Genomic DNA, 72089 nt, shown 5'->3' with positions numbered 1-72089 from the left:
CCGAGACCCAAGAGGCAGGAGCTTTCTTATTAGGACTCACCTATATGTGCAATCGTGAGGCCGCGATTATGGAAAATGGGCGATTCCCTAAAAAGCACATGATAGATACCTACGCATGGCCATAATAGCGCAACCCGCTTAGAACCCAGATCGGGCTATATTATGTGTGCTGTTGATTTAATCTGAGCCATGGACCGAGGTTCAAGGTTAAGACCACCTTGGCTCCACAGATGTAATCAATTGTCACTAAGTGAAGGTTCAAACCGAAAGGTACCTACACCTATTACATAATATAAGATATCCAGCATTTTATTTTGATTTTAAAATTATTTAAATTTTTATGGGGGATTGTTAGGAAAAATTTAAATGCGCACGCGGCCCGAAATAAAGAGGTTCAAGGCCTCTGATTTCAATAAGTTTAGGATGGTGGACTCAAAGCCTATGAATGACCAAATTCATGAATTTGAAACCCTGATCCACCAGCTTAGGGCTAATGGAACCAATTTGGATGAATCATTCCAGGTAGCCTGTCTGATAGATAAACTACCTACTTCCTGGTCTGATTTTGCTAAGATCCTGAGCCATACCCAAGGAATTCTCATCCTAACCCAAGTCTTAAACTCCATTAGGATTGAAGAGCAGCATAGGCTCAGAAATAATACTTCTACTGGACCCAAGAATAATGCATATAATGTAGAGGCCCCTCCTAAGAAAAATCAAAACCGACCATTCCGTAAGAATTTCAAAAAGAAACCCTACAACCCTGGAAACCCTAATCATAATTACAATAGGATACCTATTCAATCCCAGGAGCAGAGGAAGAAGAAAGAGGAAGGTGGTGCTCGTTTCTGTTATGTGTGTGGTCGGACCAACCATTTGTCTCCACAGTGCTTCTATAAGAAGACTGCACCTCTTCAATCTAAGAAGAAGGGTCCACACACATCCAGTGCTCAAGTCAACATGGTGACTTCCGGCGCTGGCTCCTCTGAGACAGCTTTCAGGTCTGTTTCCCTCACTCCTGAAGTTAACATGACTTTACAATCACTAGATTGGTGGATTGATACCGGAGCTGGTATTCATATTTGTTCGGATCGTTCCTGGTTTTCTTCTGACCAGATCTCAAGTGGAGGAGCTGTGATCATGGCAAACAGCTCGGAGGCGCGTGTGTTAGGAGTAGGACGTGTGGACTTAAAGCTTACATCTGGAAAAGTCCTGTCACTGCACGGCGTCCAACATGTTCCAGTTGTTAGAAGAAACCTCATTAGTGGTTCCTTGCTTGTCCAGCAAGGCTTTCGTCTTGTCTTTGAGTCCAATAAGGTTGTAATTTCTCATGGTGTAATATTTATTGGAAAAGGATTCCTTAGTGAAGGATTGTTCAAGTTGAATGTAATAGCTCCTTCAATAAATGAAAATCCTTTGATTATGAATATAGAACCCCCTTCTATTTGGCATGGTAGATTAGGTCATGTAAATTATAATTCAATTAAGCAACTTATGAACCTAAATCTAATACCAAAAAGTGATCTTAAGAACCATGAGAAATGTTAAATTTGTGTAGAAGCTAAACTCCCTAGGAAGCTTTTTAAATCCGTTAATAGGGATTCAGATCTATTAGAGTTGATCCATAGTGATGTTTGTGACTCTGGTAGAACTTCTAGAGGAGGTAACAAATATTTTGTGACTTTCATAGATGATCTATCCAAATTCTGTTATATCTATCTAATTAAAACCAAGGATGAGGTGCTCAGCAAATTTAAAATATTTAAGATCAAAGCTGAGAACCAACAAGAAAAGAAAATTAAAATTCTTAGATCAGATCGAGGAGGTGAATATACATCCAATGATATAACTCAATTTTGTGAAGATCATGGAATCATTCATGAAGTGACTGCACCCTATTCTCCCCAATCAAATGGAGTAGCAGAAAGGAAGAATAGGACTTTAATGGATATGGTGAACTCCATGCTTATAAGCTCAGGAGTGCCAGAAAATTTGTGGGGGGAAGCTCTTGTTTCAGCCTGTTATATCCTTAATAGGATTCCCTCTAAAAATAATGATCTAACCCCATATGAAGTTTGGAAACATAGAAAACCTAATCTTAGCTATTTAAAAGTGTGGGGGTGCTTGGCAAAAGTAAAAATACCTGATTTTAAGAGAAAGAAAATAGGGCATAAAACAGTGGATGCCATATTCATAGGTTATGCAGCCAATAGTAATGCCAATAGATTTCTAGTGATAAATTCAGAAGAAAGTGATATTAGTAACAACACCATCATAGAAGCCAGAGATGCAACATATTTTGAAGGCACCTTTCCACTTAAGACTAGAGTAGATAGTGGTATAGCTAGTAACTCTAGTAAAATAAGGACAAGTGAAGTAGAAGTAGAAGCAGAACCTAGAAGGAGTAAGAGATCCAGGGTAGAGAAAACATTTGGAGATGACTTCTATACTTTTCTTATAGAGGACTCTCCAACTACCTTTGAGGACGCAATGAAATCCTTGGATTCACCTTTTTGGAGAGAAGCTGTGGATAATGAGATGCAGTCAATTATCCAAAATCATACTTGGGAATTGACTGATCTTCCTCCTGGTTGTAAAACTATAGGGTGCAAATGGATCTTTAAGAAGAAACTTAGGCCTGATGGCTCTGTAGATAAATTTAAGGCTAGATTAGTTGCCAAGGGCTTTACTCAGAGACCTGGGGTAGATTTCTTTGATGTTTATGCACCTGTAGCTAGGATTACTACTATTAGAGTCCTTATAGCATTAGCCTCCATTCATAAATTAGTGATTCATCAGATGGATGTTAAGACAGCTTTTCTAAATGGAGACTTAAATGAAGAAATTTATATGGACCAGCCAGAGGGATTTAAAATCCCAGGCCAAGAAAATAAAGTTTGCAGACTAGTCAGATCTCTTTATGGTCTTAAACAAGCACCCAAGCAATGACACTTGAAATTTGATGAAACCATACTGACATTTGGATTTGAAATCAATAGTACAGACGAATGTGTATACCACAAGAGAGTTGGACACAAATTTGTGATCTTGTGCCTCTATGTAGATGATATACTGATCTTTGGGACAGATCTTCAGATAATTGATGAAGTAAAACAATTCTTAACTCATAAGTTTGATATGAAAGACTTGGGACAAGCTGACTTAATTTTAAATACCAAAATAATTAGAAGTGCAAAAAGTATTGAGTTATCCCAAAGTCATTATGTTGACAAGATACTTAATAAATTTAATTATTCCGATTGTCAGCCTGTCTCTACTCCATTTGATCCCTCTACTCATCTTAAGAAGAAATTAGGAACTCCTGTCCTTCAAAGCCTATATGCTCAAATCATAGGCTCACTAGGATTCCTAACAAACTACACCAGGCCAGACATAGCATATGCTGTAAATAGACTTAGTAGATATACTATTAATCCAAATAGAGATCACTGGACGGCATTAGATAGAATTCTTAGGTATCTTAAGGGTACCAAGTCCTATAGTTTGCACTTTAGTGGGTTTCCTGCTGTTCTAGAAGGCTATAGTGATGCCAACTGGATCAGCGATAACTTAGATGTTAAATCCACTACAGGATACGTCTTTCTCCTAGGAGGTGCTGCTGTGTCTTGGAAATCCACCAAACAAACCTTAATATCTAGGAGTACCATAGAGTCTGAACTGATAGCTTTAGACACTACTAGCACTGAGGCTGAGTGGCTCAGAGATCTACTAATAGACCTTCCTGTAGATGAGTCACCTTTACCACCTGTCTCCTTACATTGTGACTGTAAATCTGCAATAGATAAGTGCAACCAAGAAAATGCCAATGTAAAAATGAACAGGCACTTAAAAGTGCGTCATAAATCATTAAGATATAAATTGAAAAATAATGTTATTGCCTTTAATTTTGTTAAATCAGAAAATAACTTGGCTGATCAGCTTACTAAAGGCTTGTCTAGAACAGTAGTTCTAGAGTCGTCGAGGGGGATGGGGCTTAGCCCATAAAGATAGATCACCACGGTGGGAACCCAACCTTAAAAGGTTCAATGGGTAGAAACAAACCGGAGTGTGACTAAGAGGAGCACTATTTCATGTTTTCCTCATCCCTATGGTGCTAGTGCTCATAAAAGCAAGCGGTAGGATGAGTTCGTTTGTATAACTCTTAATGAGTCCGAGACCCAAGAGGCAGGAGCTTCCTTGCTAGCTTCCTTATTAGGACTCACCTATATGTGCAGTCGTGAGGCCGCGATTATGGGAAATGGGCGATTACCTAAAAAGCACATGATAGATATCTGCGCATGGCCATAACAGCGCAACCCGCTTAGAACCCAGATCGGGCTATATTATGTGTGTTATTGATTTAATCTGAGCCATGGACCGAGGTTCAAGGTTAAGACCACCTTGGCTCACAGATGTAATCAATTGTCACTAAGTGAAGGTTCAAACCGAAAGGTACCTACACCTATTACATAATATAAGATATCCAGCATTTTATTTTGATTTTAAAATTATTTAAGTTTTTTTTTGTGGGGGATTATTGAAAAAAAAAAACTTAAATGCGCACGCGGCCAAAATCTCGGGCCGTGTGCGCGTTTGAGAAAAAGGTAACGCCCAGCGGGCGTTACGCATTTGAAAACGGACGCGTTTGAAAACGCGTCCGCAAATGACCAAACGGCCCCTGTAAAAACCCCTATTTAAACCCCTTGATTTCACCTCTTTGGAAGCACGAAAAATTTCAGAAAAATAGTGGAAAAATTCTGAAAAAATTCTTCTCCCTCTTAGCCACTTCCAAATTTTATTTTTACATTTTTATTCAGTTTATTTAGTTCTTTTCATTTCGTTCTTTGCTGGATCTGCAAGTTCGATCGGGTTCGCTTTGACTTCTTCCGAGACGTGCCGAAGAAGAAGTTGTAGGGTCGTCGTATCTCCGAGAAGGATTGCCGGGTGACCCGTACGTGGGGGCAAATACTTCTTTGGGACAGCGTCTACGCGCTTCGACCTGCCTTCAATCAGGCTACTTTTTTCTACTTTTATTTTTAATTTAATATTAATAGATTTGTAGGATTTGAAATTCTATAATATAAATTTATTAAATGCATAGATTTATTTTGTGCTAGAATAGATTTATTTTGCATTAAAATAGAATTATTTGGATGCCGAATAATATGCATGTATATTATTCCCTTTAAGATTTTTCATTAATTGAATTAATAGAATTATTGTTTATTTATATGATATATTGCTAACATCCATCACAATCAAAACCAAAGGGGACTATTGAAGTGATCATTTGAGTGACCACAAAAAAATTTTTACTATCAAGAAAGTGACATTCAATTGCGTCAGCCTGGCTGGAATTGAGAGCCACGCTCACAAAAATAAAATAATCCAACATTCCCCACACCTCTTTCCCCTCTTTCGCTTGCACCTCTCCCAGACATTCCCCTTGTTTAATAATGACACCCCATGAAAACGAACTGTACACTCCATTTAAGCACTTCAGTCCCCCAAGGGACCCATATCTCATTATGCTTTCCCAGCCACATGACACATGAAGCAATCCCATAATCCTGTCATCCATCATCCATGATCCATTATTAGGCCAGAATCAGCGTTGCAGCACTCTCATTTCACAAAAAATGCCTGTCACTGTTAGCCAACCAGCACCTAGCTTAATGGTCACAGCACCTGGTGGGTATGATGTTATCAAGGGCCATCATTTCCACACTGATGTCTGATTGTTATTATGGAGAGGCTTCTCAAAAGGCATTTGGTGGATACATACATAAGAAACATGCGCATGCATCACCTGACATCCATCAAGCTGGATGATGATCTCATGGATGTGCATGTCCTTGTTGCTGCCTGTGACACGGGCTGGGGACTAGTTTTGAGGTGGGCCGCCACCCCTGAATTTTCACTCTATAAATCACCCCTACCACCCTTGATGCTTCCCTCCCTTCTCTCAAGCATCTCCTCGTAACAATTCTTCCCCTCCTCCCTTCCCAAAACCTTCTCTTCCTTCCTACTTCTTGAAGAGCTAAAACCATGCAGCCAGGTGAGGTTGCCAGCATTAGATATCTTGCACCTATGAACCCGCCTTCTTTTGGAGCTCACTTCAACATGGCACAGAACAGCATCCCCTCCTTCCACTTTAGTAGTCTCTTTGGACCTTATGCTGTACATGATAGCTGTGCTCTGCTTCAGAATCTCTTGGGCCCGGAAGAGAGAGAGAGAGAGAGAGAGAGAGAGAGGATTGCTGGTTCACAGAATCTAAAGGAACCTTGGCCCGTCAGGATTCTCTCTCGATCTATTACACTGTTGATACCTCTGGTGTCTCGGTAGCTGGCTTTTTTTTTTTCCTCTTGTTTTTTGGTTTTTGTTTCTTTAAACTTTTGAAGGGAGAAAGTGAGGGAACACTCTAGTGTAATAGATCGAGAGAGAAACAAAACCTAAAAAACAGGAGGGAAAAAAAAGCCAGCTACCGAGACACCAGAGGTATCAACGGTGTAATAGACCGAGAGAGAATCCTGACGGGCCGAGGTTCCTTTGGATTTTGTGAACCAGCAGTCCTCTCTCTCTCTCTCTCTCGGGCCCAAGAGATTCTGAAGCAGAGCACAGCTGTGTGGAGCTCCTGTATTCTTCTTCTTCTTGGGTTGCGGGTGAGGGCAGGGAGGAAGCCGGGCACCGGGGGAAGGGGGTGGGTTGCGGGTGAGGGCGGGGAGGAAGCCGGGCACCGGGGGGAGGGGGTGGGTTGCGGGTGTGGGGTAGGGAGGGGAGGGGAGAGTAAGGCGCCGCCGGGGGGGGGGGGGTCATTTCAAATTTTTATTTTATTTTTAATTAACATAAAGATGATTTTCTTAATACCGTTAGAACAATCGTTATATTAGGGGTATTTGTACAATAACAGAGTTTTATGAGGATATACATGCAAATATCAATTTTGAAAAGGTATTCACGCAAAATTCGATATTTAGAAGGATATCCATGCAAAAAAAATCATATATTTTATTAGCAAAGATGCAAGATGCTTTTAGGTCTCTCTCTCACGTGCACGCGCATGCACTCAGGCATGTGCATGCGGCAGCATGAGCATGCAGGCAGATGCAGTCAAAATAAGGCAATGTTTCATTCAAAGCATTGATGCCTCATCAGCGCTCCTCACTTGTGATCCACCATCAATCTGCAAAAATCCCATCCTTTCCTATCATTAGCTTTCTATTGGCATCTCTTAGTTCATGACAATCTATTGCCTTAATTTACTCTTGCTCTGCGGAAAAATTACTTTCATGCTCTGTATAAGTGAAAGCAAGGCATGGATTTATGTTACGCACATCCATGCTCTAAAATTCTCTCCCTCGAAGGAAAAACACTGCAATTTACCTTATCCGTGATTATGCTCCCAAATTGAGGGATATTGAACAGATTTATAGTAGCCTATGGTTTAGAACCTCGGACGAGGTGAAGTTCATTTTCGTCGTCGATGTGGTCATCTCCTGACTGTTTGTCATCTCAACCTCCTGTCCTCTTGTAATCCTATGTACAATTGCCTGTTTTGCTTCGAAAAGAAATTAGCTGTTCGCCACCTACTGTTCGTTTCTATGATGAAAAAAATTTCATCCTTTTTCTATCTCTTCTGATAAGGAATCGTCTCTTCGAACTGTTGAGGTGTGGTGGTCTGGAGTCCATATCAAACTGGAATGTGAGGGGTATGGGAGCGACTTCCATGCAAAGGATTCATAAACAGCAAGATAAATCCACAAAAAGTTGGGCAGCATGCTTCTAAGAAACTAAACTGGATCTTTTTATTATTAAACTCCTCAAATCAGTGTGTGGCTCATCGGTGGATCAATGACGTGCTATTAACAGCCTCAGGTTCTTTTAGAGGGTTATCATATCATACCGGTTAGCATCGTACCATACCCGTATGTCGTATCATACCATACCGATATTTGATACGCCGAGTTATATCGTATCGAATCGTGTATGCATACTATAATAGAATTATACCGGTTTAAGATTGCTAGGCATGTACTACTGTAGGGGTGCAAATGGGTCGGGTCGGGTCGGATCCTAGGTGACCCCGATCCGACCCGGTTTTTTGTTCGGGTCCCAATTTTGGACCCGGACCCGACCCGGTTGAAGATCGGGTTGGGTCGGGTCGGGTCCGGGTCTGATTCGGGTCGGGTCCGGTCCGATCGGGTCCAATTTTTTTGTGCTTTTGGAAAAAAATTTGGGCAAATCTAATTTGGTCATATCATAATTATGAGATGCTGGGTGACCCATGACTTGAAAGACTTTGCAATTGAACTCCAGTCAGAACAGATGACCCATGACTTACTAACTAAGTCGGTCAACAAGCCAAATTTCATATCACACTATTTTTTATCTATATGACTGATTGGACGGAACTCGGTGTCCCCCAGCTCCCCTCTCACGAGGACAAAAAAAATCCCAGACCTTCTTCCAAAATCCAATTCCATAACAGAAAACTGGCACATGACCCATATTCAGTTGCAGTGTTCCTTTACTTTCTCCCTTCAAAAGTTAAAAGAAACAAAAACCAAAAAACAGAAGGAAAAAAAAGAGGCAGCTACCGAGACACCAGAGGTCTCAACAGTGTAATAGATCCAGAGAGAATCCTGACGGGCCGACGTTCCTTTGGATTCTGTGAACCTATGCTTGTTGCTAACTTGCTATCCTCCCACACTGACCAACAGTACCACAACCCACGCCAAAAATAAAAGAAAAAGAAAAAGAAAAAGAAAAGAAAAGACTTTCTTTTGCTTTTCCTCTCTCTCTCTTCGGGTCCATTCGGATCGGGTCGGGTCCGTTTGGTAAACCCAGACCCGACCCAGAAAATGATTCGGGTCCAATTTTAGGACCCGACCCGGACCCGCGGGTCCTAAAATTTGGGTCGGATCGGGTCTACGCGGGTCGGGTCGGGTCACGGGTCGACCCGACCCATTTGCAGCCTTATGTACTAGCTCTTTTTCACTTGGGCCTCCGCATCCCACTTGACTCGCTGATCTTTTTTCTCATTCTTCATGCACGATTTTTCTTCCACCAAAGAGATGGGCTTTTTATTTGAGTAGTCGACTGCAGTATGCCCAAAATCTTAACACTTGAAACACTTACAAGGGTTGGAGGCGATGGTGTTGGAATGGTTGGGGTTGCTGAGGATGCTGTTGTTCTTTTTTTGGGGTGGTTGGGAGGTGCTGTCTTTGGAAGATTCTGACATCTTCGATACAAAACTTTTCTAGTTGGACGCTCCATCTCTATACATTGGAAAGTGCGAATTACTTGTTCTTAGTTGTTGCTTCTTGACTTTTATTGACAATTGTATCATGCCATTCAATGTCTAATAGGGATGGAGTTGTATAATTTGCTCAATTTCAGGCTTCACTCTTCTAATATACCGTGCTATAGTTTACTCTTCGGTCTCTTTAATGTCACATGTCATGAGAAGTTGCTTGAATTTCATTGTATACTTTTTTAGAGTCATGCCACATTGCTGAATATTGTAAAGCTTAAGAAATTTATTTCGGTGATAATCTTAAGCTGGCGGCGTAATTTATCTAATTCAAAGTCTCATAGATTTTGCTTACGTTCAACATGCTCTTCGATGTTGTGGTGGCAGAGCGATATCTTGAAACCGTGCTTTGACACCAACTAATATTGGGTAGGTGTTGAACTTAGGTTGAAAACTTGAAGAAGGGTATATCGGTGTAACTGATTGTGGTGAGGTAGAAACTCCACTACAATACTTACATCACTAGAGCGGACAATAGACATGATAGGAGGGATCACTCTCTTCCAAGGTCGAAAACACCATTTTGGCGGCTATTCCAAGGATACAACTCTCACATCTTACTTGCAAATTCTAGCAATCCACCAAAAAGGATGAGAGAGACAGAATAGAGAGAAGGTAAGAATAATTCCGACAAGAAAATTCTCATTTCTCACTAATCAATAATTGAAGTATCTCAAGTATCTTAAGTATGATTACAAGAGGAGCTCCAATAGAAGTATATGTAAGTAGTACAAAGGGTTTTTTTTTTTTTAACTTTCTAATATGGAATTTCAAGTCCTATTCTAACCCGAAAAATCCTAACTACTAACTTTTTTAATAACATCAAAAGTTCTTAAAACAAAAGTTCACAAAAATCAAAACTTCTTGATATTAAACTTTTCTAACTAAGATAAAAAAAATTAATCATTAAAAACTAGCTGTGTATGCGTATGGGACCCACGACACATGCTGCTGATCAGACCCATGGCCCATGCGGTCAGGATCCATGATCCAGGCAGTGGCATGTGCGCCCTAGGTGTTCCTACATCGTACTCTCCAGTTAGAGAAGACTCGCCATCAAGTCTAGGTCATATTGGTATTCATGGTAAGGCAAGAGATCATCAATCACATTATGATGTGGGTCAACAATATCAGCAGCATTATCCTTATTATCTGTTAAGCGAGATATGGCCGATGATGCTATGGAAGGGAAGTCATAATCCACGTTTAGCTTGAAAGTGTAGCTGAGACACCGAATGTGTAGACAATCCTTATTTTCTTGACTTGAACTAGGCTAGTGTTTTGGTCTAGAAAAGAAAGGAGGTGTTGACCCTCCTTATCATTGAAGTCTTGATGCTTCTGGCCCAGCTTCTTTGTACTCGATAATAGAGTAGTATTTTAACATTCAGCTACTATTTTATCAAGAGTTTCTTGAGAGAAAATGTTCTTTAGAAACGATAACATCTTGAGTTCCACACCCATGTAGATAGAATCTATTGGATCAACTTTGAAGAGTGGAAAAAAAGTAAGTTCTTTGGATGAAGGAAATATTGCATGAATACCAAAGGTCAATTGTCTTTCGTTATTTTCTCTTAAACTCCAACGACCATCTTGAAGAAGACTGCAAGTAGGTCACTAGACGGGTTGACTGGAGGGGTCGGCTTTGTGATCAGGGATCACGGTGGTAGGTTGGTGGCTGCAGGTGGGCGTCGGACTCCTGGGATTACAGTTGTTGGTGCGGAGCTGCGGGCTGCTTGGGAGGGCTTATCCTATGCCAGGCAGGTCCTTGGAGCCGAGCGAGTGTTCCTCGAGGGAGACTCTGCGGTGGTGATCGATTGGATCCGGGGGATGGACAGATACGGTGACGGTCACCCTCTGATTCGGGAGACTCGGAGGATGGCTCAGATGATGGCCGGTTTCCAGATGGGTCATGTGTTTAGAGAGGCGAACAGGGCCGCCGACTGGGTCGCCTCTTTTGTGGCCCGGCATTCCGGGGATGTGTTATGGACGTCTAATATAGACGCTCCTTCTCCTTTGTTGTCTTTTATTTCTTCGGACATGGCGGGTTGTACTCATGTTAGATCTATTTGAATGAGTAGCCGTTTTTACCAAAAAAAAAAAAAAAAAAAAAAAAAAAAAAAAAGAAGACTGCAAGGGGTCTAACGGTTCCAGCCCTATGTATTCAACGGTTCCATCTCCTTAAGTTCAACAACAAAATCATGGATACTAGTTGTTGGGGGAATGCGGTTTTCCCCCAGAACATAGTAACCTCGCCGCTAGAAGACCACATGGCTGCCGACCTTGGACGATCAAGGTCGGCGCCCGACTTCGGAACGTCTGACCTGGAGAATTCCCGACCTCGGAGGCCCGTCCTTGTCGCCCACCTACCACAGCCGTACCCTTCCGAGGTCCGGCCGAGGGCCATATCCTGCCACTGCCCCAGCATTTATTACGCATGATCTCTGCAAACCCACGGTTCACTCAACAATTAATGCGCATCTCCGGCTTACTCAACAATTAATGCACGTCTTCGATTCACTCAACAATTAATGCGCATGGCTCCTATTATCTACGGATCCTCAGCTCTCCACGGCAAATCAGCTTAGCAGGGTCCTGTCGACCGTGATAAGTCTCTGACCCCGGCCTCACCTCCGACATCAATGCAATGATTCACCCGATCGCGCGCCAGCTCAAGTCGTACGACGGCCTCACCTCCGACATCAATGCAATGATTCACCTGATCGTGTGCCAGTCCAAGCAACGTGCCGAGTCGTACGACGGTCTCGCCCAATCGCATCACAGGTAATCCGACCCCACTATAAAAAGGGGACCCTTGCTTCTCAAGGGGGGTTGGACACACGAAACTCTGAAAAACTTCTCTCCTTTCTCCTTTAAACACAGTTTCCCCCCTCTGACTTAAGCATCGGAGGGCCGGCGCCGGAAAACCCGGCCACCGGCTTTTCTACAGGCACCCCGACGGAGGACGCCGCTCGCCGACGGACCGCCACTCTCCTGTGTCCACCAACCGCTCCCCCTCCTCAATCGACGACCGCCCCCGGGTCCAATTTCCAGCAACACTAGTAATGCTCCCTTCATCACTAATCTTAACACTCCATTCTTCGAGAGCATTATGTTCAGAAGTTTGAGATTTTTTTTTTACAAGTCTTTCCACGGCGGAATCATAATTTAATCTAATCGGCCATTTCTGCAAACCTTCTGGCAACCATGAGTAAAGCATCACAACATCAATGCCACCAACACTTCCCATGTTGATCACTTCAATCTCCATAGTTATATCTTCCCTACAATCTAAATCTTCAACCAAATAGCAGAGCATGGTGGAATATGTGCAGACTGTTAATGGGGAATTGATTGACAATTTTGGTTGAAGTCCAATTTCTTCTCCAGAGACTTCTAAGTTGAAAGAACTTGTAGGTGGATCCGTTGAAGAACTTGTAGATTCTTTCAAGATAGCCCAATCCATCTATTGGCTGCAGTTACATGGAGGTCATGGAAAGTGTATCGTATATTGATGCTTGAAAGAATCGATAGCAGATTTTTTTTCCTTCAATCGAGAAAGGTTCTAAATTTTTGTTTTTGTTTCTCCTTCATCTCGATATAGCAGACCTCCTTAATTACGTCTGTCTTCAAAATCTTCACAAGGATTCTGAACAATCTCTTCCATTATGATATGGCATTAGTCCAATAGCAGGACTGCTGAATGGGTGCATAGGAGACACAATAGCCTAGCTGTGTTTTTCAGCATGATGTAGGTAGTATCTATTGTCTAATGTATCCAACACTACCGACCCTAGGTTAAGACCACGATCAGCAACATTCGATGACTCCGATGCTGAAAATAAATCCTCACATGCATGAGGTACCTGGGATGTCAAAGTTTGGCTGGATTCTTCCATCTTACCATATAAAATTGATTTAGTGTAGAAGATGTAATGGTGTAACTAATCTTCTTCATCAGCTACCACAATTGTATTTAGGCTGTGGTGGACCACCAAAACTTTACCTTGATTGGCATGCACTAGCTCTTTCTCACTTGGGCTTTCCTCGTCCCACTTGACTAGCGGATCTTCTTCCTTTTCTTCTACGCATGATTCTTCTTCCACTAAAGAGATGAGCTTTCTATTTGGGCAATCGGCTGCAATATGCTCAAAGTCTTGGCACTTGAAACACTTGCAATGGTTGGATGCGACGATGTTGGAATGGTTGGGGTTGATGAGGAATTAATTTGTACTTTGGAATGTTACTAATTTGTACTTTGGTTATTTTAGAATTAAAGTAGAAAATTAGTCACTATAAGAAATTAGGTTGCAAGCACGTTTTACGGTCGTTCTAATCCGAAAGTAATCTGATCGATGGATGTTGAGAAAGATCCTGTCGCTAAGGTGTGCTAATTTAATATCTATATTTAAATGGTGAGTAGGATGGGCGTGGTAGTAGATGTTCTAGGTTTTGCAGTTTGACAAGAAAGTAAGTTTTCAAAATAGGACTGTCATGCAAGAGAACTAGAACATAATAAGATAAACAAGTCCAAAAGAAAGAAAAACCTGTTACCTGTGGCGGATGCAGTCAACCGGAAGCGTCCGTTGTAAGGTCTCGAGCACGAAGTTGGCGCCGGGCGGAGCTAGCTGGAGCGATGGACCTGGATCTGCAGCACAAAGAATCCTGGGCTTCTGAAATGGACTGAAGAAGGCGCTGGATTGGGCCTGAAATAGGGCCTGCGGCCGATTGGGCTTGGACAGCGCTCAAAGAAGCATGCGCGCGGGCCTGGACCAAAATGGGCTTTGGCCCGTAGTGGAGAGAAGGATTGGCGATCCAAGAAATTCGATGGGTATGGTGATGGGCCTCAGGGGCATGGCTCAGGCCTCATGAGTTAGCTGGCCGTAGGTGGGTTGAGGTCTGATGGGGCTCGGGAGTGGGAGGGTGAAATGGGTTAGGGGTCTTAGGTGTGTCGTGTAACAGAGGGAAGGGTTTTCGGTGGTGTGGCCTGTTGAGTCGGGGAGGAATGGATGGGTTCTGGAAGGGGAATGACAGCGGGACGACGGCCGCGTGATGGAGGTGCTCGGCCGCAGGTGGGCGGCATCTCAAGCGGCGAGGCGGCGCGGAAAATGGGTGGTGAGGACGGTGGAAACGGCTGCGTCGATGGATGAAGCTTGGTCGAGGCGGAGCCTGACGGAGGCGGCGCAAAAGCGGTGGAGCAGCGGCGGCGGTGACTCGAAAGAGAAGGCGGAGCTCGGCTTCGGTGATAGCGCGGCGAGGCGTGTGCAGGCGGCGTGGATCGGCAGGGAGGACGTCATCGGGGCTCGGTGGCGGTCGGCTTCAATCGTCTGCGGTCGACCGCGGGAAGGTGGCGCCCGAAGGAGGTGTCACACGGTGGCGGGCGTGGTGGCGTAGCTCGGCGGAGATGCAGTGAGGGGCCGCCGATCGGGGAAGATGAACATGTAAGGTTGGTTTTTTTTTTTTTTTTGGCACGCACGTGCAGTCATGTGCAAAGATTTTCTCCTTTTTTTCCTCTTTTTTTTTCTTTTTTTTTTCTTCTTTTCTTTTCTTTTTTTAGGATCCGGGCTACCGGATTCGGGTTAACGGGTTTTGTGACTTACCCATTAATCCTTTCTTCAACTTCCCGATGGTTTCGGGAGAGGGCTCCGATCTTCACGGCGATGGCGATGGTGGTGGCCGGGGCTCTAGGATCTACGGCGACGGGCAGCGGCCGGTCACGGGATCCGACTGGTGGCGCTTCTGGTGGCACGTCACAGGTGGTGGTGGCGCGGCGTTGGGCAGTGCAGATGTCTCGGCGTTGGGCGTTGGGCGGTGCAGACGACCCGGTGTGGTGGCGTAGACGACTCGTCGGTGGCTCGCGTGCCGCCGACGGCGAGTGGTGGCGATGATGGGCGCTGGTGAGACGACAGGTGGGGGCGAGCTGGCGCAGGGGTTCTTCTTCTTGTTTTTTTTTCTCTGGCGAAAACCGACAGAGGGGAGGGGGGCTAGTGAAAATCGAGAGGGAGAGGGCCTGGTGAAAACCGAGAGAGAGGGAAGAGAGGAAACACTGGATCGTGGTTTTGGCAGCAAGGGCAAAGCTAACCTTGCTCTGACACCAAGTTGGTGTCGGACAATCACGGTCAGGCTGTTGCAGCGGGGTTGATGCGGATCCGAATGGGAATGGCTGCTGTAACGTGAAGCCAGAGGAATGTGAAGGAAGGGGAAGGAGAAGAACAGGGAAGAAAGAAGAGAGGAAGTAAGACAAAAAGGGAGAGAAAGGAAGAAGCGGAGAGGAGGAAGAAAGAGGAGAAGGAAGAGAAAAGAGGGAAACGTGGGAGAAAAGTTCTTAATTCTTCATTAATCCTAATTACCATCAAAGTTTCCTATAAATAAGGCCTAATAAGAACAATTAAAATAAACCCCCTTACACAAGAATAATTTTTAATAAACCCAAAATACACAAATGAACCCTAAAATGCAAACAAGCCTAGAAACAAAATAAAATAAATATGTACTAAGATGGTGGACTAGGCGGGAATATAATCAGCTCCGATGTCCCCATCACAAAGAGAGGGGCGGAGTTCTCATATATGCAGTTGCTAGTTTTCTAACCTATAAAAATCCCCAATAAACTCAAATTGCCCGGCGGCTTAATTCATAATTGTTAACCTCCATCAATGATGAAAATGGCAACAAATGTCCAATCTTGAGATGCTAAGAACATATCCTCTTATTTAATTTCTTCTCTTCCTATAATGCAAACTCTAATACATGCATTTCTTCTCTTCTCTGCCATGGGCCCTAGCTCCAGCTTTAACTCCATGTTACTTTCAGTTTTTTCTTCTCCTCTCTCACTCTCCCCCATCTATCCTTCTTTTTAGCTCCACTTGACCAATGGGATGTAGGGATGCCAGTGCTTGTGTTGCATGAGTTGAACGCTACCAAAAATTATAAGAGATAGAAGAGGAGAACGCAATTGCTAAAAATGAGTGGGCAATACCAACAAGATCTCTATTTTTTGATGTAAATACCAACAAGATCTTAGCCTTTGATCTAATAATTGGCTCCCCTCTCAGAAATATTTGGTCTTGGGAGAGATCTAAGATTCAGACCTTGGAGGGGGGGAGCTACTGCATTTCATACAAATTGGAGTCCAATCATTATAAAGGAGAGCAGAAATAATCATTAGACAATAGGCTTGCAATTGGAGACAAGACTATGATTAGTTAGATTGGTAATTTATATTAGATATTCTTTTATATGAAACAAAAATATTTTCATAATTTATATTAATAAAATATTTACATAAATTGTAATATCTCAGTTAATTCAATGACACATTGGATCGAGCCAAGCCCAAATCCTGCTAGACTCTTGAAGAATGACATGGCTGGGTTGTTGGTTTTTATTTTTTATTTTTGTTAAAGCAAAAAAGCCTCGGCTCATCAGCCATGGCTTGGATTGAAACATGATCGCCTCAATTCGAGTGCATTTATCAAATTAATAATAATAATTTAAAAGAAAATAAGATGTCCATCCTATCTCTCACACTCCATACACAACAAATTTTATAATTCAACATAATATTATCAATCACTAGTCTCCATTTTTTACGAAAAGAAAGTTAACAAATGTCTACTATTAAAACATTTTACACATAACCTTTTCTTCAATCTCCCATGAACTCGTTTGGCCTGTAGAAAGAGAAGAGAAAAAATGGGGTCAAGAGAAAAATAAAAAAAATACCTCACATTTGTTTGGAGTATTTAAAGCAAAAAGGTGGAAAAATAGTTTTTTCTGAGAAATAAAATTTTTATATTTTATGAGAAATAAAAATTATAATGAGATATGAAAAAATCTAATTTTCATTGGCCGAAAGTTTGGACAATTTTTTTAAAAAAATATCTTTAAGTTTTCAAAAAGATTGAGATATTTTTTTAATTAAAGATATAACAGATATTTTACACAATTTTTCTAAAAAATAGATACTCAACCAAAGATAAGCCATTTTGCAATGTGCCTTTTTTTGGTATAAAAAATTTATTTTTAAAAAAAATTATGTACGGCTTCTGAGCAAAAATATTTTTTTTAAAAAAACTAGGAAACCAAATACATCCTATATCCAATGATTATGAAAAATAGGTGTATCGAACTACCACACGAGCTGTCAATGATGTAATCTCCCATTCCCACTTGGACGGTCAGATCGCAATCAGATGCCTACGGAGGCCAGATCTATCAGATTCCCAAATATCAACGGCTTAGAATGCGTGCGTTCCACCTTTAGTCCTCAGACTGGACAACAAGGGAAGGTGGGGAGGCAGAGAGAGGGAGAGGTCGCGAAGAGGAGAAGAAGAGAGACGATGGCGTCGGGGTGGGGGATAACGGGGAACAAGGGGCGGTGCTACGACTTCTGGATGGACTTCAGCGAGTGCATGTCGCGTTGCCGAGAGCCCAAGGACTGCTCCCTCCTCCGCGAGGACTACCTCGAGTGCCTCCACCACGCCAAAGAGGTCTTCTTCTTCTTCTTCTTCTTCTTCCTTGTCTCCCCTAACCCTAAAAATACCATCTTCTATCGATTTCGAGAAGTTGTTCGTATATCGTTTAAGAAAATCGTCGATCGGTCGGGGAACGATGATATTTGTTTGATCTCGTCAATTGGCTTCGAGAAATCGTATCCTCGATCGACCGTTAATATTTGGATATTGGTCTTGAATAGGTTTTAGCTGTTAGGTCGGAGATTTATTTTATTGTTCGATTCCAAATTTGTACCATGTTAGAGCGAAAGATCGACGGTTCACTGACAACCATATGTTTTGCCCCCCGATGAAAGAATGAAATTTGAGAGGTTATAATGCCAAGGAGTTATAGTGGAAGGAGGGAATTGAAAACTGATAGTGGAATAGTATCATAGCTTCCTTTGATTTGATCTATTCCTGCTTCGTTTTTTTTTTTTTTTTAACAATATAGGCTCTTTTAAATGAGATCGTTTTTGAGAAATTCCTTCACGTGAAGTTGATGGTGATTTAATGACATCAGTAAAGGTATACTAGCTGACGATGGTTTTGAGTCTGAAGCCTGGGCAAGAGTTATGTGTTTTCCCTAATGCACAAGCTAGCATGGGAACATAAATTGACAATACTTCTTCCTATCTTTTCCATTAAAAAAAAAAATCTTCCCTTCTAGGTTTCAGATAGGGAAGGATCTGAAACAATGTCTGTGGAAGCCATTTCCTGCATAGATAATTCATCTTTTTCCCCCCTCGTTTGCTTTGAGCAATCTCAGTTTTGTCTTTTGACCTTAATGTTCAGCAATGTTGATTGACATACTGGCCCATCTTCTGATCAACAATTAATGGTTAATATATAGGAATCACTCCATTCCTTTAGCTGTAGTTTTGGATAAGTTTTTGACATTGTTCCTGTAAGGTCCATCACCAGCATAAATATCACAGATTGTGTTAGGCCACATCAGATTAAAAATAACCACATATTGTAGTAATCTTATTTAAACTGCCAAATCAATCAAACATGTTTAAACTCCAGTTAATCCACAATACATAAAATATTGAAAAGACTACTCTAGACATAGACAAAGTCATTTTAGAAAACAAAAGTTGCCAAGTCAGTAATGTGGATCTTCATCCCCAGACATGTCCTTCACAGTTCTAATGTGCACCAAATAAAGGCCATTGCCATAGCATATGAAATCATTTGCCTTCAAAAGAAAGACCATGCCAATTCGCCCAGCCTTTTTATCTCTGTAAACAACTTATACTCACGGCATGTACGAGCATTATGTTGTTTAAGTGCATAAGTTACTGCATCTATTTCATACTTGATGAATCTCAGCACATTAGTTTATCTACCTATTGCTTTAATCTATTTCCTAGGTGCCTTGCATGTTAAATCTCCCACTACTCTCTCTCTCAATATCTCTCTCTTAGTTATTGCTTTTATCAACTTCCATCTTTGAGATATACAAGGGTCTCGCCAAAGCAATTCTTTTTCATTTTCACTTTCACAACTAAGTGTTATCTCACAGCATAGTCATTTTCATTCCCATGTGCCTTTTATGCCTCATGACATTGAGCCGTGGAGGGCCTTTTTGACATATATACCTAGCTAACATAATGTTTAGAAGTGGCTTTTAGTTGGATATAGTACTCAGCGCCGCATAAGGGAAGAAGCTTTGATGGTAGGTAGTTTAATTGATGAGATGAGATCAATCAAGAGTAACATAGATATCATAGTGGGTAAACTGGAACAAGGCAGTTCTCTTGTTCGTCTGTATTACCAAGTGAACAACTCAGAAAAAACCTAATTTGATGAAGTTTCTATCCATTTTTCCCCATAAAAAAGAGATAAATAAAGAAGAGAATTTCTTGCTCTCTCCTTAGTTTCTGAAGTTCGAGTAGATACTGTGGGTTAGTTTAAGGAGCTCGAATTGGCTTCATCTCTCTCTCTCTCCACATGTATGTGTACGTATGTATATGTTTGTAGTTGTATATGGATACATAGATAGATACCTTAATCTCTTGACATCATTGTGATCGCATGCATTACTCCATAAGGCAGGGGAATACTCTTAAGCGAGAATTGTTTCAAGGAAAGAAGAAGGTTTCCTTAGAAGAAATGGTTTCCTTTAAAAGGATGCTGCTAGGAGAAGGATCTTTAGATTCTTTACTGGACACAAACAGGAATTAAAAATGTTATGATTGAAAAGGAAGATTAACTATTTAGTTGATTATGCAATCTTCTCTTTTGATTTGACCATGATAACCTATCATGATTTATGCTTCCTAGATAGCCTAGGCATGTGATTGAGATAGGCAAATTAATATGGTCTGTTATGGTATATGGATAGTATATTTTAATCTTATATCATTTTTTATATTTATTCTAATATGTGGATAGTATTTTTTTAAAGAATGGTAATGATTGTGCCAATTGCTATCTTACATATGTTGGTAATGTTATTGTTATAAAATGATCATTGGGTACTTCGGTTGCTGTGATGTTGACCATCAGATGTTCATACTTAGAATATTTCTTGGTAAAGTCTTTGGAAATGACTTGACTGCTCCTATTTATCTGCTTCTAATTTTTTTACCTATGATATACGGCAGCTTCTTTCTTTCATTTATACCAGTTTGATTTGATCACTTTGCCTGAATTTCATAAACTTTTTACCTGCATTCTACTATATATTTTTTTAAAGGATCTTCACCTATTGTGAAGAAAATGTATCAGCAATGGTTGTTCTGTTAGCTATGGTATTTTATGTTGACGAGGACTGAACAATTTTTAATTGTTTGTGTATTCTCCCTTTAGAAATCTGCATCAATAAACAAGCTAAAACATTTTCTAGTGACTTTTTATTTGAACTTTCTGTATTCTAACCATCATCATGAAGCCTTTTCCCCATAAAATATAGCAACAAAACTCATAGTTGAGAAGACCCATGGCAGGATTGAGAAGATACTATGAACAATGTTCAATGCGATGTTAGCTCTCCAGAAATTGATGCAGAAAGACAAGACACAAGTTTAGGCAAGACAGGGGTCTGCAATGAAACCTATATAGCTATTTAGGGGCAGGAAGATCAACTTTATTGCTTACATATTTTAGGCTCATGCAACCTAGGGGCAATCCCCAAAGTGTCTCTCCTTTGATGAAGGGGTGAGATGATAACTTTGTTCCAACCAAGCAATAGAAAATTTCCCCATGTTTCCTTTCCTTTCTCTCCCTTATTTTTTTTCTCCTTTTATAATCTTTTCCTTTCAGTTTCACAATTATTAATGAGAACATAATGAATATCATGCTTAAATATCTTTTTGTGGTGTAGACTAGTCCTCTAACGGCCAACTACAATATTTATAAGATCTGAATTTTAGAGTTGAGAACTGAAAATTTCTGGATATAGTTTTGACGATTTGCATATGAGGAACGCCAAGACCCTCCAAAGGCCGAGGACAAGCCTTGGGATGACTTGAGACCTGAATTTTAGACTTGTGAACCGAAAGTTTCTAGACAAAGTGTAGAAGATATGCATGTGAGGAGCGTGAAGACCCTCTGAACGTAGAGGACAAGCCTTGGGCTGACAATATTCAGCCAGAAGTTGGAGGAAGAAAGGATCAAGGTGAAACTAATCCTAAGGATTATTGGATTCCCGTAAATCCTACAATAACATGTAAAGGGTGAAAAACTTCTTTGTAGTTGATGTGGTAGGAGTGGATGGATGTCTTGGGACTCGGGAGGGATCTCTGTCTTAAATCTTCTTTGATAACCTGATGTGAGAGAAGTGCATGGATGGCTTGGGAAGACAACTACCTTCTGTTCTTTTTCTATTCTTTTATTTTTATCGTTCCCTTCAAATTTTTCATTCTCTTCTAATTTTTAGGTGCCCAAGAAGAAGTGGATGCCCCTTTTATTGCATAAGAAGCGAAGGAGTTGATGTTCTCCTCTAATCTCTCTTTAAGGGGTTTGGGCCCAATATAACTAGCTGGCACCTTTATTAATGTCTAGGGTAAGCAGATGTAAATGTTGCTATTCATAAAAATGACTAGGGTATGATCTAATCTCTGCTATTCATAAATTGGACACCTAAAACATGTAAATGATGCTCCTAGACACTTAAAATTAGATACAAGGATTGAAATTTCAGCCGAAACTGATCCATTTTGGCCAGACAAACCAGTTTCAGCTTGTAACCATCCAAACTGAGCAAAACTCTGCCAATTGGGATTTAGCTTCAGCAAAAACTGACTAATTTTGTTTCTCTTTTGGTTTTTTCGGCTGTTTTCGAGTGAAACTGATTATACATGCTACTTTTGTTCATAATATTGATATTCACTATCATTTTGGAATATTTTTTACGTTTTTTTAATTTAATGTTTTTTTTGAGGCATTTCTCCATTTGTATAGGTAAAATGAGTTAATAGCATCTATTTTAGGTCATCTTTTCATTTTCGAGTTAAAGAGAAAATTCTAAATGATGATAAGTGTAATCTACTAAAAACAAGTACTTTCTTGATATTGACCATATATTTTGTGGAATTTTGAAAATTAACGGCATTTGGGTCTTTGGCTTTAAGAAGTTTAAGTAAAAGGTTGCTTTTCCTAGATATAGGGCATATTTTTGAATTTATAATGGTAATCTTCTAAAAAGAAACAGGAGAAAAGGAGTCAGTGCACAAGATTTAGGCTTGGAGATGCTAGATCTTAGCGTAATCCTTAGGACATTTAAATGAGATGCATCTAATCATTGGTCTTTTTCATACTTAGTAGATTATAAGTTATATGTTGAAACTTGTTACTTAAATAAAGGTAATGTTTATATCAAGTTTCATATATTCATATGTAGTTCTATGTTAGTATATTTTACAACTCTAGATATTTACACTATCAGGTGTTCAGTACTTAGGTTATTATGAGGTAGTAGTTCCCTATATTTCATCATTTTTTCAAAAAAAATTATAATTCTTCATACTTTCAAGCTTTCAGCTTGAAAACATGAAAACATAGCTTTGATAATTATAAACAATACAATATCTTTCAAAACTATGTAATATATGTTTCCTGAGCTTATTTTATTTTTCTTAACTATTCATCATACTACTTATTTTGGCTGAAACTCCAGACTCAAGCCGAAACTTGACAAGCTTGACCAACACCAAAACTAGTTTTCTGTCCTTGATCAGATCTATGACCTACAATAACTGAACAAGAAAGCAGAATAATTAATTTACAGCAAATTGATTCGAAGATCTAACCTTACCTTTCTTCCCAAATTTCCATTTTTTCACGCCATTAAAACACGATTTTCAATCTTGATTATGCTATTCTGTTTTATACATTTTTTGACCTAGCATACACATTCATTAGTGCATGCTTTCCAAATTACTTTTTCTCTTGAAGTATCATTCAACAGATTTCTGAATGTTTAGCTTTTCAGTTGAAGAGGACAATGTATTTGTAGCAGCATAAAGCTACATGTTGCTGTCCCCCCTCCAAGCCCTTCCTTAAGATCAGATCCAATTCTGGAGTAGGGAACAAGTGCTCTTTCGCATTAGTTTCACTTTTTCTGTTTTTAGAAAAATATTTTTTTTATTTCTATTTTTTAAAAAATATAAACATGTTTGGTAGAATCAATTATTTTAAAATATAAACATGTTTGGTATAATCAATTATTTTTTAAAAACAAACATGGTGATGGTGGTGGAGACGGTGGTGTGGTGGAGGCAACGGTGGTGCTGGTGGTGAAGGCACTAATAATGTGATGGAAAGTAAAGATTTCTTACTTTCATTTTTTCTAGACATAAAGAAAGTGATTTTTTAAAAAATAAATAGTACCAAACATGTTTTTCGTCTTGGTTTCTGTAATTTTGTTTTTCAAAATAGAAAAAAAGAAATAAAAGCAATGCCAAACCGGCCCTTAATTATACAAAATCTTCAACTACTACCACCTAATTCAAGAGGAGCTAATAAAACAAGACCAAGTGAGAGCATATGATCTGCTGAGAACATATTATTTTGTAAAGCATTATATATTCCACTCACCTAAAGTAATGCTTTTGTTAAAGGAACAAGGAATTAATGATAGAAATTTCAATTAAGGCATGAAAGTACAAAAAATGAACTTTTAATTGGAGCCCCATGTGCTGATAGCAATAGCCATCTGAGTAGATGTACTAGCACATTAAACTTTATCTTCTACATTGTTGGCTATAACTACTGGTTTATTCATGATGGATTGACAAAGTTGTCAACACCACATGCTAATTCCTTCTGTGTTATGGTTTTTTCATTTACTTGCAATTCCTGAATCAGCTTGCATGGTGGGTGGGCATAAGAAATAGGCACATGTGCACATTTATACAGAGAAACATATATGATGAAGAGTTGTATAATAGAAGAACTGTAATTAGTTAGGCAAGCACCTGTTTTATCAATGGCTAAGTAAGCACTGGCGTCTTTCCATGGCTTTATGCTACATAGTTAAACAACATTTAGCTACAAGTGGATCGAAGATCCCAATGTGCACAAGAAGATTCCTGCAGCTCTCAACACTACCTGCAAAGCAACAGTCACATGAGATTCTTACTTGGCTGCATCTTGTTTACTATTGATATTTAAATGCCAAACAAGAGCTAGCAAAATATGGATGTTAAAATATGCAGATGGAACCTCTTTAAAATCTTTGAGTGGGATGGGAAAGTTTGACAGCTCTGAATGTTTTTGATAATTTATGGATCTTTCTGATAAAGAGTCTGATTTTTCAAATAATTGTCTGAAATGAGAATTCTGACCACATGCTTATGCCCTTAATGTCTTATGTATGGTCTTTCGTGAAATTATATCGATAGTACTGGAAACCATATTATTTATTTTACATACATACCTAATACCCAGGACAAGTTTAATGAGATCAATCGATAAATACTAGGAAACTTCATCTGACCAAGCTACCAAATAAATTACACTTAATGATTAAAAAAATTGCAAGACCAATGAAAGAATTTTTTTTAATAATGTTATGTTTAAGAATGGACATCTCCACATCTGAAATGCAGGTGCTAATTTTCTGGCAATTGTAATATTAGAACTCACTGTTCTACTGTTCACTTTTCCACCATGGTTAGAACAGAAGGGGATTAAGGCCCTTGTTAGTCATTAAGCTTGCACCAATCAGGATTGCCTAGATACCATCAGTTCCTTATAATGTAAGGATGCTTGATGAATTACAAGCATCAATCTGCATGTCTTTGACCTGTGAACAAAATTATAAAGATAATAAAGTTCTAGATACCATTCCTAGCTTGACTATGTGAAATTTATTGCAGTTCCAACGGAGAAACAGAATTTATAAAGAGGAGCAACGTCAAATCAGAGCAGCTGCAAGAAGGGCCAAGGAGGAAACTGAAGAAGGTGGTGCAGGCACTCATCATTAGCAGTCATTGCAAGTATTGACTACCAAGCTGAGGACTAAATCTTGAGCAATACTTTGTGTTTTAACATGAAATGATTTTGTGCAACACTATTGCATGATTTCATTTCAGGATTCGTGTCATATGCTTGGCCGATGCAAAGGCCAAGGTAATAATCATAATAACCTGAATGAGGATATCATTTTGTTTAAACTTTGGTCTGATTTTCAGTGAGGATTAAGAAAAAATTTCTTTGACATGCTGAACGTTACAATGATATATGGTCGCATGTCTTGCCAGGTTTTCAAATTGTGAGGTATATATTGATGACTAATAAGGTAATTGATTTTATGCTTTTTTTAATCCATAATTTCTATTGCACTGCATTGATCCGATTTTTCTTATTTCAACGAGGTATCAGTTGAACCATGTTCAACCACCTGTAGTCTCAAACCACAATGATTTACTTGCGAGGTCGATGAAGCACTAGTCACAAATATGTTTTGTTATTTGTTTGGAAACTCTCTCCTCCATCACTTCAGAACAGACTATGTTCCGATATCTGAAAACCTTATTTTGGTCAGTTGCATAACCAGCCTCTGCTAAAATCTAGTCTGACAGCAGCTCGAAGTTGAATACATAATGCAATGATGCAGTGTGGAGCAGCAATTTGCTCGTGAGGACAAGGAACCATTAGTGAATAATATGTTCTGTATTTATTTGTTTGGAATCTATGACTTAAGATGCTACTTTGGAATGATCCTGATCGCTGTGGTTCATGTTACGGCCGGTGCAACGCACGGCTTGGATGCTACTTTGGAAATTGTGATTATGGTGGGTGATGAATGTTGAAAGCCATACGAGTTATGTGGACCCTTTCTCCTTCTGTCTGTTGGTGAGTTTGGTCTTGGTCTGAAACATAAGTTTGACATCAAAAATCATGTTCATTTAAAAAAAGAAGAGAATATGTGGATCTGAGTTTCCTATTTTAATTCACTGGAAATCCATGGATGGCTGAAGATTCATGATCATTGTGGTTCATGTTACTTCCGGTGCAACGCATGGCTTGGATGCTACTTTGGAATGTGTGATTATGGTTGGTGATGAATGTTGAAAGCCATACAAGTTATATGGACCCTTTCTCCTTCTGTCTGTTGGTGAGTTTCGTCTTAGGTCTGAAACATAAGTTCGACATCAAAAATCATGTTCGAAAAAAAAAAAGAGAGCATATGTGGATCTGAGTTTTCTATTTTAATTCACTGGAAATCCATGGATGGCTGAAGATTCATGATGCTTTGATCTTTTTCTAAGTTTAAGGCTTAACTTGGTAGTAGATGTTTATTCAAACTTGGTGGCTGCCACAAGTTTGCTGCTAATACAGTCGATGCCTCATGCTTACTCGGATTAGTTTTAGACTTTAGTTGGAGTCATTTGGCATGCATCTTTCACATTGCGCTGGCACAATCAATCATCAGTGCTCAAAGACAGTTGACAGGTTATGGAATAGGGTTGTATCTTTCACACGGAAGAAGAATCCATCTTCCTTCGCGCGAATCCACAGTTGGATCATCCACCACAAAGATCTCAAAGCGCTCCAAACTCCATCACAACAACTTGCACCAATCATAAAGTGACTAGTGGATGATCCAATGGTAAATTTGCACAAGGGGTAGTAGGGTGTTGGGCCTCGTGCTAAAAGAAGAAAGGAAGAAAAGAGAGAGAGAATAAAGTCGATTCTACTTTGCTCTTCCTCTCTCAAGATCCTTTGCGACGGGTGTTTTGTATTGCAGAGGGCTATACAATTCTGAATAGCCATCGTATCATCTTCTATTTCAAAGATGGATAGCTGTCACTCATGCTATATTTGGCACCAAATGACACCATGTTTGGGTTTCAAATATAAGCAATAGCCAGATGAATGATGTGACGGTTATTCGGAGCTACTCAAACTTCTACAGCACAAAACACGCACTACAGAGAATCCAAACTCTTTCCGTAACTAAGCACCGATGTCTCATGTTGGATCAGCATACTGCATTTGTGCATAAGTCCTTGCATTCTACAAACATGCATAAGCATACTGATTTCCTTTTTATTTAACCTTATATTAAACATATTAATGCGAGATCGCTTGCATCTATACTATCTCCATCTAGGAATGCTTAGTTGCCTTCGAGCCTTTACTCCAAATATAATGTTGCATAAATGTCCCGCTCTTGTGAGAAGCCTTCTTATATTCCCCTCTCCTTTTTCATATATTTTGATACATGTTTCACTGATTTTCCATGCTATCTCCCCTATTTTTAAAGTTCATTCCTGATGATTGATGGAGTCATCAGACCATATACCTCCACATGCTCATTCTGTGCTAATAGGTTATATCTATAGAGCAAATATGCTGGTCACCCATACAAGGTCGATCCTGCTCTTAGAACAGTGCCTACTATATCTTCAGTCTGCACATGCTCACTTTTCTTTCTGATTTTTAGATTTTCAGTACCTTCAAACAAATATATATCATCTTACAACTCAAGTTTTAGGCATTTCCATATTTTTGGTCAATTTCTACCAACAAATATAAGATGCAACATTTATCATACATGAGATCCTTGGTTTTGTAATGCGAAAAAAAAGCCCAAGCATTGACATAAATTTGTGAGATTATGATGCTCCCAAAACTTCCCAAGCATTGAACAACCCTTGGGAGAATGATGTGGGAGCATAGGGAACAGTATTGCCCTCAGCCTTACGTGTGTTAGAGTTTACATTGATGATTAAAATTGCCATACGTAGGGCTGCAAACAAGTCGAGTTGTTGGTGCATAACTCTCGCTCCCTCAGGAACAAGTTCACTGCAGTGTGTTCAACTAGGAAACAAGCTCAGACGCCTTCAGTTTTGCTCATGATCAAGCTCGGCCTTGAGACCTTAGGCTTGCAAAAACAGATAGAAGCTTGACTTGATTACAAGCTCGTTCAACTTAGTTCAGATTGGCTCATTGGCATCCAACCTATATAAGATTGTCTGTGTTTACATAGTTTGTAAATCCACTCGCTTTTCTTGTTCCTCTCTCTTATAAATTGTTAATGAGCATATATCCTCTATCCATAATAGAAGAAGTATTATGATAAACAATATAGGTGGCTCATCAGCTCCTATTATTTCTTTCTTCAATCAGCCACACGCATTACACTTGAAAAGATTAAGTTAATAATGGGATCAGACTATTGAGTTTGTTAAGATACTTCCAATTAAATTCTTGGACAAGACATTGCCTGAAACTCTCCCTCTTGTTCTCCTTTTGATGCTCTTTTTGAGGAAAAAAAAGACAAGCAAAATCATTGTGTTTGGCAAGCTAGCATCCTCTTTCCTCTCCCTGATGCTTGGTCTAGAAGCTCTCTTCATCTAGTTATTTTATGTAGCGAACTCACAAAGTGTGCCTTCTTAGCATTACCCATCAAAAGTAGCAGAGAAGTTATATCAGTGGTATATGAAGACTGTTATTCAAGAAAGGCAATCCTAACATTCCAGTTTGTCAGAAAAGCATGCTAAGAAGCTTGTGAAGCGAGCAGACTATTTTCCTTGCCTTGATGGATGCTTCATCATATGGTACACATGCAAATGTTACTTGATTAAGAGTTATAATGCACTGCACCTACCTAATTTTCGGTTGTAGAAAAAAAAGTAACCATCAAGGATAAAAATTCAGAATTTTACGATAGGTAACTGCAAAGAAATAGATAGAAGTAAATATTCAAGCTGCAGGTTTCAAGGAAACAAACCATCACTAACATATCTGTAAGCATACATGGCCTTTTCATTGCCAAGACAAATCATCAGACACAATATAATCCAAATTACAGAAGGATGTATAAGAAAAATATATCTCATAATCCAAATGTTAGCAAAAAAAAAAAGCGATAATTAAGCAACACCACAGTGGATTAACATCACGACTCATTGTTTTAGGGCGTAACATGATTTAGCTGCTCTTGGATGACTTCTGTATGAGTTATGACCCTTGAAGGAATCCATGTTGAGGAAAAGCTTTGTTGTTTATGATTGTATATATGAAATTCTAATGACAGTATATCACCTAGACTAGCAGATTATTTGGCTGAGTGAAACCATCAAGCAGTGCCATGGTTAAATGGTAGGTTTTGGTCAAAGATTTTGTTAGGACTGCTGCAGACTAAAGCGAACTGAAATTATAAAGCAAACAAAATTGGTTGGACAACAAAAAAGTGGCGAGTTACAGAGACTGTAGGAAAATACCCCACTTCAGTAAATCACATTCTTTTGAGTCAGTGAAGCAACTTAGTTCAGACACATACAGCACTAACATGCATGGCCACATGAAGAATGCTAATTCTCTTCATCAGACTCGAAAGACTGTCTCCGCCTCAGAGATTCCAATACATCCGGTGGCCGATTGCTGCTTAAGACACCAGCATTACCCATTACGGACTTCAGCTTGGGAACGCTCATTGAACGGAGTGGGGGGGTTGCCACAGTCCGATTCACCTCCTTAAGCACAGATCGAACTGTAGCTCTGGCTGCTGCATCAGCCACAGCTGACGCAATCTTCCCGCCAGTTCCTAACTTCTCTGAAACTCTGGCATAAATTCCAGTGGCTGTCCGGTCAGCAGGTGAGCAGTAGCTGTCAGACCTTTGGACATTGGCAACAGCCTCTTTGACAGTGGATTTGGCCTTGGCAGCCTCATACTTCTGCATGTCATAGATGAGTTCTTTCTGGAGTTGCTTGTCAGCAACTAATATTTCTTCAATCTCATTCTTGTAGTCCTTGAGAAGGACACGGAGGCATTCCATGAGGCAGCCTGTGAGTGGGCTGTTCTGGCTCTCAAGCAGTCGCTTGAGCTCAATGAATATGGGAATGGCATTCTGAATCAGGTTCTTTTTTGCTAGTTGAGTAACCACCTTCCCCCTGGCAGCAAGGAGGGCTCCACCTCCTCCATCCCCACCTTCATCGTCCATCTCTGTCGTGTCAGAGCCACGGTTGGAATGGATTCGCATCTCTTTGCAAGCCAGAATTTGTAAGGTGTCCTGTTAGTAAAGCCTTTTCATCAGCACCAAAGATAAGTATCCTGGTTAGATAAAATTCTAAGTTACTGTTGTTTGGTCCCTGGAATTATTATTCAAGTTTACAATTCAATCCAATTCTCACAAGAAATTGACCTGCAGTCATGCCAAAACACATGCAAAAGAGATTATGCTCAGAAATTGCATAAGTCATTCTCAATTTCAAGACCTTTGCTTCTTACTAGTTGAGTGTTTATCCATACTAACATGAAATGCAAACACAAATCAGGATAAGGAATTACAATTAAGTTTGGAGATGTCAGACTTGGATTGCAGGATTATTGATGGCTGTCCATAAAGCAAATTTCCATGTAGAGGTCTACCACTTCTATATCTGTGTAACACTAGCATTATATTGATCAAGGATCTTCAGGTTTACCCAAAAATTGCACACTTGGCCTCAATAATTACAGATCGTGCATACCATATGTATATGCACATTTGTAAACAAGCATACATATACATAGGGATACACACACATGTACATACATAAATACATATTTATACACCATCCATAAGACACAGAAATGTCATATTGTCAGGTTGCTAAAGATTCTCATCTTACATAATTCTGGACTTTGGATACTTGATAAAACTACAAAAGGTCAAGTAAATTTCATGACAAATTCTGATGGATGGTTTGGTGGACACGTGTAATGTGTATTTCTATAAAAATGTATGATGCATGTCTGGTAGGTGCAGTGTATGATGAGTAACACGTTTTAAAGAATATGCAATTTAGTTAGTAGTCTTTGTCATGAAGTGATTGATGATGTTTATTCTCATTCAATCATTGATATATAACTAGCAGATATTTTAAGTCTCCCAAATGCAATATACACAAGTTGCCAGACTGAGTATAACAGTCATATATCAGATGAGGACGAATCCAGTAGTCAGCTAGGTACTGATAGGTAGCTCCCAGCTGTCTGGCATCATGCTTGCAACAAAGAAAGGCAGCAGGCCCAATCCTAAAATCACTGGAGATTGATGTAAAGCAGTAGATTCAGCACACTTTCTCCAGGTTCCTTCCTAAAGCTTGTTACAAGATCATCTTTTATACAACCTCCCAACCACAGGTCTACCAGCAACTTTATGTTGCAATTATTCCTTCCATTTGCAAATCCGCTCTCTCTCTTGTATTAGTTGCTAACAACAAAAACAGAAGATAGAAGGCTTATCACCTTCAATTGGTAAAGCTCTCAAATGCATTGGAAGTGATAAAGCCTCACACCAATTATTGAAGGACAGCTAGAAATCATATTCTGCTACTCCACTGCTAAAATGCTTCTTTTTTTATAACGAATCCTTATTTTGACCCCTATCGAATCAAGCCAAAATATGGTTACTTTTTATCCGATGAATCTATCGTCTACACTGTCTTTTTTCTCCTGTGATGAATTTTCTTGTTTTGAACCAAAAAACATTCTCCCGACGTGAAGTTGAAACCCGCTCATTGGTGGAAACCAGCAGTTCCCGCTTTGGGCGACTTACCAGCGCAAATGGTCAAATTGCTGAATCCTGAGCATCGTTGTGTCCGTCGATACCCACCTGCTCGGAGTGCGGGTAAGGGCTCACCTGTTGATTGTGTCGTTGCATGCCTTTTGGTAGAGCCCCCACCTCCCACGGCTAGAAAAGTGTAACCTCAGCTTATGCATCAACTCAAACATATCATTATGCTAATATACAGGATAACAAAGACATCCAGACCAGTTTTCAAATTCTTTAATTGACAAGATACTACTCAAGAAGCCAAAGTATGGTTATTATTATAAATAACTTTCCTTCCACCTGAAAAAATTTATGGTAGTGATCATACAGTACAGGGGCAAAATATGAACAGCTTGTAGGTAGCAGATCTGGATCAAACTTCTGGTAGATGTCATGTAGGTTTTACAGTGTGGAGATAATCCTATTGGATTTACTGATGAAAAAAGAATAAAGTATTTTGATTGAGTATTATATATCAAATATTACGAAATCATTTATTTGGTTATATTTATATCTGCATGTTTGGATTTTATATCTAAAGTGATCCGTGTTTTTAAAGAATTTTGTTAGATGAGAATATAAAATGGAATGCAATTTGATTTATTCGACAAGACACCATCCAAAGTATTTTATTATGCCCTGAATTAGAAATAGAATTCATATTTATATAGCGTACCTGAACTACAGACTGCCCGGTGACATCGTCAACATTGAGCAAGCCATCAGAAGCAGCTGCCAGGATCTCAGCACATAATTTGGCTGAAGTAGCTAAAAGATGCTCTGGTGCCATTTGTTTTAACAAAGAAACATAGATGTGCATTCTTTGTGACCTTGATCTCTCGTCCGTGCCTCTGCAATCACAAGTATTGAACTAAGAATTATAGCAATCAATGTATCTCCTTTGATGGCTCAGAATCTGAATGAAAAGCATACCTTATGGAGAAAAGCTGAGTCTCAGTGTGTAGACCTCCCTGAGTCTCACTATGCCCAGCATGAACATGGCAATCATTTAGAACCAAAATGGCCTCTATGAAACTGTTATATGCAAGAAGTGGTGCCTTAACTGCCCCATAAATCCACCAGTAAATGATTTACTTCAACTATGGGTAATAGTTCAAAACAACAAAGTAAGAAACATCAAACCTTTTAGGATGCTCCCAAAGAGGAAATCTGCCAGGCATCTTATCTTTTCAGAATCATCAACCAGAGATAGCAGAAACCGAAGGAACAACACTCCTTTCCACTTTACATAATCTCTCTGGATAAAAGCCAAAGACCTCGATGATTGAGTAACCAAGAATCATAAACTTAAGTGACAATCTAGAGGTTAAAGTCATTCAGAAAACACACCTGCAATAATCGTGAAAGCAAGATAAATGTTTGTCTTCTCACAATTTCACAAGGATCTCGCAATGATTTAGTGATCTTTGGAATATAACTGTTTAAGTTGCAGAAAATTGAGATCAGCCAAGCACTATATAACAGAGGCATGGTAAATTAAAATTAGTCAAACATTTAAACCCTTGGAAAATTTGACAATGTGCCTCCTTTGGCACATCTTCACATTTATATTGCTGTCAAGGGATACGACATGCACCATCGGTTGATGGAGCATGATGCAAGAACTAGACATACAGGAAAGTTTAGCTAGAGATATGTAAATGATGGCTGCATATAGAGAAAGGGGGAAAAGAAAAAAAAATCAATCCCATGTTTGGCTCCAATTGTCATCAGAGCTCTAACAGCATCCTGTTTCAACTTATGGTGCTTAGTAAATTAGGGAGTTTCTGTGGAACAGCGCACCTCATGAGTAGTTGAAGTAAAACAACGAAGTTTCATTATGATTCAAAATTGTGATGTTTACCATTTCCAAAAAGAACCACATACTAGCTGTTTGATATCAAGTATTATGACTAGATCAAGTGTGAAGATGATTGTTAAACAATTTCAAAAGCAGATGTAACGAAATCCTTTGGAACTTCAGTGACAAGAGCAATACCAGTCAACTAAGGCAGTATATCGAACACAAAAGTCAGCCATCATCACCATGATGTTATTGCGAAGAGCTGCACAGTTACTCCTCCCAAGCTCCTGAAGCACCAACTAACCACAATCAACTTACAGTAACAGTTAAACAAGTGATAGGTGACAGCATCTCAAATTGCAAACCTGCACAAAGAGAGGAATATAGCGCTTTGCTAGTTTATCATCAACAAGGCAGATTTTTCCCAGTGTCACCCAGGACTGATTGTACAAAGAAGGGGATATTTCTTCAAATGAAACTGTCAAGCCTGCAAGCTTTTTAGGTCTTGGTTCAGAATTCCTGGAAGTTATGATGGTGTGCAATAAAGGTACAATGCCCTGCAAATCAGCAGATGGACAGTACAAAACCAAAGACCCAACAGTGAAGACTGCAGTCACTGCTTGTAACATCGACTTTGATGCCAAGAAGTCCTTCCCATTTCTTCTCCCACTTTGAGGTGGTGTTAAAAAGCTTTTAGCCTTTTCAGCTTCCGAGACATCTGATACATAACCATCAACAATCTTCAGAGCTTTGGAGAGTAACTGATGCACCCAGTGCAACACAAGGGCATTGCCTTTCTCCGGTGTTTCCTTTCGCTTGCATAAAGTTTTCAGAGCTTTTATATGAGCATCAACCTATGTGCAGACACAAAGAGAAGGCAACATGATTGCAGAGTAATAATGCATGAAGCTAGCAGATATCAATAACTATAACCTTCATGTGATACATAAAGTGAAAACCAGCCATGATCAGGAGCATCATTTTGGCATTCTTGGATTGGCTATGTGAATCCTGTCTTGCTATCCAATCCTAATCAATGCCACATGCCTGTCATGGCAAAGAATTATAAATTTAAGCTGGAGCAAAGTGCTTCAAAACAATTGTGCTCACATTAGCTTAATATTGGAATTCTAGTTCACTTCGTAACAAGGGAATACAACAGAAAAAGTAAATGTTAGATAGGTTGATGAAACATAATTTTTTTTATAACTCAATAATTAAATGAACTGTAGATTGAAGAAACAAATAGCTTATATTTAAAATAAAAAAATATCATATATATTTGAGTTGCCTATACGATTAATTCTCTACCCATTATTTAAACTCCAACTCTCAGACTGACAGAGTCCTCTAATTTGCATGCTCCTACCCACGATATATTTGCAAAACCTATGGATTAGATTTTATTTTTAAAATAATTTTTGTAGTTGAACATGGCTTTAACTGTGAGCAGTCCCATTAAGAATTCAATGCACCAGATAAGGCTCAGCACCTCAGCCAACTGATGATCGAACTTGCAGATGACGAAATGATATTTGTCAATGCCAAGGAGTATGCAAGCACGCACTCACACACACCTCAACACTTGAGCAGTCCCATGAAGAATTTGATGTGCCAGATGAAGCTCAGCCAAGCTGACTATTGAACTTGCAGATCACGCGATGATATTTGTCAACCCTAATTAGTGCAGGTTTTATTTAATCGGCTTTTTTTTCTGTTGATGGCTCTTATAGTCTTAAAAAACAACTCTGAAGATGATTATTTTCATAAGAATTGGTTGAAAGAGAAACCGAAAGACAAATTGGCAAGGTCACGCTAGATTAATTGCACCATGAGGGAATATGCCAACAAACTCTTGCCTGAAATTATGGTGTTTGCAATTATCCAGAAGATAAAAAAAATTTCATCCTGGCATATTCCAGATGTGAAACTTTGGAATTGTGAACCTGGTGGTATCTATTTGGCTAGAATTTGCTCTAGAATTTTGCATAGCTAGCCATTCTCTGGCTATTAACACTCTAACAATGAAACAACTTCATCTAAATCATGAAATCATATAAGTTAGCTGCAAGAAAACCTTACCAACTTCACAGTTTTTATGTAACCATAAAGCTTTGAAAGCATACTATCCAACCAGGCAGCTTATTAATATTATTTTACAGTAAGTTGCAAGCATATTCATGATATTATCAGAAAAAAAAGAAGGGGGTCCCGCTGACAATATTTGGATCTTCATCAATTTGGAATATGGAGATGCACCTCCATGGCAGCAAAAGCAAAGGGAGATAATGAGAGAAAGAGAAGAGCTGAAAGGCCACAAGCGAGCACAAATAATTGCAGAGTGCAGAGAGAGCAAGCAAGCGACCGAGAGAGAGAGAAAGGGCTGTATATCTTGTAGAATATAGCTTTTCATTTAGTTCCTTATTCAATAAGCTATAGAATGGCACGCCACTGAAGGAGGAAATTCTAAGAATCCAAAGTGGCATGACTAAATCGATGCTCATTCAAGCAGTCTGTGTCTTGTTATATGAGCAAACTACTATCAGAATGTATACCAGAACCAGATTCCACCAACCACTTGCTTGTATCACATCTGATCTATTGTGCACCAATATTCTTGAAGATACTATATTAAAAGACTTTGATAATTTTCAAAAAAGGAAGGAGGGAATAAAATTGGAAATAGCACAAACTTCAAACACGAGCAGACCAGTCTAACACATTAATCCATTTATCAGTTGACCCATTTGTTGCATTACCAAGGCTGTGAGATTGACCAACCTTAATTGATACTAGAATCCTCCCAAATCCATGTTATCTATGTCAAATCAAATTGTGACAGATGCAAACATTTCAGTGCAATTGTTAGTTGTGAGGCAGGATGCCGGGGCAGGTGCTAATGCAGGAACAGGGCCAAGGAACTCCTACACAAATTTATCGCAAGCAAGGGGCTAGGTAGAGGAGCAACAAGAAGAGTCCAAGGCAAGTACAGAACATTAAGTTGAAGGTTCTGATTAGCAAGGTGGATGCATCCTCTTGAACAGTTGAAGCAAAGAGATAGGAAAAACAAAAAAAATAAAGCAAAACGGATACCTTGTACAAGAGTGCCACTTTGATCCCACAATTTTGTTCAACTCCTTGCATGTCTGACAGGTTAGTTTTAGCATAGATTTTCAAACAATGCTCTAATATGAGCTATAGGCATTATTAATTCATTGATATAGGAATTGAAATTAATTTGGAGGAGGGAAGAGTTATATTTCTAACAGTCATTTTAGCCAATATCTGTGGACTATGTGTCTCTAATTCTATTATAGTTCTAACAGTCATTTTAGCCAATATCTGTGTACTATGTGTCTCTAATTCTATTATAGAAAAACCTAAGGCCATCCACACTAATTACTTCAAGGGGTCATTGACTTTGTAGTTTGGATAATGAGAAGGCCATCACGTGGGAGAAAGTGGCTAAGATAAGTTGCTAGAAAAACAAAAGGGTGAGTGGAATACAGGGATCATCAGGACCATTGTTAAGAATCTGAAGGGTATTATGAAAAATAGTGGAAGAGCGTTGAAGTATGTTTATGTTAGGGGGTAGGGGGAGGGTGCTAAGTTAGCAATTCAGTAGGCCTGCATGGAGAGTGACCCAAAATCCCTTAAGTTTTTTTTTTCCTATTTCCAATATCAAAGGGGTTGGTAAAGGAAATACGTGGTATAGGATAAAATTAGTTGACAAGGAATTTCTTAAAGTTGAGATCATTTATCGTGTTTCCTTGCATCAAGATTAATGGAATTTTCATGTTGTAAATGTGGGGCAAGAGACATGTCATAGAGATAAATTATGGAATATAGACTTCTGAGCTTGGGGAACTAACTGCCTTTATAGCATATGCATGTTAATCATATATTAATCAGCAGTTACCTCACTCAAGTGCATGTTAAAATTCTCAATACGGTTGAACAGCTTCTCAGCCAAATCTACAGCAGGCCCCATAGGCAATTCCAAGCAGACATTGGAAATGGTTTGCAAGAGGGAAACACGATCTCTGGCCCATGAAATAGAATTGAGTTCCCCTCTGTCGAGGGCTTCACCTTTCTCTTCTAGGTTAACCATGTCTAGGAGCTGCCACTGGTGATGAAGGAACTCCCAGTCAACTGCCTTGGGCGTGAATAAAGAGACCTCAGAAAGAAGCTGCCAAGCCCCAGGAGGGGCAATCCACTTCTCTATTGGCATGGAATTTCTCAGCCACGAGGATTCTGATGCTGTAATGACGTTTTGAAGTGAACTAGCAATGGAATTCTTCAGTTTTTTCTTCTTTCCAAGGCTTGCACATATCTTTTTTATACATGGTGCCACCTCCCCATCACAGATCCCTTTCAACAAATCCAATACACCCTCGGGTAATAATGACTCCAGATCAGTTGCATTAGTACCCAAGTTCACTTTTCCAGCTTGAGAAATCCTGTCCAAGACCAATTCAAGAAACAAAGTTTCACATTCCTCTTGAATGCTTGTCTCATTGTCTACAATCAAGGGTGGCACAGCATGAAGCCATTCACTTATCACTCTACCATCTGGAAATCTTCTATAGACCTGCCACCCCAACCCAATCGAAGCACAACAACCATAAGCATGAACAGTCATAGCAAAGGAAAACCCAGCAGGGGAACCCAAAATGGAAAGGAAATCATTACCTCTGACAGAGCTGCAAGAGCTGCTTTGCGGATACTGACAAGCGGGTCAGCGCAAGCAGATCCCACTGTTTTGAGGAGTACCTCATCAATAGGCCTGCCTATCAAAGCCATCGACTTTGTGATGAGAAGAAGTGCCGCCTTCCTCACCGCAGCCTTCTCATCCACACACCTCCTTCTTAGGAGCTCATTGAAGCCAGCACTGCCAATTCCCATAATTTCATGAAGCTGAGCATGATTCTCCTCATCCCCAGATAAAAAGCCAACCACTTGAGCCATATCCAATAATGCCCGAGCTCGGACTCCTCCAACCGAGTCTGAGCAACGCTGTACTAATGCTTCCAAGCACTTCATCCCCCACTGGCAATCAATTATCTCACTCGAATCCTTCAGTCCCAACGGGTCAGGCAACGATGTCAAAAGTGCTACAATGAGATCGACAGCGAGCAGCCTGAGCTGTGTCTTCCCCTTTGTCATCTTCACCGTATACTGCATGAAACCAATTTGATCCTCACCTTCCATTGCTCGAACAATCTCCATGATGGAATCAACTGCCAGAGCTCTGGGCTCGGACTTCTCCGGCGCCTTCATTGCCAAGAACCTCGGAAGGTACACCAGAGCCTTCCTCACCCCATCATTGTCCCGACACAAAGGTACCATCGTTCTCGTAAGAAACCCTAGGGCAGAGGCTCGGGCAGGGCATTTCACCGGAGAAAGGATCATCGGGGCCAAAGATCGCAGTACCTCAACCGCCGAGAGCATCTGGTCTCCATGGTCGGGCCTAGAGACCAAACCATAGAGTATCCGGAAGCAGAGGTCCGGCAGCCGGTGATGGCCAGTGGAGGCGTCGAGGATGGCAGCCACGGCCTCGATCAACGACTTCAGGCCATCGTGGGAGCTGTCGAGCCGGATGCGGCGGAGCACGGAGTCAAGCAGTTCAAGAACTTGGCATAACAAGTCCCTGGCGTCCGATTGGTGGTCCGCCGGTAAGACAGCGGCAGCGGCGGCGTCGCGGGGCCGGCCAGCCTTCCGCTTCCGGCGGGTCTTCCGGCAGTCGTGGGAGGTGTCGACCGGCGGGGCAGGGGCTGGGGAGGGGGAGGAGATGGGCTTGAGGGCGCGCCGGAGGGAGCGGAGGAGGGAGAGGAAGGGGAGGGGTGTGAAGAGGGTATACAGGGGAGCAGAGGGGGAGACGAGGAGGGAGAGGTAGGCGCGGGAGGCGAGGAGGGAGAGGCGGGGAGAGGGGGAGTCCATGGCGGCTGAGAGGGGGCAGAGGAGGGAGGAAAGGGGGATCTTCCGGGCGGCGAAGTGGTCCCAAAGGGGGTGGCCGCCGCCGCCTCCATCGAGGAGGGAGAGGAGGTCAAGGAGGGAGGGCTCGGAGAAGGGGGAAGGGGTGTTGGGGTCGTCGTGGTGGAGAGCTTCGAGCTCGGAAATGACTCGAGAGAGGGCTTCGTTCTCCTCATCCTCCATTAGAGAGAGAGAGAGAGCGAGAGAGAGAGCGCTTCAGATCTTGGGAGTTCCCGCTCGTGAGATTTGGAAAGCTCGTTGGTGGGTGAGGATCTGGTCACCGCTTGTAGAGTTAACCGCGGTAATGCTGGGCTGTAACGTTAACGGGTCGGGTATTGACACGCAACCGACCCGGACCCGACTGCGTTATGCCGGTACGGTCAAAAAGTTTTTGACCAGGAAGCCAAAATTTGGCCCGACCGCATTTCTCCATTCTGATTCGGGTTAGGCTCGGGTCCGGTTCATACCAACCTGGGAATAATATTTTATAAATAATGGCGTTGGTAAATGGTGCTAGTGTAGCCATAACGAGTGTCGAAGGAAAAACCCAAAAAAAATGTTAGTGTTACAAGAAAAAAAAATCTTTTTGCAGAATAATACATCAAAAAAAATAGTCAATTTTGCCCGTAGATTATAGGGTGAGATGAGTAATATGCATCTACTATATATTTGATATACATATTTTTAATATCTAAATATCATTACGGACCATTGAGTTTGTATCGTCCTATTAAAAAAGAAAATTTTGTTTTCCATAATATCAATAATTAATTAAATTTTTAACAAATTTAACTTACACTCATTGCTAAATTCAATGATTCTAATAATATGGTAAAAGTATAAATGATTAAAAGTGATTTGCATGATTTGAAAGGCTTATCAATGAAAAGAGCGATGCTTTTTATTTGGAGATTTCTGGACTATGCATTAAATATCTCGAAAGCAGATTTATGATAACTTAATGTAATGCAAATGTTTTACAAAATATAAATTTTAAAATATTTTAAACTTTGTAGATTTTGCAACTCCAACCATTAAATTTGTCCATAAATATAAAATCCTTTGCCTACTACTTGTTTGTATTATAACCATGGGCTTGTTGATCATGTGTTACATGTCCTTTCCTTATGCTCCAACCAATCCAACCATTACCATATCTTTAATACACTCTCTCAATATCCCACCCAACGTCCTACCTCTTGACCCATATGTCCTTCTGAAGTCTTGGCAACTCAAACCATACTCAAATTCAGGGTATGGTTTGCATAACCAATAGGCACTCGGGCCGACTATTCAATGGGTCAAAGTCAGTTGTCCAAAAGATGAAGTTGGGATAGAGTTTATTCAAGCCCTAGTGTGATCAAAGAGAAAATAATTGATGAAGAGATGCAATGTCTAACCCAAATTTGCTTGAAGTCGGGCATGAAATAAAAACCAAATTCTTAATAAACCTTTATGGTTGTCATAATTGTGAGATGGCCTATGCGCCAATCATGACTTGGTTCGGGCAATCCGTAAGCTATTCAATCAATGATGAAGAAAAAAGAGTGAGATAAACTAAAGAGATAATTAAGCATATGTATGAGATTTACCATATTTTTTCTCCACTTCAATTTCATTTTTTTTTCTAGTTTTATATTGACTTTCAAGCATTAGTTTTCTTTCAAAGGTGTACGAAGTGATATGTGATCAAATCTCGTCTTTACCAAAGTTAGGGTATTAGTGAAGGGCCATGCAGATCTCATAGATGGATGGCTTTATATCAAATTGCATTATGATACTTGAGAGTTGTTTTAGTCCTTTAATCTCTCTTAGGAGCAAAAAATGAACCGACTAATATGTATTTTTATTAATTAAAAAAGGGTGCATATAGTATGCCAAATGGATGGATGGCCTCATATCGAATTTCATTGTGATTTTAGAAGTTTTAGAATGCTTGCCTTTTTCCTTTTTAGCATATGGTAGAAAAGCTCATCCTTTCCTCCCTCGAGTCACTTACATTATGATGGAAGTTTTAATTTCAAACTTTAAAAAGGTTGAAATTTTTAAATAGACATTTCCTTTCTGAAAAAAAAAATCTCATTCTTGATGGTCCATATTGAATACTTAAACATAAATATACTTGCATTTTTTAATATCTAGTTGCTCCAAGTCTAGTTGGATTTTTAGGGTGATGGGATGGTGATCACATGCATGTATGCCCTTGCTCGGCTTGGCTCGGCTCATTGTGCCATACATGTGCGCATAGTGAGGTGAGGTGAGGCATGCACGGTGCTTATGCATGTGTGGGTAGCACATTTTACCACATGCCCCAATCAATTCAAATTTTGAAATTTGATTTCTTACCATAGTATTACAGAGCGAGTTTAAATTATATCTACATATATTGTGGGTTTTAATGCGCATATGTTATCAGATACTTATAAGGCGCAAGTGCTAGTAAGCTTTGTAATCAGGAACGTATGTATTATAGGTTTTAATGCACACATGTTATCGAACAATTATGAGGTGCCAATGCTAGCAAGCTTTGTAGTCACAACTTGTAACATATATGTAACAGATCTTAATACTCACACACTGCTGAAACTATTATGAGGTTTTGAAACAAGCCTTGTGTTACTACTCCAAGAGAAAGCCCCCCACTAGCTTTTTTCCTTACTCTAATTTTCCACACTATTTTCCTTCCTCCCTTTTTCAATTTTTCCTAAGCTTTTTTTTATTCTCCTTCCTCAACTGGAGGAGTCCATTGAGTCAGACCTCCAAGCGACCGTACTCGTGATAGAAAGTTTAAGAATGAGTTGGGTTTGTTGTACTTTGGGGACGATCTCATTGTAAACTCATACAAGTTTTGTTTCAAGAACATCTTCCTTTCTATTTATTTTTGTAATTTATCTTACTATTAATTTTTTAAAATATCTTTTTTATGCAATTACTAATAAATTCTAGGAACCAGCTTCCAACATATTCCACCTGTATTCCTCTTTAACAAACACTTAACCATTATATGAGATTAACTTGCATTGCCATATGAGATATGTGATAACTCTCTTAAATCATGATAGGATTCATGTAACCATTGGATCTCATCCTATAATCTTGTAGTTTATCAAGTCTTGTGCAGATTGTGATTTGATCATCACCATAAATCATTATTTGTTTTGTCTTCTTTTTTTCCTTGTTCATGGAGAATGCATAAATATTAAAAAAGCCAAAATTTTATTCCTTCATTGTTAGAAGTCAAACCACAAACATCTGTCAAGTCTTATTTGGTGTTACAATAGAATTAAAGTAGCTACATGGCACACCTTCAATATATGAAATCATGAAAACTGCGATGTTACATATATCCCTTCTAAATCCTTACCTATTAGAAGCGACATCTCACATCTACTAAGTAAAATATATACTTCATCTACGCATGCGTCATCCTAAGCCTACGTGCCAATTCTAGAGGCAAAAGGAAAGGCCTGCGATGGATCCCACCGAGACCAAGAATACCCTCCGCGGGATCTCAAGCAAATCAAACGGTTAACATGAAAGACATACAAATATCGGGCTGATCGACGATTAGGATAACTTCATAAGCAATGCTACGCGTCGTCGCTCAGGACAAGGGACCACCGCCTAAGACGCCGAGCCCACGCACACAATTACGTTTTTGCCACCGCACGCCCTCCTATAAATAACACCCCCTCTCTCTTTTTCGGCCCCTCCTATTCTCGCCCAGAGCTCGAGTACTTGAAGCTCTCATACCCTTCTGCTCTTCCCTTCGTATCCGACGCCGAGGTAAGCCTTTGTCTGTGCCCCTCCGATTCCTCTAAATCATAGGAAGAAAATACCTAGGCTTTCGATTTCTCTCCCTAATCTTTCTCCGTTTCCTGCGGAGGCTGGCTTCCTTTTTGATCTCTGTATTCGGGGTTTTGCGCTCGACTTTTGGAGTGTTGCATCTGGAGCTCCGATTATTTACATGTTTTTGTAAAATTTAATCCCGAATTCGACTTTCTTTTCCGATCTTCTTGAGCTTTTCCTGTAAAGATCCGATTCTTTCTGTGGTTTATGATTTTTACCATTGATTAAAATCTTTCTTCGTGGTCGGATAGGTTTTTAGATTACGAGTTTTGTATTCTTGGTAGGATGTTTTTTTTTTTTTGAATCCCATGCAAAGATAATGTTTGATTTGAGTTTTTTCCTCGTGATATTCTTGGTTCTTCTTTAATTTTTCGTTCTATCTCTGTCTTCTTCTTCTACTACTTTTTCTTTTTCTTTTTAAAAAATGTTCCAATCTATACGCTGTTTCAAGATCTTGTAAAGTCATACCAGTAGAGAACCAAATTTCTGTCTCTTATGATCTTTATTCTTGAATAGTTCATTTTTCCATGAGCATTTAGGGTTTTGCATTCTATGATGACATGCTGTTATCTTGATGAATCCTATGTAGAGATGAGTTCATGACCTGTTGTTCTCAAGGTATCCTAGGAGTTCTCTGTATTGTTTCTTTCTATCTTTGTTTTCTATCTTCTTTTGATTTTTTTTCGGTTGCAGGAAATATGAGCAGGCGAGCCAGCCGAACCCTCTATGTAGGAAATTTGCCGGAAGATATTCGCGAGAGAGAGGTTGAAGATCTGTTTTACAAGGTCTGAGTTTCTTTTCAGGGCTATTTGTTCTGTAAAATCTGATGATGCCATGAGATCTATAGATTTGGTTTGCCAAGTTGAAATTAGGTTTTTTGAAGAGGGGCCTATGTTATTCATTCCATTTTTCTCCCTTGCTCTCCATAGAGTCATGTGAAGTGCTATTGGAGAAGAAATATGGGATGCTGATAATAATGGCTCGAAATTAGCCAATTTGTTCCATAAAATCTAATGATGTCATTAGATCAGTAAATTGGGTTTGCCAAGTTGAAATTAGTTTTTTCGAACAAGGATCTATATTATCCATGCCATGTTTCTTACTCGATCTTCATGGTATCAGGCAAGGTCCGCCGAACCAATATTGGAGGATTCGTACTGGTCGGCGGATGGGTCGGTGCGGTATCGATTCGGTACCGTACTGACACGTTACGCTTGAGCATGCCGGTTACGACACGCCCAATTTTTTTTTTTGTGTGTGGAGTTTATCAAATTGATTTAATTGGTAATCGATCTTTTTTAACTTTTTCAACAATTTTAAGTCTAATTTGATTTTTTTTTTTGATATATTTTTGATGATTCTATGATCTCGGTTTAACTTAAATGATGCATTTTATTATTTTAAAATGATACAAATCATAAAATGATTAGTAAGATGTTGTATGCTATAAGAAGCAACATGAAATATTCTTCACTTAAGTAGTGAGATAAAAATATAAGATAATACAATCAATTATATATATTTAAAGTGTAATATACATACCGATATCTAAAATCGAGTCGAGTGGCGATGCTTCTCGTAGATATCCAGATCATCAACATAGTAAAAAGGCACATTAGTCCATCTCTTTAACCAAGCGGCGTTATAATCTTATATGTTTATTTCATAAAGAATGCGTTCCGGATTATAAGTGCTCTTGGATTTCTCGCTGAAGCTCTAGCTCTGAAAGATGTTCTCTAGTTGATAAATTAGCTTATAAAACGAATGTAAAGGGGCCCATCCAAATAAGCTGACAACAAAATTCGATCTGTAAGATGCTTTACACTGCGTAAGATAGTTGCCTTCGGAAGATGCCTCAAACGCACTATATCTATATTCGTATCCATATGGGCCATAGGTGTGAAGGCCCGGTCTGAGCCTGATCCACTCGATCGACCTGACCAGAGGGCTAGCCAATGGAGAGGCCAAGCACAGAAGACTCCTAGAGGGGATCTTCTTCTTCTTCGGGACTTTGACTAGGAGTCGGAGTCCTAGGGTCGTCGTGACTCTAGGGCTCCTCTATAAAAGGAGAGCTCTCTTCCCCCGAGAGCTCTCCATCCTGAGCAACCTCTCCATTTTCTCTATTTTTTCGTTGAGTTCACGCTGCTCATTATTGTGCTCGCTGGAAATCGGGGCTGCTGGACACCGCCGGAGTTGAGGTAACGTTCCGTCTTTCCTCCCCTTTCTTTCTCTTTTTCCTACGACTAAGAATTGCGGCTGTGGGCCGAGAAATCAATTGAAAATTGACCGACAAAAGAAGACTATTTTTTCTGTTTTGGCTGAGTTTTTTTTTCTCTTTTCGGCCACTAGCGTTGCCGCCTTTTGCCGTTGGACCTTCGGTTGAGTCTCGTGGCCTCCTTACTCTCTTCCATGATGAAGCCATGGCCGTCAGTGAGCGGCCAATAGTCGGAAATCAATGAAAGGTCTGCTTCCTTTGTTTTTCGAGCCTTTTCTTTGGATTCTCGCCGGCCGGCCATTACCATCAGTCGTCACCACTGCTGGCAGCCATTTTGTCGGACCACCATGACTATAGCCACCAGCCGCCTCCTTCCTCTGTTTTGCCAAGAAAGAAGCATGAGAAGAAGAAAAGAAGAGGAGAGAGAGAACCATCCATCTCTTTCTCTCTCTTATTTTTTTCTCTTTTCTCTTTGCTCCTATCTTTCTACTTTCTCTCTTCTCTCCTCTCTCCTCTCTCCTCTCTCTACTTTCTCTCTCTAGAAGATCTAAGGATTTCAGTATTAAATTTTGTCGATTTGATCTACAAATCCAGGTTGATCCCTATAAAGGGTCCTGATCCGTCTTAGTGCCAAGGCTGCCTGCTGAACCGATCACTCTGACTTTATTGAATGTTCCTGAAACTCTCATTAATGAACCTTGTTGATTGATCTTGGCCTGATTGAGTTCGATTCATTGAGCGAATCGTCTAAACCTGACTTGCCCAGAGTCGTCGAACAGTGTCATCCGATCAACCGTCTTCCTTTCTTATTATTTTAGTTTGAATAGAAATTAATCTCGCTTTTAATGTTTTTAATTAGGTCTAGCAGAGTCGCCTAGCGAAGTTTGACGGTTTAAGAAGAAAGAGGTAAATAAATCTTATACTTCTTACTGGTTTTCGAACTTGTAAGTAAATCTTATACTCTTTACTAGTTTTCGGACTTGTAAGTAGATCTTACATTCATTATTTTCATTATTTTTCAGATGATCATGTTTTCCATGTATAAAATTTGCTTGTTAAAATATCATGCTTTTTTTTTTGAATTATGGATCAACATATGTGTTACGAAAATCATGTTTTATTATAAAAAATAGTTTAATAAATATTTTAATAAAAATAACTTTGCTATGAAATATGATTTGATAGTGTCATTGCCATTCAGTATTTTTTTATCTATTTATATATGTTTTACGAAAAAGATATAAACTTTCTAAAGGCTCTAAGATAGCTAGGTATGATCCTTAGAATTAGAAAAATCGACACTCAGAGCTAGCATCCATACGAATACTGGCCTACCAACTGGTATAAAGTTGGCATACGAACATGAATTTATGTCGATTATAAACATTGGCTCTGTCATGGGTATAAAGTGACCATAGCATGAATATCTATGAGCAATGTTTTGAACTATGATATAGATAAATGACAGAACAATGATTTATGAATTATTTGCAAAATGAACTTGGAACCATGTTTATGAAATTTGAATGATTTATGCATGCATGGTTTGCTTTACGACTTGTTCTTAATATAATGTATTATGAAATGTTTATTTTGGAATATCTGTTATTTTAAATGATGCATTGACATGAAAAACTTATGCTTGATCCGGTAAAGTAGTGAAAAGTTTACTTACTGAGCTGTGTCGCCCATATATCTCTATTTTTATTTTTCTCTTTTGAGGCGAATAGGATCAGTAGGGACAAAGGTTGGTCCATGCTTGGAGTTTGTGCTAGTAAGCTTAGCGATTTTGTAGAAGAATTTTAGTATTTTAAAATGACTATTAATTTGTAGTCAATGATTTTTCTGAATATTGAGAATTGTAGGTTTCGTATTTATGTTTGGATTTAGATGCTCAAAACATAGATACCAAACCCACAATCCTCAATATTCATAAAAATTATTGATTACAAATTCATAGTCAATTTAAAATACTAAAATCTGTCTACAAAATCGACAAGCTTGCTAGCGTGAACTGACAAGTTTGGACCAACCTTCTTTCCTACTGATCCTATTCGTTTGGAGAGAAAAAAATAAAAAGAGAGGTGTATGAGACACAGCTCAGTAAGTAAATTTTTCACTACCTTATCGGAAGTATAAATTTTTTATGTCAATGCATCATTTAAGAAAAATAACAAATATTCCAAAATAAGTATTTCATAGTACAATATATTAAGAACAAGTTATAAAGCAAATCATGTGTGCATAAATCATTTATATTTCATAAACATGGTTCCAAGTTTATTTTGCAAATAAATTTATATAATTATTATGCCATTTAGCTCTATTATAGTTCAAAATATTGCTCATAGATATTTGTGCTATGATCACTTTATACCTGTAATAGGACCAGTATTCGTAATCGATATAGATTTATGTTTGTATGCCAACTTTATATCCATTGGCGGGCCTGTTCGTATGGATACTAGCTCCGAATATCGATTTTCCTAATTTTAGGGATCATACATAGCTATCTGAGAGCCTTTAGAAAGCTTATATCTTTTTTCTTAAAACATGCATATAAATAGATAAAAAAATACTAAATGGCATTACCAGATTCATATTTTATAGCAAAGCTATTTTTATTAAAATATTCATAATTTTTTTCATAATAAAATATGATTTTTATTACACAAATGCTAATTCCTAATTCAAAAAAAAAGCATGATATTTTCACAAGCAAATTTTATACGTGGAAAATATGATCATCTGAAAAATAATAAGTGTAAGATCTACTTACAAGTTCGAAAATTAGTAAGAAGTATAACATTTACTTATCTCTTTCGTCTTAGATCGTCAAACTTTGCTGGGCGAGTCCGCTAGACCTATTTCAAGACATTAAAAGCGAGATTAATTTCTATTTGAATTAAAATAATGAGGAATGGAGACGGTTGGTTGGGTGATAGTGTTCGGCGGCCGGGCAGGTTAGGTCTAGATGATTTCTTCAATGAATCAAACTCAAGCAGGCCAAGTCAATCAACAACGTTCATCAATGGAGGTTTCAAAGATAATCAATAGAGCCAGGGTGAACAGTCCAGTAGGCAGCCCGGGCATCGGGGCAGATCAGGGCCCTTTACAGGGGTTAACTCGGGTTCGTAGATCAGGTCGACAAAATTTGATATTGGATTCCTTGGATCTTTAGGGAGAGAAAGTAGAGAGTAGAGAGAAGAGAGAGAAAATAAGAGAGAGAAAAAAGGATAGTTCTCTCTTTTCTTTTTTTCTTCATGCTTTTTTTTTGGCAAAATAGAGGAAGAAAGAGGCGACTAGTGGCTATGGTCATAGTGGTCCGATAAGGTGGTAGCCGATGGTGGTGATGGCCGATGATGTTGGTCGGCCGGTGAGAAAATCCACAAAAAAAAGGCCCGAAAAGTAGGACAATTGGACCTTTTCTTGATTCCCGGCCATTGGTCGCTCATCGAAGGCCACAGCTTCATCGTGGAAGAGAGTAGGGAGGGCGTGGGACTTGGTGGCCGGAAAGAGGAAGAAAAATTCTGCCAAAATAGGAGAAAAACAATCTTTTTGTTGGTCGATTTTCGGCCAATTTCTTGGCCGACGGCCGCGATTCCTAGTCGTGGGAAGAAGAGGAAGAAAAGGGGAGGAAGGATAGGGTGTTACCTTGGCTCCGACAGCGTTTGGCGGCCTTGATTTTCAGCGAGCATAATAACGGGCAGTCATGAACTCAATGAAAAAAAAGGGAGGAGAGGGAAAGGGGAGGATTTTCTCGGGATGGAGAGAGCTCTTTGTTTATATAGGAGCCCTAAATTTTCGATTATCCTAGGACTCCAACTCCTAGTTGGAGTCTCGAAGGAGTCTTCTGTGCTTGGCCTCTTCATGGGCCAGACCTTAGGTTGGGCCGATCGAGTGGATCGGGTCCAAATTGGACCTTCACAATAGGCTGTCTATGGTTGCGGGTAATAGAATCTAATATTCGACTCGGAATCTGATGTCTATAGACCTACTCCAAGACCACCATATATGAGACAATCACAGGGTGGACTTCGATTCACCGATGAATTCCAATTTACGCATGTCACACAAGATATAGACTACGATGCACGATCTGGTGGAGCCCACGTGATCTGATTGCATATAGAAGATGAGCTCCTCGAGGTCATTCAAGAGGACACGATGTAGCTACAGATGATTTGGTACGTGGAGTAGGATCCATAGATGTATTAGGTTTTGAGTTGTATATTGGATCCTATTATTCGCAGCCACAGGCAGCCTATGACCTATATGGATGCAAATATTGATATAGTGTGTCTGAGATATCTTCCAATGGCTACCACCCTATGCAGCTCAGAGCATCATACAGGTCGAATTTTGTTGCCGACTTATTCGGATGGGCTCCTTCACAACCGTTTTATCAGCCAAAGACATCTCTTAGAGCCAGAGCTTTAGCAAGAGATCCGAGAGTGCTTGTAATCCGGATATGCAAGACTACAATGCCGCTTGGCTAGAGGGGTGGGCTGATGTGCCTTCTGACTTTGCTTGATGATCCGGATATCTATGAGAGGCATCGCCACTCGATCCAATTTTGGATATCGGTATGTATGTTGTACTTTAAAAGTTTGTAATTGATTGTATTATTTTATAATTTTTACCTCACTAGATTTGAGGATATTTTATGTTGCTCATTGTAGCATGCAATATTTTACTTATTTTTTTATGATTTGTATTATTTTAACATAATAAGATGCATTATTTAGGTTAAATCAGAATCATAGAGATATCAAAAAACACACAAAAAAAAATCAAATTAGGCTTAAAATCATAGAAAAAGCTCAAAAAGAGTTATTATCCATTAAATCAATTTGAAATTTTTTCCAAAAAAAGGGCGTGCCGGTACGGAACGATACGCCCTAACATACCATGTGTTGGTACGGTACCGAACCGTCCGCCGACTAGTACAGGTTCTGGTACCGGTTTGGCGGACCTTGCCCTGTACTCTTATCTTAATACGTTATATGACTGCAAAGTTAAGTGGCAAGCCGATAACCCATAAATAAAGCTGTTAGACTTTAATTGTTATTCTTAAAGGAGTAGGTAGTTAGGCAAGGACATGCATGCACTACTATATGACATTACCAAGTTCAGAGGATCATGTCCATACCAAATATAATCTGTATTGAGTTTGGAATTTAGTGTAACTGACAGCAAGGGTGACATTTGCTGTTATTTGTGGTAGAGGTGAACCTGCTGAAGTTGATTGACATTTTATCAAATAGAAAGTATAAGTAAGAGTATCAAAGTTTGACAGCAGTTCAAAATAGTGATTTCATTGATATGTTGAAAAGTAAAATTTAAGTCATTAACGTCGCTTATACATATGTATATACATGTATATTTTATGATACCTCAACTAACAAGAATTGTATAAAAAGTATGAAAGTATCCATAGTATTTTACATCTGAAGTTACATGACAAAGAAAGTTTTTGGTGATTACATATTACTAGATAAGATCTTGCCTCCTTTGTCTTCTGCTGCTCTTCCTCCTCCTCTTTTTCTCTCTCTCAAAAAGAATGTGTGGAAAGGTTCATAACCACCTACAGCTTGGATTCTTGGTGAAACATCTCTTTCTATTATGATCATTTCTACAACAGAAAATCTCCAATTGAAAATAAATATTTCCGAAACAACCACCTATTAGAAGTGAGAAGTATTCTCAAGACACAATAATCTAAATCCTCATTGGTCCACCTTGAATTCGTTGTCATCCAAGTTAATTTTTCTTAAAAGATTGGATTGAGTTCTGATGGAATAATCAAATGAAAAGGAGAGGTGCAAAAATAGGAGTGCAATTCTATCACAAGGATTAGTTCAATTATCTAGCGTGAAAATGCTCCAATTTTTATTTAGATGGATTCAATATTCTCCTTCATATAAAAATACTTTTGGTGATTAAGAACCAGAATGGAAAAAAAATGTCTAACTTGATTTTTCTTTTTTAATTTTATAAGAAATCCCTGTACTTTGTTGAGCTGAAAGCAACAATTGATGCATAAGCTTCTTTTGTCATACCACGTTGACTACTTGAACGGGAAAATATATAAATAAAAAGGACAATCAACTGCTTTAGGAGTCCCTAAAATCATATAGTTGTAGAACTTATTGGAGTTCGAATATTTTACATTCTTTCTGGGTAAAACATTATTCATTGCTATTATTTTTTATTAAATTCTTAAAATTAAAGATTAGTTGTGTGCATGTCTAGTCTTGTTCTTACGAGGATATAGTAGTAGTTAGTAGTTAAAATCTCATTACAGATCACAAATAGTTGCCCAATATGCAATTTAACAAATTCTTCTAACCTTTTCTGAAGAAAATGCTTGGAAGGGTGACTGTTTAAGTAGATTGATGGGGAGCCACCTTGTTGACATCAATCTTTACTTTTCTGAAGAAGCTATTTGGTGCCTTAAGGCAAACCTTTTCCAGGAAGGTCTTACTAGTGGGAAAAGTTAAAGCGACTTAAGAGATAGACTCCAAAACGATGAGCTGTTATAGACAGGATCATATCCTTCCACAACCTTTGGGTTATTGAGCCATGTTCTCAAATTTACTTCTCATTTTCCATTATTTTCTTCATTCTATTGGGGTCTCTACTGTCTTCAAAATAAGAAGCACTGGTTGTTTCTTTTCTCACATGCTATATGGATAGTGTTTGCACTCATGCGTGCATAAACTTAACGAAATGAGGTGTACTTATCAAAGATGTGACTAGCATTGACTTGGGGAGTTGGCAGTGTGTGGTTTCCCATTGCTAAGGACGAGATTCTTATGTTAGCAACATGTGATGAAGTTGGATGCCACATGAAGTGAAACTCAAAAACTTATGCATTATATTCATTTATTTGTACTGACCTTTTATCTGATTATCCAAACACATTAAAAAGTATGTAATAATATTTACTTGTTTCGATAGATGATGCCATTATTCAGGATAGTCAGATTAGACTATTAGAGTCTTGATTAACTTCAATATGCTTTGGTTTAAGTGCATGCAGCTTTGAAGTATCTTTCTGCAAAATCTGTTGGTAACTTGGTATTGCCATTAGAGAAGGGCTTCTAAAATGCTGAACCAAGGATCAAGGATGTTCATTTTGAAATGAATACAAAAATAAACAGGAGAATAATTTCTTTAACTGTTATTTCTTTATGGTTTTCAGATTGGTTAATTTTCTGATATGCTGTGTTCTTGCAGTATGGACCCATTGTTGACATTGATCTGAAGATTCCTCCAAGGCCTCCAGGTTATGCATTCGTTGAGGTACTGCTGTCTCATTATGAAAATGTAGTTGATATATAATGGTAAAAATATCTGGTGTCATGGGTTATGTTATTGCAGCCTTTTCTTCATAATCTGTTATGAGTGCCAGATAACAGGAATAATCAGGCTGTTGTCACAATACATGATGTATCTACCATTCATCTGAATTGCATTAGTTTTAGTTTCACTTTATAGAGTTCCTTGTTGGAAAAAATATAAATTCGACTTGTTTCTCGTGAGAATCAAGTGTACTTCTAGGTATTTACTAAATGACATTTTCCATTTCTTGCAGTTTGAAGATGCTCGTGATGCTGGAGATGCTATTCGCGGTCGTGATGGTTATAAGTTTGATGGTCATAGATTACGGGTATCATACTTGGCAAACATTGACATTTTGATTGTTCTTTGCCTGGTTTATAATGTAAACCTTATATCCTTTTTTTATGCAGGTGGAATTTGCACATGGTGGAAGAGGCTATTCTTCTTCCATGGACCGCTACAGCAGTTACAGCAGCAGCAGTAGTCGTAGTGGTGTCTTGAGGCGCTCTGAATATCGCGGTGTGTGGTTAAATTTGTTGTTTGCTTGCTTCTTTTTTCATACTTTTTGGATGATACACGCTTTTTGCAGTTAAACTTTCTAATATATTTAACCATGCAGTGCTGGTTACTGGTTTACCTTCTTCTGCCTCATGGCAAGACCTGAAGGTAGGTTTCCAATGCAGTTTCACTTTATTTTTCATTTTTCCTCTCTTATCTTGAATGTGCGCACTTCTAAATGTTTTCTTAATGACTAGGACCACATGCGTCGTGCTGGTGATGTTTGTTTCTCTGAAGTGTTTCGTGATGGTCGAGGTAAATTGCTCCTTCTCCTATAATTATTTCCTGAGTCTGTTTCTTATTCTAATTGTTACATGCTGTGTTTATTAGGGTGATGTTTCTCTGATTTGGCACAATATTAGGTTCTCTGACTGCATCTGGTGCTCACTACATACGATTGGAGACTGATGTATGCATGCATGCATGCATCTTTAAGTAAATGTAGATATTCTATAAAATTAAGTATTTGCTTGCTTTCTTGTTAATATATGATAGCTGACACTAAGAGAGAGATTACTGATGATCCAGGGAATGTGGTCTAATTTCTAGACATGACCAGTCAGCTTACATTGTGATTCTAATATTATATCCTTCCATATTTTGTTCCTAAATGAAGTTGAAGCTTGTGATATTTTGTGATACTTGGCTTCTAGCATGTTTGGATTCTTCTTTATGCAACCTGGACTAAAAAATTCACTTTGCCATCTTGATGGTCTTTTGATTAGCCTTTTAAGGCAGGAAATTAATTAATATGAGAGTGACTGATAAATTTTTTTTATCAGTAGAACAAAAAGGTGTGAAACAAACTTCTATGTACCTACAGATTTTTTTGTAAATCGTTTTTCTGGGTTTTACTTCAATTGTTGCTTGCTAGTCTTGCCTCCTTATATTTATGTCAGCTACCTTTTTGTAAAAGAAATATATCAAGCCATATGAGTGTGGCCTTACAATCCTTAGCTTTTTACCCTTTGCTATAGCTCCAAGTTGAAGGTGCTTCCATATGTGCGATTAGCTTAAACTATGTGAAGTTGAACATTTAAATTAATCCTCTAGAATTCAATGCTCGTTGTTTATATAGTTCTATCAAGTTCTTGATGTAGAACACAAATTAGCCCCATATGTGAGATTTGCTGGTTAAGGTTATGTTGCAAGTTGATGATGTTATGTTTGTTGATTTTTTTTTTTAGCTTGTTTAAATGATTTGAATGAATGTCATCAAACAATGGGTTTTATCAGTTTGTTTGGGTGATAACCAAACTCACTATCTTTTGGTGAATCTATATTTCCCATTCCATGAATCTGATTGATCCAATCTGGTAGATTTGACCTTTTGGCTGTTGGTACTGATCTGTTTGACGTGGAAGAGGCTGGTATGAGCAAATTCAAACTATATCATAGATGTTGATGTCATTTGAGTGCCTCATTTGAGTCACAAGGCATATGTTTGCCTTGCTATATTGACATCTATATCAGCAGGCGGGCTTTTTCTGTCATTTAGCATCCTAATAAGAAGAGAGAAGAGGGGGAAAATGCATAGGAGAAGAAAACAGAGGAAAGAAGGTTTTTTAAACATGGAATGAAGGAAAAAAATAAATATATAGATAATGTGCACTAACATAAGGATATGAAACCTATATTGGTTGTTGCTTGATGTCTTGACGACACCGACTTTGTAGTTCCTATATATCTCAATGTAAGCACCGCAGCTAAGGTTTTTTACCTTTCGTGCAATTTTACCTATTTTCTTATACTCTTTAATAATATTTATTTGAGTTTATAATTGCATGCATGCCTCAACTGAATTACAGTACATTAATTGGTGTTGGCATTATCTACCATTCATGACGTGAATTCAAACTCTTCTTGGAAGCTAGACTATGGCTAGCTTGTTTGTTTCGGAGTGTGCTATAGCTTGGCTTGCTTGCTCACTTATTGAATTTTCCGTAGCATGTAAATATTCATACCCACAAAAAGCCAAGCAAAATTGATTGCTTCACTTCAGGTGAAAGAGAGGTCATGATAAGCTGTTGGAGTCGGCACACCACTTGTGCCATTGCTTTGATATGGGGACATACCGAGCCCCGCATACCATACTGGGTTGGTATAGTACACCCTGCACCGACTACTATGGGTCGGCACTTAAAGACTTGAATAGTGTGTTAGAGCAGTCGAGGAAAACTCTAAATCTATATTTGAATACACCAGGGGAGATATCTTTATAAATAATTTAAATAATCTTTTAAAGGAAAACAATAATGCTTTTTTTTCTTCTAGATGAGAGGCCCCACCTTTTATTTCCTTTTTTTATTAGATGAGGGTGGGAATTGAGTTAGGTCTCTTGTATCAGCACAAGATAGTTTACCAACTTGGCCGGTTAACACCATCCTTTACACACACACACAATTCATACATAGATGAAAAAATCAGTCAAAAAATGAATGTTGCACTCATAATTGAAGGAATCTGATTTTAATTTAGTAGTCAAAGTGGATGTGGGAGCGGTAGGGATCATTTAGAGTGGAAGGTACTGGCTATTAGTGGTGGACGTACACATTTTATGTCTATTCAGACTGTTTGGTAATACTTGCTGTTTTAAGTTTCATGCTGAACTCAGAAACTGAAACCTAAGGGCTTGTATATTTTATTGCTTTTTTAAATTGCTTGTAAAATATTTGGAAGCAAAGATTTATTGCTTTCAAAAACGACTGGAAATAAAAGCATGGCATAGCAGGAGTTCTGGGCAAGTGCTATCTCAAACATCACTCTCTATGTAGTATTTCACTAATTTGTAGAAAAACAAAAACACAAAAAACAAAATGATGCCAGACAGGCCCCAAATGATTTGTTTTTCACCCAGATGAATTTGAAACTAGGGCCGATCTGGGGATTTCAACCAAAACTAATCTGTGGGGCTGCACATAATATATTTCTGAGCTACCTGTGCCAGCTTTTTCTCATCTTGTCATTCCTTTCAACTTTTCTCTTCATAACATTACCGCCCAAGCATATGAGGGGAGAATAAAGTTCTGGCGTAGGGTTAGCTTTTTTAAAACTCAAACATCAGGGACATTTAGATTGTCATTAAACAATAAAATGATATATATTATTTTTTTTCCTAATATAATGTGTCAGTGTGAAACTAGGGAAATAATACATCTAAAGGTTCGGAAGAATGTAAATTTTCTTTAAAAGGTTATGTAATTTCTTTTCTTGACTTGGTTCATTTTCCATATTAAATTTAAAGTTCAATTAAGGGTAATTTACTGATATAATTTTCTAATGAAAATTATACAAACTAAAGCTGCAACCATTGGAACTGCGAAAATTAGAACTCATCTGGCCAGCTGAAACCAAAACTGAATTTTCACCTTGGTTATTTTGTATATCCTCAGATACAAATCATTAAGAATTCCCCCAATACATCTATTGCTGAACCATGACATGCCAGCAGAGAGTGAATCTAAGCTTATTTTTGTAGCTAAATAGAAATTAATTATCTGTACTTCTGGCTTTTCAGATTTCTGTAGTCAATCTTTACAGTGTTCCGTCCAACAATTAGAGCTGTGCATTGTTTTTCATCTTTTATTTCTTTAGTGACCTATATATATTATTGTTTTCTTGTTTTGCTGTGATGTGTATTAGTGTACTATGTTGCACAAATTAAGTTACAGGCTGATCAGGATGTGGATTCTGTTGACAATTAAGGATTGTTTATGCTCTTGAATAATGAAAACTATATCTTGAGTTTCAACCATGCTTCTTTTGAATTTTTATAAAATATGAGTGTTCTGAATATAAATATGGTTATCTTATGCTTTAAAATTTATTGATTCTTTAATTGTAAATATAATTAATATGCTGCTATAGACCAAACTAAAGAATTCTCGGTCCCATATCTCTTATTTTGCCCTCCTATAAAGAGAACCTGCTGAGAGGTCTTTGCCTTCAGGAATAATGATTGTAAAACAAATTTATAATTAATTGCTCCATTGTGTATTTGCAGGCACTACAGGCATTGTAGATTATACAAACTATGATGACATGAAATATGCGGTAGGTCACTACTCAGTTACAGCTTGAAAATTTCACTTAAATTTATAGTTTGTTATGTAACATGTAAGCCTGAACATCTAAAATTTTATTTGTCTTTAACCTCCATGCAGGTCAGGAAACTTGATGACTCTGAGTTTCGGAATGCATTTTCTCGGGCATATATAAGGGTATCACCCCACACGTACCCCTTGCAGCTCTTTTCCCTTCTCATCAGAAGACCTTTTCTCAGGCAAACTGTTATGGTGATATAGGTAAGAGAATATGACTCGAGGCGAAGCCTATCTAGGAGCCGCAGCCGTTCCAATTCCAGAAGCCGAAGCCCTAGCTGCAGTCGCAGTTACAGCCGAAGCAGGAGCCGCAGCCAAAGGTGTGGTGCAAATTTTCGAGTAATAGATATGTTTTGGAAGTGGAGAATCCTTAAGTTTGAGTGTATGTGTTGTGCAGCGAGTCTCCGAGAGGCAGGTCAGCATCTCGCACATTTTCCAGATCTCGATCAAGATCTGCTTCATCTCACTCTCGTTCAGGATCAAAGGGATGCTCTCTATCAGGGTATGCATTTGTTTAGACCTTACTTCTGTCCATGCTTTTGTGGATGTGGATTTGGGATACTCAAAATAATTGGACATCAGAGCATGAAAACTGGAAATTTTGGATCAGCCATCCTTTTCTCTGCGCCTATTATTTCACCTTGTAGATATGCAGATTTATCTTTTTGTTTCTTCATTATTATTTTATGCTTTTCTTAACTACAAAAATGAGCTATCAGAACTGGTGGTTCATCTCTTTCTTTTTTTTCCTTAAATGTTATTTCATGCTTTTCTTAACCACCAACAGTGAGTTATCAGAGGTTGTGGTCCAAAATGTTGGTGTACTCCTATTTTAATGCTTATGTTGTCCTGTTTCTGGTAGTGTTGTTTGCAATGCTTTAAGCAAGTTGGTTTGTCAATCATAGAATAACTTCTACATTATCGCGCAGATGGAGAACCTTAAGTTGTGTACTTGATTTTTATTTATGTATTACATGTGATTTGTGAAGGACCATGGCATGCTATACCGACTCAAACCGGGCGGTACGGGGTATATCGTAATGTACCAGTTCAGTACCGATATTCGGTACAGGTGATGTATCGATACTTGGTACGCAAAAAAAATTTCGTATTATGAAGGATCTTACGAGGTCCGGTACTGGAACGGCAAACCTTGTGAAAGATCATGACCATTGTGAGGTACTATGAAGGAGTTATACACACAGGTTTCCTAGGACTTGCAATTGAGTTATATATTAGGTTTTATGTTAGCTGTACAAGAGTCATATGCTTCATGGTATTGGGGAAGGATGATAACTTCGGAAATCAGAACCTAATGAAGGTAATGGATAAGCACTCGTCAAAGCCTTGTCGGGTGTTCTGTTTTTACAATGTCACATGGTTCACCAATCTTGGACCTTGACACCGTTTCATATATTTTAGATCTTACCAAATCTCTTAGCAACAGATTATCACAGTAGTTCCTCCAGTTTAATTTTCCATGCCTTGCTAACAAGCAAGGAACATAGTCAATGGCTAGAAAACTAATAAAGCTAGATTTTCCTTGTCTAAATAAGTTTCATAAGATGGATGCTTTGGAAACTGAGAATGATGTGTAAGTATAAGTTCTAATGATTGAGCTAGAAATCGGAGTCATGAGGGAAGTGTATAATTTTCACCAATTGAGGATCAGGTGGTGAGGATGGAACAGTGCCACTTGCAGTGAGATGCGAGGTTGTTATGGGATTGTTTTTATATTGGTTGGGAAAAGATGGGAAGGCATAATATAATCGATAGCCCTGATGGATTTTGTAAAGAAGTATGTTTAAGGGATCTCATGGTGATAATAAATTGTATGACAAAAGAATTCATTAGATAAATCTTGTATAGTTAAAAGTTATTACTCTGCAGAATCTGGTCTTAAATGGCTTACTGATGTAAATTCAAACCTACAGTTGACCTAGTTAACCTTTAAGGAATGTTATTTGAATTATTTTTTTTCCAGCAATTCATAGTGCTAGTATTTATTGAATATAAAATGGACCGGTAGGTTGTTTTACTATGCTGTAGGGGTGGGGGGATGATGAAACCCCTTGAAATGTTGAATGATTTGTGCACCTAAGATTGAGGACAATTATCAAGCTAACACTTGCTTGCAGAGTTGACTTATAGGGTTTGATATTGTATTACCACTTGGAATCTATTCTGTTTGTTTGTAACAGTAATGTGGTTGCTGCTTCTCCTTCTACTATCAGTGAGGTAATGCGATTTGATTAGCCTATTATTACCTTTTTTTTCACCAAGCAATATATTGAAACTCATACATTTCACAATTCTGTTTGTTGAAATGAGACCGGATTACTTTTCCTGTTGTTATCTGATGCTTTTTTTAAGAGGGAAAAATGAGAAACTGATACCTAAGCACAGATGACCATACATGATCATGATATGAGATAGTTAAAATGTGATGTGAAAAGTGGTGTTGATATTGTCGCTAGAATTCATGGAGACGGGCAACTCATTTTGGTAATGAGAGCTTGTGATACAAACTCCACATGTTCCAAGGATGGTTTGTTTAGGTTAGTTTTTGCTGAACCTGATCAAATGTAGCAAGGAACAGCTACCAAGATTAATTGTTTGTATTTTCTTCAATGCAGTCACATACGTGTGTCTCTATGGGTTGTATCAATTCTATGTACATTAGGGTGCCCATTCTTATTTAAAAAGGGAGCATGTGGGTGGTCAGAAGAAATACCTTGCAAAGAGGCTTGTAAACCCTAGCTGAAACAAGTTGAAAGCTGGCAAATGGCCTGCTCGACTAACTTTGGATTTAATTGGAGTTCAACTTGGCTGGCACTGTTCAGCCTCCGACTGTGGGGAGAGAGATCCTTCTTGATTAGACTTGAGTTCAACTTGGTTGGCAATGTTCAGCCTCGGTATATGGAGAGAAATCTTTTTCCAGACATTGCCAGCTCTGCTTACACCTTTGACCATGTTTCTGCTGCTGTTGCTTGCTGCTTTTGCAGCCTTTTTGCTGTTAGCTTCCTTCTACCTTCCGGTACTTTGTGCCCTTGGAGAGGGATAAGGAGACTGATTATATGCCATGGAAAGAGGAATTGAGAAGGACAATCGGGGAAAAAGGAGTCTCAACACTGATGGGTTAGTGTTAATTTTGACATTGATGCAGGCCAGACCCTATTACCTTGGTCAGTATTAATGGGATCTCACCCAAAGCACCCATCAACTGGGCTGGCCAACTGCTGTAATAGGCTGATTTGGTCCATTTGCATTCTTACTTAGAAATGTAATAGAAGGTACATAGTTTGATAAATGTCTTAAAGCTAAAAGTGCCACTGGGTACAATTGAGGGCCACATAACTTCTAGTATATGTCTTCCATAGCAGTTTATTTTTACTCTTCGAATAATAGATCTTCCATTATAGTGTGGCTGTGTGAGTTGTGGTGATTGCTACTTTGTTATGATGCTCTTTGTAATATATCTTTCCTGAGGGTTTTCTTTGCTGCCCTTGGATGTTGACCTTTTTGTTGATACCTCTTCAAAATGACTTGAGACTTTCACCTCTTAAGGCTTTCTTGTGTGATATATATGGTATATATTGCCAGATTTTGGCCTCTGTGGTGCATCGTTTTCTATATGCTTTCAATTGGGTATGATTGCCGTTTCTTGATACATTAAATAGCAAATGGTGGATCTAACCTCCAAATTTCATGCATCTTGTCTGTAAGGATAGCTAGTTGAAATTGAGATTTTGCCTAGTTTTTGAAATTTTCTTCTTGGTGTTGGTTGAAGTAGGTAACAGCTGTTTGCTTGGGCACATCAGTAGGAAATCATGTTGAGATATCAGGACTAGTATGCAATGATATAACTGAGAATTCAGATTTTTATACGTCAGTAATCTACACAAGTGCATGCCATGACTTTATGATCCTCATGATGCATGAAAATTTTGGTTTGCATAATTGATCAGCTCTGTAAAGGATGGAAGAGCTTTGGATGGCCAACATGCAACTGCTACTTGTATTCTATTTATCAATAAATATGAAATGTTTATGGTAGTTCCATCCTTGGTTCTCAAAATTATTCTTGTTTTCTTTCCTCCCTCTCTTCAAATTTATGATGCTGTAATATATTGCATTGGAATTATGCATTAATTGTCATGCCTTAACTTTTGTGGTGATGATATTTCAGTATACAATCTCATCTATTTCAATTATTTTTGGTGGGACATAATTCATAGTGGTGTTTGTGAGGATCATTGCATCTAAATTTTTCTGGGTTTTTTTTGCTTTCAGGCTTCTGTTATTTCCCTGTTCTCTCTCCTCTTCCCCCTTCGCATTGTTGACTATTTGCTTCTGGTTTAGTTTTCCCCTCTGTTTTAGAGTGAGGCTTTCCATTGCAGATAACATTCCAAGTTTCCTAATTACCATATGTTTTGAAATCTGCCTTGTTTGTTTTCTAGATATGAGCTTATGGGGTGATGGGATTGCGTAGTAGGGACTTGATGGGATACTGTCCAAGTGCCTACAATCTTTTGGTTGGTGAGGTATTCTGTTCTACAAAATAAGGTCTTGGAAACCTGACTTGATTTTTATACCATATGTGGCATGTGGCTTATAGCTAATAGCCATCAGAGTAGAGTGGGACTGAATGGATGGGTTGTGATTTAGAGCCGGAATCCTCAGAACTAAGTGGAATGGGAGCCACCAAACAGCGCTAGAAAGATATTCATCATTTCTTCTCCAAGATGACCATGCTATTAGGAGTTGCACTCGGGAGTTTGGATATGGATTTTGGTGGTACAGATAGAGAAGTACTTCTTCATTCCTTGAATCCTACATGTCGATTCTGTTGTTTTATCCATATGTTTTTGCTTTGTCTGGTAGCTAGCAGTTCTATTATAGTGTTCCTTCATTGTGGCTGCCATTTTCCATGTCCTATCCCTTGTAGTTTCTCCATTTTGCATTACAATGATTTAAAGAATGATCGATGGATTTATTTTTTCTTATGCTGCTAAAGTTAAATTGAGTTTTTCTTCTTTCAATATGGTACTCTGACGTGGAAGAGGCAAGGCTTTTGGATCAAGTTGAAAAAGCAACATAGTGGATATTGTGGATATTGAATTCAGTTGTTTCTGGAACTTTTGCAGATCACAATCAAGATCCAGATCACCAATTGCTTCTGTAAGTTTTACATTAGCACAGTTTTGTCGTCGCTGTCATCATCATCATTTTGTCTTGACTGGAGTTGTAATGTGCAGCCCCCCTGGAACAATCAAGTGAGCAGAAGCGCAAGGAAGCGGAGTCCTGGCAGGAGCAGGAGCTTATCGTCACATTCTCTCTCTCCGGTATGAGCCTACTCTCCTGTTCGCATTGGTTCCTTGGTGATAAATAATATTGTAGTTTTGATGTCTTTTTTTCCTAATTTTTGGGGCAGATGTCCAATCACAGCTGATCTGTTGATTCAAGTGAATGTTTGAGAAGGAAGTGTTACTGCCCGAGCTTGTGTGGGCGTAAAATTTTACAAAAGACACTAAATTCTCAGGCATTTGGTTATGCTGTGAGAAATGATCTTAAATGTTAACGATGCTGAGAGTTGATATCAGGGCATAATGTTGTCTATTTCATAAATATGCAACTTTTCTTTGTACCAAAAAAAATATGCGACTTTTCTGTGCACTGGATAATTTAATCGGGTATTGATCTTGTAGTTGGTGTGATACTTATATTAGCATATGTGCTGTCGTTCGCAGTAAGCTTACACACCGATTTTTATTGATGCTAGTTATAATGCACATGCTATGCCCGTGCACTGGATGAAAATATCGAGGCACCAAATGGTTTGTGTTTGTGAGAGGTGTAATGTAACCAAGTGTGAACACCACCAAATGGTGGTCAGTACAGTTGAGCAAGTGGTGGGTGACTGTATGGCTAACCATAGTGTTAGGCCGGCAAAGGGTCGTTCGGTGGTGAGGTTCAGCCAAACTGGGAGCACGCTAGGGACAACTGGATGTGGTTCGGTGTGGTGTAGGGCATCCCTCAGCAACCATTGTGGATAAATCACCAGGTCTTCGAGAAGATGATTGAAAACTCCCAACGGTATTTCGTAGAGGTCTTGGAACTACCGGTGGAGCGAGGGAGAGACAATGGGGATGACGTGGAAGACAGATGGCAATCACCGCTTAGAGCCACGGGCGGAGGGTTTTGGTGGAATGGATAGCTAAGGAGTATGAGGTGGAAGCTTTTCTCGATGCTAGAGAACAAGTATGTCTTTTGGTTCCGTTATGGAATGCGGCTCCAGAAGCGGGTGGGCCGTGGGTGGTGGTCGGCTAACTTCTTGTTATGGAATGTTAGAAGGCAGATTTCATTCCCACCATGGACAAAGTGAAAAAGATGGCGGTTTGTATTTGTCTTCCCTCTCTCTTATTGGAGTATTGAGAGAATGACTCGATAATAGAGATTGTGGCAGTGGTGTGCCGACCTTTGGCTCTAGATGTGTTCATCGAGCGGCTCCAGAAGCTCAGTTATACTTGATCGAAGATTGAGATAAATCCTCTAGATTCTCTCAAATCGGGGCTTAACCAGGAGGGAAGAAAGAGTATTCGGGCAAAACTTTATTTTATGAGAACATGACAAAGCTTCATTTACAAGAACATCCTAGGCTTCGTCCTTCCTCCTCCAACGCCGCCACTAGTGGCGAATGGTAACAGTCTTCATCCCGATGATCTATTCTTCCACAAAGGGAGCAAAAGGCCCCATGGAGGTAGGGTCAAGACGGACAAGAAAGCCGATCTTTGGCCCTTGGCTAGGCACGACCAGAATCTGGCAGTCGAGGACCACCTGAAGTGGGGTGCGGGTGAGGAAGATGGGCAAGTCCACACCCAAGTCAAACTTAGGGCCAAGATTGTCCCAGGCAGGATCGAGCTCCCCGAGTAATAGACCGAATTTGCCGGGATCTCCGCCAGACTCTGACGGATGGTAGAAGTCATCTAAGGTGGCTCGTTGGTGCTCGCTGGAGAAGGTCGTTCTTGCCTTGGACTTGACACTTGTTGGGGTGGTAGCGAGTCAACTCTGCCCCGAATTCAAGTTGAATACGGAGTCGGAAGGAGCCTTGGGTCGGTTCCAATGGAGTGGTGGGGCGCGCAGGGCCAGTGGGCCACACTCGGCGGACGCTGACATGGTTGAGGCGGTCTTCGGTGTGGGCCTGCTCAAGTGGGCCAGAAGCCCACCCTCGGACTAAGATAAGACGGGTCGGGAGGAGCCCGACATGACTCAGGGTAAGGCTTTGACCTCCTTCCCCCCCCCCCCCAAAGCCCACATCTTCTTCCCTTTTACGTGATAGTCACCACTGCGGTTTGCTGGCGCCAGCAGCGAATCTCCTATCAGAAATGCTTGGCACCACGGTGGTGGGTGGCGCGGTGCACCTTACGGTTGGGCTAGCTGGGAGGATTGGCGACATGAAGTAGAAGGGACAACGGCGACTGGGCATTGATGCAATAGTTGCTAGGGCAGTGACTGGCTCCAGAATGCTATTGATGATTAGTGAAGTGGCGGGCATGGAGTTGACAAGACCTAAATTGCATGTCCAGGTGGAGTGGGCCATCGAACAGGGCTGCGCTAATCGGTTGTACTAGGAGGGTTTGAAAATCGGGACACAGAAACTGGAGGTGGGGGCACTGGTGTGGCTGGGTCAGACTTGGGGTTCCAGAAAGAGATAATTGGTGGACACACTCGAGCTGTCTAGTAGCTCAAGGCAGCTTTGGCATCTAGGGCTGAGATCCCCAACTATGGTGAGGGGCCTGGGGTGGGGCAGTACGAGAATTTGGAAGGACTGGGGCTAGTGAGGGGATAGTTGATAGTGGTTAGCCCCAAGATCTTTCTTCATCAATATGAAGCTGCTACTATGGAATTGCAGAGGGGCTGAGAAGCCTTCCTTCCTAGCCATGTTTAGGAGGTTATTACACTTGTATGATCTGTATGTGTGTGTCCTCCTAGAGACAAGATGGTTAGGTTGAAGCCTTCAGCATGCCAGGCGGTGCTTCCTTCCATCACGAGGATTCTACTCAATTGGCTCCTGCGGCTTGTTAGGGGTGCAGTGGTGGTGTGAAAAATGGGCTTTGCCAACTTTAATATCTTTTATAGATATAATCAACAAGCCATTATAGTGATTTCTGAAGATAATAGTAGTCTATAGTTTTTATTTGCAATCTATGCTAGTATTGACTACAAGGAACGTCAACGGCTATGGAGCGAGGTATCTTATATGCTGCTACAGGGCATCCCCACCATAGTGGCAGGTGACTTCAACTATATTGATGGGCTACAAGAGAAAGGGGTAGGGTACTCTCTAGCAAGGTTGAGGTCAGGGAGCTCCAAGAGTTTAGTGCTACAATAGCTTGGTGGACCTTGGTTTCACTAGGCCAAGATTTACTTGGTGAACAACCGCCAAGGGGGAGTTAGGGTCTGGGAGAGGATTGATAGGGCCTTTGCCACGACAGGATGGATAGCAGTTTTCGGACCACCATGTGTGTCATCTGCCATGTATTGGGTCGGATCACTGCCCGATTCTCATCTACGTATAGTCCACCATTCCTTATCAGTGCCCCTTCCGGTTTGAGAAAATCTAGCTATCATACCCAAGATCTTGGAACATTGTCACAGAGGTGTGGAGGATGGCGATGTGAGGTAATGTGATGTACCAGGTGACCCACAAGCTTTAGTTACTCATGAGCGACTTCGGAGGTGAACATAGAGGAAGTGGGTGACATCTTTAGAAGATTAGAAGAGGTAGAAGGCTTGATTATCTCTCTCCAGTCCAAGGAGGAGTGGGATGGGGGTTTGCCTCCAGAGGATTTGGTCGTGTTGAGATCTATGTTGTCCTTGCATCACTCACTCCTGACCAACATGAGACATTCTGGTGGTAGAAATCTAGAGTCTAGTGGATTACAGAGGGCGATCGGAACACTAGATTCTTTCACTGATGGATAGTGATCAAAAAGTAGAGCAATGGGATCTGGAGCACCAGGGAGAGTAGTGGAGTGATGATAGAGGATGCAGAGGCCATTAGTCGGGAGCTCTTGTAGTTTTTTAGTCAGAGGTGGTCGGCCCAATCTGAACACGGAAGTCCTACATTCGGCCCTATTCTTGAGGCAAGAGTTTTGGAGGCCGAGAAGAGAGCTCTCTCTATGTCGGTCACGACCTTGGAGGTCAAAGCGACTTTCTAGTCATTGGCAGAAGACAAAGCTTCAGGCCCTGATAGTTTTTCCTCTTCTTGTACAGAAGATATTGACCTATTATTCATCATTAGGTGGTAGCTTCAATCCAGCTTGGCATGACATCGATGCTGAGGGAATGAAAGGAGACTTTCATTACTCTGATTCCCAAATGGCAGGATGCCACCGAGCATGGTCATTATAGGCCTATTAATCTTTGCTCTACTCTTTACAAGGCCACTACGAAGATCTTGGTTGCCAGACTCAGAGGGATCCTTCCTAGACTCATTGGCCCTGAGAAGGATGCCTTTGTTGGCGATCGCAGTATTGCTAACAACATCATCATAGCCTAGGTGTTCATTCATGACCTTTGGCGAGCCCCTTGTAGATGGAGCCTCATGGCTGTCAAGCTGGATATCTAGCTGTTGCAGGTATTTGGGGGTGACTATCACGAGGAAACTCCTGCGGAGGTTGATTATGGTGAGGATGAGCAAAGCATCAATAGAAGGATGAAGGGATGGCAGGCAAGTGCCCTATCTATGATGGGCAGAGTGACGTTGGTGAGATAGTCCTCAGCTTTGTCCCAGTGCATCTCTTGTCCAACACCCTTTTGCCTAAGATGTTGTTACTGAGATAGGAGAGGATGTTCAAGGACTTCCTTTGGGGAATGCGGGATGTAAGGAGAAGTGTTCATATCCTCGCTTGGGAGCTTCTTTGTCAGCCTTGCAACAATGGAGGATTGGGCATTTGCTTCCTACTAATGAGGAGGGAGGCTCTAGCAGCCATATATGTAGCTCGGTATCTGCTAGAGCCTAAGGAATTATGGAGTGCCTTGATGAAAGTCAAGTATGACAACCAGATTAGACTTGCGGACTTTGGTTGATCGGCATAGCTTCATCTGGCGTGACATGTGCTCTCGTGCTCCAAGAATATTACCTTGGATCTGGTGGGTGATCGGTGACGGTTAGTCAATTGATGTGTAGGAGGTTACTTGGATCTCAGACCTGCCCTTGAGACTATGGCCCACTATGGTTAATGTAGACAACTAGAATCTCAGGATGTGTGAGCTTTTGAACCCGGCGGAGAGGAGTTGGAATGCAGCTACGGTCCAGCAATACTTTGGGGAGCAGCTAGCAGAGAGGATCTTAGCCTTGCTGATCCCGAGGCTGGGTGGACTGGAAGAAACATTTGAGGCTCGACTTGTCGGTCCATAGTTAGTTATGGAGGCTCCGCATTCACCCACAAGCTGTCTTATTTCTGTGGAAGATATTGTGGGGTAGTCTGCCGACCAGGGGTGTGCTCTATAGGAGAGGGGTGAGGCTCCCCCATTGTGATAGTTGCTCAAAGGTGGAGGAATTAGTAGAGCATGTTCTATTTGGATGCCCGAGGGTAGTCCTGGTGTGGTGCTTGATAGGTGTGGTCTGCTGCTTTTCGTAATCTCCTACCCCGGCCACAGCTTTTCTTGATTACTTGAAGGAGTCTATAAGAAGACCTGCCAATTTGGCCAATGGCATTAGGTGCACCTATATTGCTTATCATATCTTTGGTTGAACAGAAATGCTAGAGTATTTGAGGACAAAGGGTAGAGCCCAAGAATTGTAGCGGACAGGGTGCTTATTCATGTAAAAGAGCATACCGATATTGTGACCATCGATCGAGCTAGGATTGTGAGGGATGGGGGCTCTCATTTAGCTCTGATGGCACCTTAGGCGATATTTAACACCGGGAGCCCCCACGCCCAAGCTTTTTTAAGGCAAATTTTGATGGCAGTGTAGTAAAATGAGGGAAGAAGAGGTGGGGCTGGGTTTATCATCAGAAGCCTTGACTCTAGCTTAATTCTGACAGGTGGTTGCTAGCTTTATGACACTTCTGTTCCTGAGGCGGAGATGAGGGCAGCTTGGGAGGGCATCTTTTATGCTCACCTCGTTCTAGGAGCCGATGGGATTTAGCTTGAAGGGGGTTCAGTGACTTTCATCTGGTGGATCCAGGGCTGGTGTCAAGCACCCTCTTTTGTATGATATCCATGATTTTATGCAGGATTGTCTGGATGCTCGTATCACTCATGTGTACTGGGAGGCGAATAGCGCAGCTAATTGATCGTTTGTCACCTAGCACTTTGGTAGTTTGCTTTGGGATAGTATGGAGTCCTCACCCTCCCTCCTTTGCCTTCTTATCTTTTCTGATTTTGTTGGATGTACTCATACTAGAATGATATAAAATTTTTCGTATTATCAAAAAAAAAAAGAGTTAATGTAACCATCCTAAAGCTTCTAAGCATTGGAAGTTAAAATATCTCCACTTTTCCGAGTTATATGGGAATGGATCCTTTCTAAATTCATTATTTTTTCATTAATGGAAGCAATGTATTTCATTAGCCAAACATTTTACAATTAACTTGTGTGTTTAAGTTTAAGAGTACATTTCTCATTAGAAACATAGTAAATATGGTGATCTTAAGCTGGAAATGGCCAGAAACTGCAAAAAATTTTAGTTCGATATGGAATAGGAACTTTCTACGGTTCATATAGGTAAAATAATTATATTGTCTTCTATTAGTTATTGGATCGGGTGTGAAACTAGAGATTCTCTGGTGGATCCGATCTCAAATTGCTCAGTAGTATTGAGTCTTTTCTTTGTTCAATTGATCTCAAACATGTATGTAACCCATCCTTGCCCTTTTTCCTTTGCTCGCAATTAGATTTACTTTGTTCACACCAAAAAGTGCATCCATCGGTTCTTAGCCAGTGTTTTTATCACTTGGTCTCCATCATGGAAACCGAACATTCTCCCTCTACATGTGGGTAGTGTTGTCAATATCTAGAGCATATTAAACTCCTGATGTTAACTCTTTTTCAGTAAGCCAAAGAATTAGTGTCAATAATATATAATTTAATCACATTAATTACTTGATAAGAAATCAGTAATTTTATAAATTTAAATCTTTGTAGTAGCTGAAAAATCTGGGCAAATCATGGTGCTATTTTTTTTTAATTTCTGATCATGATATAAAATAAAAATTGTTATAATAATCAATATTTGTAGACCCAAATAATATCAATCTAGGCATTTTTTTTAGGCAAGCACTGGCTGATATAATCATCATACCTGGACATGATGTGGAATAAAAATTGTTGTAATTATCAATATTTTTAAACCAATCTCAATCTAGGCATTTTTGGGCAAATATTGGCTGTTATGATTTGTTATAATGTAGCTGTACAATAACGAGATAATGGCATTATTGAAGCTAATCTGAATTACAAATTACAATGTACAACAGCATATGGTAATTTAATTTTTATGAGATCTTATTATTATACTCAGACAGCTTCAATCCTATGATGGTCCTGATTCTATTAGGAGTCGGGATCCTATGCAATCTGGTTTTGGAAACCATCAGCAACAATCCTTAGAAGTTAAAAATGCTCGAACATTGCAGAGGCTCCTAGTGATAAGATTTAGAATATGATCCACAGCAGTGGATATTGTATTGATACATTACCTGTTTGGTATAATCAATATAATATTTTTAATAAGATAGTTTCTGATCCATTTTTTTTTTTTATCATGATATCCTTTGGAAGAGGGTGGTACAGGTTGGCATGATACATCTGGCTTTTAGTTTAATGGGAGCTTTTAGAAGTAAAAATTGCGTAGACTTTAGATCTATTAAATGAGGTTATAAATCATGTGACTAAACAAATCACAAAAAAAAAAAAATGTAAGCGAAATCGCGCGCGCACGCACACGTGCATGCGCATGCAAGCGGGCGCGACGCACGTGTGCATGCACGCATGCACAGATATTATTATAAGGATCAAGTTTTGGTTCGAGCTGTGTATATAGGCCGCGGCTTTTTCAACTGCTCACACCTCCTAGCATCCATAATGAATAAGGGCTCCCAAAGTGCCATCTATTGGGAGAAGTTTAGGGTCTCGTATCAACCAAAAAGGGCCAAAAATTGTAATAAATTCTAGAAAAATAAAACTTACGTGGATCAAAACCAAATGAAATAAAAATTCTCATAGAGTCACACATTTAAAAAATTTATGAAATACCCAAAAATGACTAGAATGATAATTTTTTTTTCTATTTTTTTCTTTGAAACCTATTATCATATATAATAGAAAACTTACTTGGTTGAAAGAATATATAAGGTAGAAAGGTAAGAAAGACATTATTAGACTGCTTCGTCAATCTATAGAGGTAGAGTAAGCAAATCTATACCATGCCACAAAAAAAAAAAAAGAAATTAAGAACTCTCACTCATCACATAAGCAAGAGCATATAGTCTTCAATATTCAAGGCATAAATAGACTATATAAAAGATGGACTTTGATTCTCTTTAGAAAACGTATTTATTGCTCTCAGTTCCAAAGATAGTAATGAAGTATCCAAATGAACATCCACACAATTAATTATGATCTATATTACAAATATATATAAATGAAGAATTACATATTTTAGTAGTCTCTAACTTATGCATCAAATGAATATAAAACGAAAGATATGAGACTATATTTTGTTATGGTCTACACAATAAGATATATTGAATTTTAGTTTATACTAACTTGTATAGTTCTTGCTCAATAAATAAATTCTTAATTTAAATATTTTATTATAAATATTAGCATACTAACGTAACGAAACTGTGAGTTTTGGTGTCCATATGATGCATAGATTAAAAACTACGAAAATATGCATCTTTTGGTTTCTACATATTATTAATATAAATTATTTGATCAATAATTTGGATCTTTGATTTAGTATCCCATTATAGATTTTGGAATCATGAGTAGATACCTATTTCTCTCGAGAGAACCATGCAAAAGATTTCTTGATCTACACCCTCTCTCTCTCTCTCTCTCTTATGGGCAGATAAGTGTACTCTATGGTGGCATTCATTGGAAGGTAAGCCATTTTACATTAATCATGACTTATTTTGGAAACATTTTTAAACAAAGCTTTTTCAGAGAAACACTAAAGTGGATTTTAATAAGTATAACACACATGAAACGTTGCATACTACATAGGAAAAGTGATGGTTATATCAAACACCTATGTTCATCCAAAAAAGCAAGCTGGAAGAGGATCTAAATTGAGAATTTTTAATTTCTAAGGTCCGAGGGGAGCATCATACGTCCCAATCACCACAAAGATTGTCAAAAGGTAAACCGTCCATACGAACAGAAATGATGTGGGGTTCCATAAACAAGAGAACAATGAATC

The 72089-nt window shown here is 39.4% G+C and overlaps 3 protein-coding genes across 8 annotated transcripts; 2 read left to right on the top strand and 1 right to left on the bottom strand.

Moving 5' to 3' along the window:
- Window positions 1-17600: 17600 nt before the first annotated feature.
- LOC103715079 (NADH dehydrogenase [ubiquinone] iron-sulfur protein 5-B-like) lies at window positions 17601-25474 on the top strand. Its single transcript, XM_008802593.6, has 2 exons — window positions 17601-17802; window positions 25134-25474. The coding sequence occupies exons 1-2, from the start codon at window positions 17653-17655 to the stop codon at window positions 25239-25241; spliced, it is 258 nt and encodes an 85-aa protein (XP_008800815.1). The 5' UTR covers window positions 17601-17652; the 3' UTR covers window positions 25242-25474.
- Window positions 25475-29404: 3930 nt separating this feature from the next.
- LOC103715120 (binding protein) lies at window positions 29405-39843 on the bottom strand. Its single transcript, XM_008802651.6, has 9 exons — window positions 38302-39843; window positions 37529-38200; window positions 33975-34463; window positions 33805-33896; window positions 33156-33243; window positions 32949-33063; window positions 32739-32868; window positions 32482-32656; window positions 29405-30278 (listed from the first exon to the last, which is right to left on the bottom strand). Exons 1-9 carry the CDS (start codon window positions 39763-39765, stop codon window positions 29580-29582), a joined length of 3924 nt encoding a protein of 1307 aa, XP_008800873.4. The 5' UTR covers window positions 39766-39843; the 3' UTR covers window positions 29405-29579.
- Window positions 39844-43259: 3416 nt separating this feature from the next.
- On the top strand, window positions 43260-63354 carry LOC103715080 (serine/arginine-rich splicing factor SR30-like). 6 transcript variants are annotated; one of them, XR_015973184.1, is made up of 16 exons: window positions 43260-43368; window positions 44125-44216; window positions 52889-52954; window positions 53247-53321; window positions 53404-53512; window positions 53613-53659; window positions 53749-53806; window positions 57555-57604; window positions 57715-57771; window positions 57856-57971; window positions 58049-58153; window positions 62112-62217; window positions 62320-62462; window positions 62799-62832; window positions 62910-62996; window positions 63086-63354. XR_015973184.1 is itself a non-coding variant. In XM_008802594.5 (14 exons), exons 2-14 carry the CDS (start codon window positions 44130-44132, stop codon window positions 63101-63103), a joined length of 909 nt encoding a protein of 302 aa, XP_008800816.1. In that variant the 5' UTR covers window positions 43260-43368; window positions 44125-44129; the 3' UTR covers window positions 63104-63354. The 6 variants fall into 6 exon arrangements, 1 of the variants encoding a protein (XP_008800816.1); XR_015973183.1 differs by having other exon boundaries at window positions 62715-62832; XR_605321.5 differs by having other exon boundaries at window positions 62112-62462; window positions 62715-62832.
- The last annotated feature ends 8735 nt before the right edge of the window (window positions 63355-72089 follow it).

Source organism: Phoenix dactylifera, chromosome 14 (assembly GCF_051530095.1).
Source record: "Phoenix dactylifera cultivar Ajwa chromosome 14, Ajwa_hap1_PhDact_Kaust_v1.1, whole genome shotgun sequence".
Classification (NCBI taxonomy): Eukaryota; Viridiplantae; Streptophyta; class Magnoliopsida; order Arecales; family Arecaceae; genus Phoenix; species Phoenix dactylifera.
Note: the sequence above shows the minus strand (reverse complement) of the source record. Positions and strands in the feature narration are given on the sequence as shown.

Bases quoted from the DNA above. Each gene is read 5' to 3' on its own strand.
- LOC103715079 (XM_008802593.6), top strand. From the start codon at position 17,653: ATGGCGTCGGGGTGGGGGATAACGGGGAACAAGGGGCGGTGCTACGAC. The intron at 17,803-25,133 runs GTCTTCTTCTTC...AATTTATTGCAG, and splicing joins GCCTCCACCACGCCAAAGAG to TTCCAACGGAGAAACAGAAT.
- LOC103715120 (XM_008802651.6), bottom strand. From the start codon at position 39,765: ATGGAGGATGAGGAGAACGAAGCCCTCTCTCGAGTCATTTCCGAGCTC. The intron at 32,869-32,948 runs GTTTGATGTTTC...TTTATGGGGCAG, and splicing joins CTTTGGGAGCATCCTAAAAG to TTAAGGCACCACTTCTTGCA. The intron at 32,657-32,738 runs GTATGCTTTTCA...TTGTGATTGCAG, and splicing joins ACTCAGCTTTTCTCCATAAG to AGGCACGGACGAGAGATCAA.
- LOC103715080 (XM_008802594.5), top strand. From the start codon at position 44,130: ATGAGCAGGCGAGCCAGCCGAACCCTCTATGTAGGAAATTTGCCGGAA. The intron at 44,217-52,888 runs GTCTGAGTTTCT...GTGTTCTTGCAG, and splicing joins TTGAAGATCTGTTTTACAAG to TATGGACCCATTGTTGACAT. The intron at 53,807-57,554 runs GTAAATTGCTCC...GTGTATTTGCAG, and splicing joins AGTGTTTCGTGATGGTCGAG to GCACTACAGGCATTGTAGAT.